This window comes from Pyrus communis, chromosome 5 (assembly GCF_041283825.1).
Source record: "Pyrus communis isolate YQ-2024b chromosome 5, ASM4128382v1, whole genome shotgun sequence".
NCBI lineage: Eukaryota > Viridiplantae > Streptophyta > Magnoliopsida > Rosales > Rosaceae > Pyrus > Pyrus communis.
This window is the reverse complement of record NC_142569.1, coordinates 27,719,436-27,790,857: the sequence shown is the minus strand read 5'-3', so window position 1 is coordinate 27,790,857 and position 71,422 is coordinate 27,719,436. Positions and strand designations below refer to the sequence as shown.

General features: G+C 37.8%; 5 protein-coding genes across 7 annotated transcripts in view; all 5 read left to right on the top strand.

The window, feature by feature from the left end:
- Positions 1 to 19,698: 19,698 nt before the first annotated feature.
- LOC137726096 (putative receptor-like serine/threonine-protein kinase At4g34500) lies at positions 19,699 to 22,914 on the top strand. Of its 2 annotated transcripts, none has more exons than XM_068464967.2 (7): positions 19,699 to 20,525; positions 21,143 to 21,247; positions 21,339 to 21,461; positions 21,668 to 21,838; positions 21,928 to 22,057; positions 22,143 to 22,352; positions 22,530 to 22,914. In XM_068464967.2, exons 1-7 carry the CDS (start codon positions 19,966 to 19,968, stop codon positions 22,548 to 22,550), a joined length of 1,320 nt encoding a protein of 439 aa, XP_068321068.2. In that variant the 5' UTR covers positions 19,699 to 19,965; the 3' UTR covers positions 22,551 to 22,914. The 2 variants fall into 2 exon arrangements, with proteins under 2 accessions (XP_068321068.2, XP_068321067.2); XM_068464966.2 differs by having other exon boundaries at positions 19,749 to 20,525; positions 22,499 to 22,914.
- Positions 22,915 to 24,001: 1,087 nt separating this feature from the next.
- Positions 24,002 to 28,818, top strand: LOC137725917 (cyclase-associated protein 1). The gene is made up of 10 exons (XM_068464756.2): positions 24,002 to 24,575; positions 25,176 to 25,344; positions 25,436 to 25,500; positions 25,690 to 26,005; positions 26,078 to 26,225; positions 26,318 to 26,427; positions 26,588 to 26,643; positions 26,719 to 26,775; positions 27,038 to 27,181; positions 28,177 to 28,818. The coding sequence occupies exons 1-10, from the start codon at positions 24,300 to 24,302 to the stop codon at positions 28,264 to 28,266; spliced, it is 1,431 nt and encodes a 476-aa protein (XP_068320857.2). The 5' UTR covers positions 24,002 to 24,299; the 3' UTR covers positions 28,267 to 28,818.
- A 10,887-nt stretch (positions 28,819 to 39,705) lies between these two features.
- Positions 39,706 to 40,906, top strand: LOC148697060 (uncharacterized). Its single transcript, XM_088693295.1, has 3 exons — positions 39,706 to 39,860; positions 40,114 to 40,458; positions 40,561 to 40,906. Exons 1-3 carry the CDS (start codon positions 39,803 to 39,805, stop codon positions 40,626 to 40,628), a joined length of 471 nt encoding a protein of 156 aa, XP_088549421.1. The 5' UTR covers positions 39,706 to 39,802; the 3' UTR covers positions 40,629 to 40,906.
- Positions 40,907 to 61,594: 20,688 nt separating this feature from the next.
- Positions 61,595 to 66,365, top strand: LOC137725912 (guanine nucleotide-binding protein subunit beta-1). Of its 2 annotated transcripts, none has more exons than XM_068464752.2 (6): positions 61,595 to 61,957; positions 62,072 to 62,166; positions 63,217 to 63,641; positions 64,197 to 64,554; positions 65,307 to 65,420; positions 65,977 to 66,365. In XM_068464752.2, the coding sequence occupies exons 1-6, from the start codon at positions 61,852 to 61,854 to the stop codon at positions 66,010 to 66,012; spliced, it is 1,134 nt and encodes a 377-aa protein (XP_068320853.1). In that variant the 5' UTR covers positions 61,595 to 61,851; the 3' UTR covers positions 66,013 to 66,365. The 2 variants fall into 2 exon arrangements, with proteins under 2 accessions (XP_068320853.1, XP_088550946.1); XM_088694820.1 differs by lacking the exon at positions 65,977 to 66,365 and adding an exon at positions 65,776 to 65,902 and having other exon boundaries at positions 61,623 to 61,957.
- Positions 66,366 to 67,310: 945 nt separating this feature from the next.
- The window catches only part of LOC137725849 (coatomer subunit gamma), a 7,076-nt gene continuing 2,964 nt past the window's right edge, over positions 67,311 to 71,422 (top strand). Inside the window, exons 1-12 of the mRNA XM_068464657.2 lie at positions 67,311 to 67,671; positions 68,138 to 68,232; positions 68,331 to 68,381; positions 68,530 to 68,643; positions 68,732 to 68,932; positions 69,010 to 69,111; positions 69,503 to 69,610; positions 69,686 to 69,916; positions 70,376 to 70,626; positions 70,750 to 70,921; positions 71,005 to 71,160; positions 71,284 to 71,334. Coding sequence (XP_068320758.1) covers positions 67,626 to 67,671; positions 68,138 to 68,232; positions 68,331 to 68,381; positions 68,530 to 68,643; positions 68,732 to 68,932; positions 69,010 to 69,111; positions 69,503 to 69,610; positions 69,686 to 69,916; positions 70,376 to 70,626; positions 70,750 to 70,921; positions 71,005 to 71,160; positions 71,284 to 71,334 — 1,578 coding nt within the window. The 5' untranslated portion in view covers positions 67,311 to 67,625. The remainder of the gene's footprint in view (positions 67,672 to 68,137; positions 68,233 to 68,330; positions 68,382 to 68,529; positions 68,644 to 68,731; positions 68,933 to 69,009; positions 69,112 to 69,502; positions 69,611 to 69,685; positions 69,917 to 70,375; positions 70,627 to 70,749; positions 70,922 to 71,004; positions 71,161 to 71,283; positions 71,335 to 71,422) is intronic.

The following is a 71,422-nucleotide window of genomic DNA, read 5'->3' as shown; positions in this document are numbered from 1 at the left end:
ACTTTGTTATTGCATTAGAAACCTTCTCATTCAGTTCCTCAACATGGGCCTCAAGATAATCAATCTTTTCATCCAGTTTAGTTCTGACTAGACGAATAGACTTGTTTTCTTTCTGTAACTCAGCAACTTTCTTAGTTAGCTCAACCTTCTCCACTTTTGTTGTACAAATCTCCTCAGAGAGAGTATCATACTTAATGCACAATTCATCATAAGTCATCTTCTCATTGCCATTCAGTACAGAATCATCATCACTTAAAGACATTTCCTCAATTGGAGCAACAAAAGCACTTTTTCATCTTCTGACGACTCATCAGAATGCATAAAACATTGATCATTGTTATCATTTCAAGTAACCATTATTGCCTTTTCATACTTTTGACCAAGAAGTTTGGTGTTAGCACAATCAGCAGCATGATGCCCATTTCCTCCACAAGCAAAGCAGGGACCAGATATCTTTGACCACACTTTGTCACTTCTTCTACCAGGCCCTTTGTGTTTCATTCGAGTAGCTAGTTTCTCCCGATTGGTTAACGATTCACCAAGCCACTTAGAATCCTTCCCATTATTTTTTGAGAATTCTTCTAAAATGCTTGACAAGCAGTGCAAGATCATCAATAGAGGATTGTCCACACAATGCACTTACAACTTCACTATTTTCAACACTTTGGAGGGCCAATTTTCCAACCAATTTTTCAAGCTTGATTTCATTTAAGTCCTGAAACTCTTGAATGACAACCTTTTTTGCATGAAATCTCTTGGGTAAGAATCTCAAAATCTTTTGAACAACAGTTGTTTCATCAATAAACTTTCCTGATTTCATTTGTCAATATTTCAACTTTCTTATAAAAAAACTGAGAATGCCTCAGACTCGAGCATTCTCAAATCCTCAAATTTTGAAAGGGGCATTTGGAGCTTTAGATCTCTCACTTGTTTATCACCCTCATGAAGAATTCAGAGTTTGTCCCAAGCTTGCTTGGCAGTTGTGCAATATCGAACGTGAGCAAACTGGTTAGACAAAATGGTAAAAACAATAGCATTCTTTGCTTTCCTATTAGTCATGGCCGAAGCAATTTCTCCTTGAGTCCATTCACCTTTTGGCTTAATCACAAACTCTCCATTGACTAGCCTCGATGGAACCTTCCACTCAAGGGAGAGATAATCAACAACTATAAGATCTTGAGCCTTAAGAAAGATTTGAAACTTCTCGTTCCAAGCAGCATAATTTGTACCATTAAAGAATGGAGGTGTATTACACGAGCCATCGACACGATCATGGTCCATGGTGAGATTCCACCCAATACCAGCAAATCCCAGAGATCACTCTATGTATATCTAAAGCAAGGCTCTGATCCCAATTGAAATTGGTACCACGCAGAATATCTAGTATATAAAAATTATAATATGTTAGACTGACTAGCCAAGCCCACTAGTCAACTATGATAGATATTTTAGTTAATAAATCAAGAATTCAATCACTAATTTCAATTCCCAAAAACTATCCTATTCAGCAAGGTCGCAGTTCATTGCAAATTAATAATGGGTCAAGTGAGCGTGACTATGAACACATACCATTTAAATGTTCAAGAGATATATGTTCCATTTATGTGTACGTGAGATGTGTGACACAAATAAATAACTTTGAATACAAGATGTTTTTGGCCAGAAAAACCCACCTCTAGGTTAAAAATTCATACAAAGACCACACAAACTCAATTCCTAGATCCCTATCTACAGACAGCTTTACCTTTGTGTAACCTTGTCTTACACGAGATGAACTCCTTCAGTTTTCACGAAGTGGTAGCTTATCCTAAGCTTTTCACCTTGTGGCACTGAGATTAACTCAAATCAATGATAGGATATGCATATAAAATCTGGATTCAAATGACCAGTCAGATTCTCTAGTCAAACAATTGAATGAAGAATCTAACTTGAATCCAAAAGCTTGGTCTAAAAACGAATTTAAAGCTTAAAACCAGACCAAAAATTTAATGCAAAACCTTAAAACAATGCAACCCTAATATTCAATAATTGCGTGTTTAATGCATGAATTTGATTTTGCAACTAGGGTTTCATAGATAAGGAGAAGCAAGAAGGTAGAAGGTAGAAACATAAATGCTTTTTCTCTCTCTAACTTTTCTCTAGACAGATTTTGAACCTGGAAACTCAAAAAAACAAAGAATCTTAGCTGGGGATATTAACCCCAAAAGCTTCAGTTTGTTTTTCACCAACCAATGACACTTGTCGTACTACAAACTGATCAAGAAAGATTAAGGGCTGAGATCTGACTATCAGCAGAAATTGTCAGGAAGCCCATGTGAACAGCTCTTAATTTATGTGTCCAGCTAGCTGGAAATCAACGAGTAGTTCTGACTAGACAACATTAAATAGAATGTGGTACACAAATACGATATTTGACAAGGAAAGTCAAACACTTAAGACTAGACTTTACACACTGTCTTCCATGTGTTAGTTGGCTCTCTGCAGTTTCTCACTCTTACTCGTCCAGATACTTCCTTTGTTGTTAACATAGTTGCTCAATATATGAGTTCTCCTCATACTACTCACTTGATTGCGAGTAGCCGGATTCTTCGCTATGTTAAAGGTACCTTAGACTTTGGCATTCATTTGCGTCCTCAGAATTCTTCTGCTTCTTTATCTACTTATTCGAAAATTGATTAAGCGAGCTGTTTGGATACTAGAGACTCTGCTACTGGCTATCTTATTATTTGGGTTCTAATCTCATCCTGGTGCTCCAAAAAGTAGCCCACTGTGTCCCACTCTAGTGCTAAGTCCGAGTATCACTCTATTGCTTATGCATATGCTGAAACCACTTGGGTTTGCTTTCTTCTTAGTGAGCTTGGGGTTCACTTGACTACACCTATTTTACTGCATTGTGACAATTTGAGTGCCACCTATCTTGCTGCTAATCATGTTCATCATGCTCGCACGTGTCACATCGAAATTGATTATCACTTTGTCCGTGAAAAGGTTACTTTTGGTAGTCATCATGTTTGTTATATTCCCTTTACCAATCAACCAACTGATTTACTTACCAAAGCTTTTCATCAGTCTCACCATGGCCTTCTTTGTTCCAAACTTGTCAAATCAAGCTTGTCTACTTTGCAGGGGCATGTTGGATTATAATTAATTAAATCGGAATCCTCTCTGTAGTTATAACATGTACTATAGGAATGTAATTTCCAATTATAATTAGTGTAGTATTCCTATCTCAATAGGTATCAATATAAACCTATATATATTGTAGCATTTTCCACTCATCAATACAAGAAGTCATAATTCTACAAAAAAAAACCACATAATAAGGAGCACAAAAAGGAAAAAAAAAAAAAAAAAACAACAACAACAACAACAAGGAAACTTAGATATTGTTTTCCTAAAGCTTAATTAGGAGCTAAGTTAAAAAAACACCTAACGGGTGTTTTATCCATGCATAACCGTGTCTAACTTTAACCAGTTTACTAAAACTGGCTGATTTTCAGCCATCTTCGAAAGGAAACATCATCTCATCTGGCTGGCTGGCTCTGCAGTATCTCCATATTTTCTCGTCAAAATTCAAGTCATATGGTAATTAAGTGTTCTGGGTTTCAATTTCGTGCATCGATATGAATGAACATGCAACAAATTAAAAGCAGTTCCCTTCTGATCTCCTTTAAAAGGAAGTACTTATCCAACATTTACGTCTCAGCTGTTCCAACTCACGAAATTTTCAAATAATATTGCCACAATATATTTACAACAAGCCCTCGCACATTACCCATGTTTAAGAAGTGAATTGGATTGGTAATTGCAATTTTAGATCCTCATCTGCACTCAATGGGTTTTCTACTATATGTGGACTGAATATTTGCATGACTGTTAGCTGGATCAGAGTTGGAGAAGTTGATGTTTTATCATAAACTAATTGGTAATATGAAGAGTAACATAAGTTTATGCAAGATTCTTTCTTCCATTAACGTATGGCTCATTCTTAACATAAGTATTTCTATTTTTACTCAGAAGCATTTTCAATAAAAGAGCTTCTATTATTAGCGGATCGAAATTTTTAATAAAAATGCAAATGCTTCATAGGAAAGAACATGAAGTGCTTAAGAACTTAAATACTTCTCCATATTAAAGCACTTCAAATGCTTTTTTCTTTTTTAAACCTAGAAGCACTTTTAACTATTTTTACCAAACATGGTCTGCGTTTTAAGTAATCTAAAATCGCTTCTAGTTATTTTGAAAATATTTCCAAATATGTAAATTGATGATTTTCCAACAATCAGCACATCACAATACACATCCTAAATATATTGAAGAAATTCAAACCTAAAACCATTTTGAACAAGAAGAAAAATACTATCAGACTAAAAACTTAGTTTTGATTTTAATAAAATATTCTTCAAACTACGATATAATCCTAAAAACTCCAACTAAGTTGCGCTATTTTTTCTTCACAACTGGAAGATTTTACTCTTTGCCATACATATATACATATATATAAATATGTGTGTGTGTATCTGTATATATAGGTGGTGAGTTACATTGGAAAGTCACGCCCGACCTCGATCAACCCAGTCAAGACAAATTCGTTCAAAAAGGGAATTAATTAAATTAATTTCTTACAATAGATTATAGAACACGAAATGGGGTTTACTGGTCATGACGTATATAATAATATATGGTAGATGAAAACTTGGAATATTTGGTTTTGAAATAGAGAACTGACAAAGAGATGTTATCCTCTCTCAAATAATATATTTCTTATTATTAATGAGCAACTTTTAATCATGACATTGTGGTACCTTGGTACCAGTGGGGTATCCGTTAAAGATTTTAGCGGTCAAGTTAGTAAGCAATATTGGAACTTAAACAGTGGACAAGAGAATAAGCAAACAATACATTACGTGAGATAATTCCATTACCAAAGTTATTCCCTAGATAAGGTTGTTTATATTAGTTGGGAGGTAGCTTTTTAGAATATGAAATCCGTATTAAACCGGGATAATCAAAGGGAATATCAAGGATTAGATAGTGTTTCCTCTTAGGTGTGTGATTACTTGCGTCTCTAGATTGTAGGAGTTTCCACGAATGTAGGAAACTCGTCTGATCCAACTTGGATTAGGTTTCCGTGTTTTGTGGAACAAGAATGATTAATCTCAGCAAAGTCAATGGACTTCGCCTACCTTCTGGAGTCCAGCAAGATGTGATGACATTGTTGGCCCGTTTAAGCAGTTTAATCCAATCAAAACTATTCAGTCAATGACCGAACTTTTAAGGTATACGAATTCCAATCTACCTGACTCTAACCTTAAAAAATCATGATCCCACATCAAATAATTGCTTTGAGGCATCAACCGCATCACCGCGAACAACTGTATAGTTTTTAGCGTTTACATTCTTGGGATGAAGAGCGAAGGCCTTAGAGACCTTGATTTCATTGACGATGTTGAATAGCATGCTTGAGATTGGCCAAGATACAACACGAGAGAAGTCTTTGAAGAGGTTAACTGCTCGAATTTTGACGGACTCGAGGTTCAGTTGTTGCTGCACGACGTCGTTTCAGTCTAAATGGGTATGGCTTGCGGTTGTTGCTGGGCCAGAGGAGGTTGATTCTGGAGAATACCTTCCATGGCTATTTTTATTTTTCCCTTTAGAACTAGATGACGATAATAGAGATGAGGGAAATTCGGATATATTTTTCTTTGATTAAATGAAACACACATGCTTAATGATTGGTTGAGACAACTAATAGGAGTGAAGGACATATTTGCCCTTAAATCATAAGGGAGATTTAACGGAAGAATGAAGAAAATTAAAAATTTGATCGGTATTGTTAACGGACTTGATCATAAGGTGATGATTAACAATTTTTTCATCACAAAGATCAAATAAAGACTAGCGTCTAATTATAGGGATTACGAAAAATAAATGTATGAAAACCTTGAGTACTTGTGAGTTATTATTATTTTTTTAGATCAAAGTACTTGTGAATATATCCCACCAAAAGAATCGAAGTAGTTGATCCGGTTGTCTTGCAACATGGAAAACAGACCTACCCCAATGTGCAATGTACAGAATACCATGTGCATCTATCGGTACATAAATATCTTCATGCATATATATATATATATATATATATATATGAAAGTTTACAAGTGATTTTTTGTTTATTTTATATTATGATTAGTGTGTGTGGCATACCGTATTATACACCAAATATAATTATTTAATACGAATTAGATGTTTGGTGCTGTTACGTATTAAATAGCCACCGATTAATTTATCAGAGCCCGTCCATTTTATACGGCTCATGCTGTATAACTTTATTTTTTTTTGGTAAACCACGCTGTATAACTTATCCGCTCAAAAACCTCTGTATTATTTAGTCGGGTTCTCAAAAATGCTAAAATAGAATTTCATCGTTCTTTCCCTTTGTCCCGCGATCTGCTTGTGCGGCCATCTTCTTCTCCAACTAAAAGTATTCTTTCTTCTTCAAATTCTAATAAAACCCTTGTTCTAACCTTGCACCTGTATGCTAGTATTTCTCTCGTATTACTTCAACAACATCTTTTACAAATCATACCCTGCATTTGCACAAGTGTTCAGTATTTATACCGACTGCAAGCTAAGGCAGTTACAAGATATTTCCCAAATCTTATCTCTAACCACCCAATTATTATTGGCACTAACAATCAACAATTACTAACAGATAGGATACTTAGCACTAACATCCAACAATACTAACAGCATAACAGCATCCTATCATTACCCCACCCTAAAAATGAACCTTGTCCTCAAGGTTGGAATGCAGGAAACCTGTTTACAAATTCTGCATAGTTTTCCCATGTCGCCTCCTCCTTAGGATGATGCTTCCATTGCACCAAAACCTCTGTCGTGGATGAACTGCCATGACCTGTTAACCTCCTCCGTAATATTGCCAATGGATAATCCTCCAAGAGTCTGTCCTCTGTAGCTACAGGTAATGGGATTGCAGGAATGATAGCAGAACCCAATTGTTTCTTCAAGCAAGAAACATGGAAAACTGGGTGAAGTTTTGATGTGGCAGGTAAGTCAATTTTATAAGCCACTTGACCAATCTTCTGCAGCACCTTAAAGGGACCATAAAACCGTGGTTGAAGCTTATGAAAGGGATGTTTAGCGAGAGATTGGTGTTGATATGGTACCAATCGTAGAAAAACCATATCGCCAACCTCGAAAGATCGTTCACTGCGATGTTTATCAGCATGCTGTTTCATCCGTACCTGAGCCGAGACAAGATTAGTCTTGAGTTGAGACAAAATTCGTCCCCGTTCTTGCAAGCTTCTGTCAACCAAATCAACTTTAGTTGTTCCCGATTCGTAAGTAGGCACAGCAGGAGGTGGTTGACCATATACAACCTCATAAGGTGTCAGCTTTGATGAAGTATGAAAAGTAGTATTGTAGTGCCATTCTGCCCAAGGAAGCCACTGAAGCCACTTTTTTGGTTGATGACTGCAAAAACATCTCAAGTATGTTTCCAAACCCCGATTGGTAACCTCTGTTTGACCGTCGGTTTGGGGATGGTAACCAGAACTGAGACACAATTTGGAACCTTGCAGTGCAAAAAATTCCTTCCAAAAAGAGCTCAAGAAAACAGGGTCTCGGTCACTTACTATTGTGGACGGCATACCATGAAGTTTGAAGATATTATCAACAAACATCTGTGCAACTGAATGTGCAGTATATGGATGAGACAACGGCAGGAAATGAGCATATTTAGAAAGGTGATCGACGACCACAAAAATAATGGTTTTTCCCTTGCAAGGGGGAAGACCCACGATGAAGTCCATTGCTATATCCGTCCACACAGTAGAGGGAATGGGAAGTGGATTAAGTAAGCCAGGGGAAGCAAGAGTCTCAGTCTTGTTTTGCTGACAGACCTGACAAGCTGCCACCCACTGCATCACATCCAATTTCATACCTTGCCAATAGAAGGACCTGGAGATTCGCTTATAAGTCTTAAGGAAGCCAGAATGTCCGGCCATTGGAGTGCAATGATGCTCATAGAAAATTTTTGCCCGCCAAGAACTCGATGGACTCAATACAACCCTGCCTTTATACTTCAGAAATCCATTATCAAAATGGTACTTAGTTGCGGAAGTGGAAGCACCATCAGAAGTCAAGGATAAGTCTTTAATCTTGGCAAGAATCCAAGGGTCTTGTTCTCCATGCCGCCTTATATCATCCAACCAACCCATGTACGAATACGAAATGGCAGACAACTCAACATCAGAAGTCATTCGAGAAAGGGCATCAGCAGCAATATTATCACATCCTCGTTTGTATTGTATCTCGTAATCGAACCCAAGAAGTTTAGAAATCCACTTTTGTTGAAAAGGGGTGTGAGCTCTATTTTGTAAAAAGAACTTCAAACTGTGATGATCAGTTTTAATAATAAAGTGTCTGCCTTGAATGTATGACTGCCACTTCTTGATTGCATGCACAATTGCCAACATTTCTCGTTCATAAGTGGACATTGCTTGAGCTCTGGGACCTAATGCTTTGCTTGTAAAAGCAATTGGTTTACCACCCTGATGTAAAATAGCACCGATTCCAGTATTGGAAGCATCAGTTTCTATTGTAAATTCTTTGGAGAAATCTGGTAAAGCAAGAACTTGGGGAGACACCATAATATCCTTGAGAGCTTTGAAAGCCATAGTAGCCTCATCAGTCCACTAGAAGGCATCCTTTTTTGTAAGAACTGTCAGGGGTCCACAAATCTGCCCATAGTTCGGAATAAACTTGCGATAATATCCCGTAAGGCCAAGAAATCCCCGTAAAGCCTTAACAGAGAGAGGAAGAGGCCAATCCTATATAGATTTCAGTTTAGAGGGGTCTGCAGCCACCCCTTGCCTGGACACCACATGGCCTAAGTATTCAATTTGGGACTTACCAAAATCACACTTGGTTTTCTTGACAAATAACTGATGGTCTTGGAGGACATTGAAGACCAGAGACAAATGGTGAAGATGGGATTCCCAAGAGGCACTGTACACTAAAATATCGTCGAAGAAAACCAAAACAAACTTCCTCAAATAGGGTCTGAAAATCTCATTCATCAAACTTTAGAAAGTAGCTGGGGCATTTGTAAGCCCAAATGGCATTACTAAAAATTCATAATGACCATCATGGGTGCGAAATGCTGTCTTCTCAATGTCACTAGGATGTACTCTGATCTGATGATAACCAGCTCGCAAATCCAACTTCGAAAAAAATTGAGCACCAAATAACTCATCCAACAATTCATCAATTAATGGTATTGGATACTTGTCCTTGATTGTTAACAAATTAAGAGCTCTATAATCCATGCACATCCTCCAGCTATTATCTTTCTTTTTAACTAGCAAAACAGGTGAAGAAAATGGGCTGTTGCTAGCTCGAATAAAACTCGAGTCTAATAATTCCTGGACACATTTCTCAATCTCAGATTTTTTGTAAAGGACCATACCTATAAGGCCTTGCACTTGGAGGCTTGCTGCCTTCCAAAAGAGGGATTCTATGGTCATGAGAACGGGAAGGAGGCAGTGTGGTTGGTGCTTGGAATACAGAAGCAAACTGAGATAATAAACTATCCAACTCGGTTGTTTGAAGAACAGTGAGATCCCCAACAATAGCAACCTGAGTCTCGGGCTCAATGAAGAAAAGAACTACACCAAAAGGACCTTGAGACAGCAATTTCTCCACTTGACAGGTTGAAATGGGCAGTGGTGAAGGGGGAGGAGAACTACAAAGACAATAGTGCTTCCTACCCAATGTAAATTCCATTTTTAATTTGTCAAAATCCCAAAGAATAGGACCCAAAGTTCTCAACCATTGAGCTCCTAAAACCACATCACAACCACCCAATTGTAGTACATAGAAATCAGAAATATACTTATATTGTTGAATCTGCAACTTAATCTGAGAACAACAACCCCTACTGGAAATGGTTCCCCCATTTGCAATCATTACCTCAAAAGAATTATTAGAGTCAACCTTCCAACCCAATTGTTTGGCAGTAGACAAGCTAATGAAGTTATGTGAGCTACCCGAATCCAACAACACAACAACTGGACAATTTTTTATGAAACCAGAAACCTTCATAGTTTGAATATGTTGAGGAGCTGATGAACCAAAAACTGCACAAGCTGTAATTTCAATTTGTTGATCATTTTGACCCTCACCACCTATATCCTCAATCCTATCAGCAGAAAGATCTAATAGTAGTAATTGCTGAGTAGCACAAACATGACCCCGAACCCATTTCTCTGGACAAGAATAACACAACCCTTTTTTCCTACGATCTTGAAGTTCTTCAAAGGACATTTTCCTCACATTACTAGCCCTAGATGTGCTAGAAGAAGAATTATTACCAGAGAACAAAGGCATAGATTTTGAGGTTGTAACATTACTGAAAGAAGACGCAGAATTTCTGGGGAAATTTCGAACCTTGGTATCTGAGAGTTTGATGTCCAATTGGAAAGCCAGAGCAATTGCTTCATGTACATCAGATGGGCGAAGCAATTTGACATCGTGACGCAACTCCGGTATCAGCCCTCCAATGAAACAACTGCGTAGCATTACTGGACCAATCTCCGTAGTCCGATTCGCTAACCGACGAAACTCAGAGACGTACTCCTTAAGAGAACCCAACTACTTCAATTGAACTAGGGCTTCGGTAAAGTCCTCGAATTCAGAGGGCCCAAATTCTTTACAGAAGACATGAACAAAATCTTTCCAATTTGGATAATTCTTGATGCAGTTCCGCCATTGAAACCATTGTAAAGCTTCATTGTCCATATGGAAGGAAGCCATTCGTACCTTTTGTTTATCGTCGACAGTGAAGTAATCGAAATAGTGCTTTGCCCGGTAAACCCATGCCAAGGGATCATCGTCGTCCGAGAAGCGAGGAAACTCAAGCTTGATCAATGGCGGCCGTGGTTGAAATGACGAATCTTGACGGGAAAAACGCTGACCCATATGATCAATTGGATCCGATAAGGTTTCTTCAGAACTACCCATGGGATTTGAAGAATTGCCATGGTCCACAGGGGCACGAAGAGGACGATCAGTACCCGCCAAATGAAATTCCAAGGCTGCGAATCGCGACTCCATGGATGTGATTACAGTGGACAAGTTCTGCATTGTCGACCCGATCGTCGCGACAGAAGATTGGATTTCCTGAACCGAACCTTCAAGAGCTGCTACTCGTGTATCCATGGTTTTGGCACGCGTCGTTGCTCGCGTCATACAAGAAGGGAAACGTGGAGGATTGTTACTGGCTGATACCAATAATAAAACCCTTGTTCTAACCTTGCACCTGTATGCTAGTATTTCTCTTGTATTACTTCAACAACATCTTTTACAAATCATACCCTGCATTTGCACAAGTGTTCAATATTTATACCGACTGCAAGCTAAGGCAGTTACAAGATATTTCCCAAATCTTATCTCTAACCACCCAATTATTATTGGCACTAACAATCAACAATTACTAACAGATAGGATACTTAGCACTAACATCCAACAATACTAACAGCATAACAACATCATAACAGCATCCTATCAAATTCTCTCTTTGCCAATTGATTTCACAAATTCTTATCACTGCCTTTTGGGTTTTCTTCATCGCCATCACCAAGAACATGGTCTTTTTAACTATAGACTCCTTCAAAGCTCTGATTTTCAGATTAAAAAGCTTGCTTCATGCATGGGTATTTGAGCTTTTTGCCTTTCTGGCTTCTAATTAAAGTCAATCTTCATCTAATTTGATATGGGTTTTCTTTGGTTTTGACATTTTTAGAGCTTTTAATCTGGTTCTTGGAAGAGTAGTATGAGAAATTGAGAGGTGGAGTTTTGTTGGATTGAAAGGTTCATCATGCCGGATCAAAGATGCTTATCTGATATGCCTATCCCAAAATTTCTTCGGTGTATGATTAATTCGTTTTTTTTTCTTCTGTTTTTCTTCTGTTTTTCCTTTTTTCCATTTAACATGGGTTATTATGTGAAAAGTTACTAAAATTATTTTGGTTTGAAACAATTTTTCTCCTTTCTTTTTCATTGATCATCAAAGTTTCAAAAATAATAATAGTTTGAAGAAAATAATAAGAGTTTGAAGCGTTCCTATTCTGTACAGTGGCAACATAAATAATATGATTACTAGTCCAATTTGCACCAAATACCCGATTAATTTAGTCAGTATTATCCGTTGACTATTTATTCTATCCGACTGAAATAATCAGTACAGTTCAACCTGCCAAACGAGATCTTAGGATATATAATTAGGGTATAAAATTAACTAGAGAAAACTAGCTTAACTTACGAAGAGAGATATTCAAAATTGAATGCAAGCAGTTGGACAAACTGCAATAATTTACTTGTGTTACTCATATCTACTCCTCTCCCTTTAGTGTAAATAATATCGTTTGTTAAAAATAAAAAAAAATAAAAAAAAATAAAACTCATATCTACCAATTTGATTCAAATTCAGAGCCGTCGAAATGAACAAGTCAAGCTCTCAAGCAAAAGCTACTTAAAGCTAGCAAACAAAGCCCAAGCTTGGTTCTAAACTTTTGTGTTAAGGAATTTTGAAACTAGATCAAGCCAGATTTGATCCCATTAATCCTCATTTAACTTCCAAATTAAAATATTGAAATCTGAACATTCAATTATTGACAATTTTCCCCCATTATTAGTAAGCCATCGACGTGGCCTGTAAGCTTAAGTTTAATTTATACTGAAATTCAGCGTTGCGTTTCAATTCGTAAGCTCAAGCTCAGTTTGTCACACTTTTTTTTTTAAGTCAAGCTTAGGTAGATAATTGAGTCGACCCAAAACTCATAAGCTTGACCTTGACATATTTAAGTCAAACTAAGCCTAGACATGCACCTTCATACACGTGTGAAAGACAATTATTTGACAACTAATTTAATCATATTATTATCCGTATGCGAATGACTTTTCTTATAACCGGCATTACATGCTTCTTAAGATGTTTTGTGACACACCCTGATCGAGATCAGGGCATGCTGCCCGTCACGTGGAAGTGACGTAACCATGTGCACAGTGCAGAAGCTAATAAAATAATAATATAAATAGTACGAATAAATAAAAACTAGCTTTACACAAAGTAATAACAAACAAGTGCAAGCGTGATTGCGACGCTAAGTTCAGAGCATGAAAGCCTAATGCAGTCCAGGAGAAAACGACGCAACAAAAGCACACCCGAAGGTGGTCCTACACTGGTGGTGGTCTGTCAGATATGCCGGGGAAATCCTCAGGGAAGCCACCAAACGTGCTAGCTAACTTGAACCTGGAGGGGCTCAAAACAAAAGCGTGAGTGGGCAAAAACAAAGCTTTTCGAAAACCATTTAATAAATAAGTTCTAACCCATCGCCGTAAAACCTGTATACTTCCCAGAAAATAGAGTGTATATATATATAAGTCATGCTCAAGAATATGCTATGCCAAAACCTCAAAGTAAAATGCAAGTGCACAGGTAATATCACATCAATAACACATAATCCGTCAGCCGGAGTCACCTAATGTGACCTGTACGGCTAAATCTAGAGCTCAAATCTCAATCTCACTAACTAGACCTGCACACGAGTCGGAACCACTTAAAGTGGTCTGTACGACAGGCCTGGGTGTAACATATATATACGCTCAAGTGCTACGATCACGTGAAGGCTGTGCGAATAATCGCGGGTCACCTACGAGTCGGAACCACCTAAAGTGGTCTGTACGACAGGACTGTGCACCTAACTTGGATCCAAGCTGAGCGTGTGGTGCGAGAGGTGAACATCACGTGAAGGACTATGCCCAACTCTGGGCGGGAGCACTAACACTGGGGGTGCAGGTTATGAGCTCTCTATGCATCTCAAATCACTACTGAAAGTAAACATAAATCACAACTCACCTGGCACTTACCTGTGCGTCCGCAGCACCAAACATACATATATATAAACAATTAACAATGCATAAACAACGGCAAAACTATAGGAATGGCATATAACGAATAAACGTTCTAAATCAATTTCTGGGAAAAGTATAAGTATATAGGTATATACGGAAAACCAAAAGCCCACTCACTGGTAAGTGGAAGGGTCGTAACCCCCCTGCCTCGAGTGACCACGCTCGTCCTCGGGATAGGATCCACCTATATGCGAAACAACTATAAAAACGTTAATTTTTAAAGCACATAACCAAACTTAAGAAATAACTTCTCATACAATGCTCAAATGGGGTGTATGAATACACCAACGTGATCTACTCAACCTCAAGAACATCCCCATATCTTTAAAATAATTTTTTACCGTCGCACGCGCCCCCACGCGCCGGCCACGCGCAGGCACGTGCCTGGCACGCTGACGGCGTTAGTTAACGCCGTCAGGAATATTCCGTTAACTTTAACGGATTCCGTCAACGGCGTTAGGAATATTCCGTCCAAACTGCCGGAATATTCCATCGTCTTCTTCGGCGAGGCTCCGGCACCGTCGCCGGTGCCGGAAAATCGGGAAAAATTCAAATCGTGATATCTTCTTCGTTTTTCAACCAAATTTCACAAAATTGGTACCTAATTGAACCTTACAACGAGAGGGACAAGATCATACCACTTTCAAGTGCTAAAATCCACGAAATCTCGCCGGGAATATACCCCCAACTCCGGCCAACCTCGAAACTCGTGATCCCGACGTCCAAAACCTTCAAACGAACCACCCCGAGCCTCCTAAGGACCTCACCAAGCTTTCTACAAGCTTGAAATTCCCAAAAACATAAGAATTTACGTGTGCATGAACAGTACCAAAAATTGGGTATCCCGAGTTCGACATGAAAACGAAGGTAACCTTACCTGAAATGGGTATGGTTAGACTCCAATGGACCTCACGAGCATGGATATGTACTTTGTTTCTTCAATCTGTGAAGATTACATGGGTTTTGGGGGTGTGTCCGTACAAGGGATATGAAAATGGGAAGGGAAATGGGCACGGGATGGGTGCAGGAATAGGGGGAAAGGGTGAGGGAAATTATGGGAGTGTGTGTGTGGTCCACAACCAGCCACACCAACTCAAACAACCACACAACGGAAAAAAAATAACACTAGGGGCAAAATCGTCTTTTCACGCGTACGTTTTAAAATTTTCGGAACGGGCTGTCACATTTTGAACATGTTTAAAAATAGAGAAATTAAATTATTATTGCTAACATATTGTGAGCTACTAATTAAAAAAAAACACACAAAAAAAATTAATTATTAATAAAATAATGTTAAAATGACGAAAATGCCCTTGTCTTATTTGATGTGTTATTTTGGGTTGCCTTTGAAGTTTTTTGTCTCGAAGGCATTTTTGTCCAAATATTTTGTTTGAAGCTTGGTGACACCAAAATTACTATTTATCTTTTTCATTGGTTTTACATATAGATAAATAGATATATAATAAATTAGCAGAAAATGAACTTAACTATTACTTATATTCAAAGGTAGGTTCCACACGTTTAAAATAAACATAAAACACTCTTTTTAGAACTCTCTCTTTTGTTCTGCACCAGACCTTAAAGCCATCTCCAACCGAAGGGTCCAGAGGGCGAGAGGACCGAAAATAGCTCGAAAACCGTCTCCAACTGAGGGCTAGGCCAGCTGGGTGGAATCTGAGAGGGCCTTAAGGAATCTGAAAGGGTCAAAGGGCTGGAGGGCTAGCTACATGCAGCCAGCCCGGGGTTGGCCAGAAAAAACATTAATCTTGTCGGTTATAACCGACAAGAATGCTTAAACTAAAATTCAAATGCAACGACTAGCTGTCAGCTAGCAGTTGCATTTGAATTTTTTTTTTTTTTTTTTACAGTTTTATTATTATTATTTTTTATAAAATTTTTCCTATAACTTCTATTTTTCATATATATTTTTTAAATTCTATTTTTTTTCCTATAACTTTTATTTTACAAAATTTGTTTCATATTTTTTTTAAATTCCATTTTTTTCATATAACTTCTATTTCACAAAATTTGTTTCATATTTTTTTCCTATAACTTATTGAGCCATTATACAACATTAAATTAAATTAAGTAACATGAAATAACATTAAACAATATGAAACAACATTAAATAACATTAACCAACATACAAATTATACAACATAAAAAAACATTTAACAACATTTTAAAAAACATTTAACAACATAAAACTTAAATGCCTACTTCATGCTTCTTTTGTCCCAAAGATGTGCAACAAGATCCTGTTGTAGGTACTTATTTGTGGCATGAGAACTTATCATTCTATAGTGCCTCATTTACTCATTTATAGAGATACTACCAGTTCTTGGATTGAAAGGCAAATTAGGTCCATCATATATTTTTGCGTGAGCCCTTCTTGACCTATTTGGATCTTCTTGGTCGTCATCGGACTCTCTATCAATATACCCATCTCGCTCATCCTCCACTATCATATTGTGTAATATGATGCAAGACATCATGATGGAGTCCAAATTTTCTCGACTCCACCCTCTTGCCAATTCGCTGATGATCTTCCACCGTGCTTGTAGAATACCGAAAGTTCTCTTAACATCTTTCCAGTATGCCTCTTGGTGTAAGGTAAACAACTTTTCTGCATGGACAAGTGTCACCCACTTTGGGTAGAGGCCATCTGCCAAGTAATACCCCATATTGTATTGACGGTTGTTGATGTAGTAGTCAAGTTGAGGTGCTTAAACTTCCGTCAAGTTATTGAAGAGGGGTGAACGCCCAAAAATTGTAATGTCATTTTGGGATCCAGGGACTCCCAAAAAAGCATGCTAGATCCATGTGTCATATGAGGCAACCGCCTCTAACATAACAGTTGGTTTTCTTGACCTTCCGCTAAAGCCTCATTGCCATCAGCTTTGCGAATGAGCTGATTCAGATCTTCTTGATTTGGCTCGCAGAGGTACTCATCTTTGTAAACTTGAACAATTGTGTCACAAAATTGTTCAAGAGTAAGAAGGCATGTAGACTTAGACATACCATGGGTTTCATCCATCGAATCAGCTAGGGAGCCATAGGCCATCATTTGGAGTGCAACATTAACCTTCTGATGAGGTGAGAAACCGGGGTGGCCTGCTTTGTCCTGCTTATGTTGAAGGTATGAATTGACCTGCTAGACATCACGAAGTAAACACTCGAAGACATGACATCTTATCTGGAAGCGATGTCTAAAATCCTCTTCTGTGTACACTGAGTTGGGGTTGAAGTAGTTGCTCATCAGATTGGCATGCACCATTGCTCTGTTTCATGGTTTGTAAGAGCAACCGGCAACAGAGCCACCCTATTGAGGTTGTTCCTCAGTTAGCTGACACACCATTGCCCCCGCCATGGCTGTTCCTCTGTTTTTTTTGTTGCGCCTTACTTGAACTTTTTCATCAGACTCCTCATCTTCTCATCTTATTTGCGCCCTTGCTTCCAATTTGGAATTGGATGAGGACCCCCAGTTAGAATCCGAAAAGGATCCAAAGTTGGAATTCATTGCAAACTTGAATTGAAAAAGATTGAATTGAAAGATATTGAATTGAAAGAGATTGAATTGAAATAGATTGAATTCAAAGTTATGTGAATTATAGCCCAATATCCACCTTATTTATAGCAAAAAAAAATTCAAATCCAATGGCTAGCTGATTTTACTTAATCGTTGGATTTGAATTTAAGTTGTAGTTTTTAAATAATAAATTATGTTTGGCCCTATGACCTCGGTTGGAGACGGTTTTTTGTGACGGGGCTAAAACAAGCCCTATGACCCTTTGGCCCTCGGTGGGAGATGGATGCAAATATGGCACTGTACTGTTCATTAAAATATTAATATCTTGGAAGGCCAGAGGGCTAAAACGAGCCCTCTGCCCAGCCCTCGGTTGGAGTAAAACAATAATTTGGCTTCTAGCACAAAATAAAATCAAGAGCAGTAATGTAATTTCACACACACCAAATATCTCTAATTTGAAAAAAAAAAATCCACATTTTTTTTTTCTCTGTCTCACATTTCTTTTAACTTCTCTCTTTTTCATATTATAGTTTTTTTTCTTATGGCTTTTTAGTCGAAACAGTCCATGAGATTTGCATAACTCCTCACTTTGGTCCCTGAGATTTGAAATCAATAGAAGTGGTATTGAGATTGTCCACCATCAATCATTTTGGTCCTTCATGAAAAATTATGTTAAGGATCAAAATAACAAAAATACCCTCACTTTAATACACAATAAACCAAAATGATTTGACAAAAATTGAGGGCATTTTTATCATTTTATCCTTATTTAATGAAGATTTTTCACAGAATGACCAAAATGATTGATGGTAAACAAACTCAGAAACCAATTCTATCAATTTCAAATCTCAGGGACCAAATTGAGGAGTTATGCAAATCTCATGAACTATTTTGGCTAAAAAGCATTTTCTTATTAAATTTTTATATTTACACACAGAGTGTGTGTTTCATCTAGTTATTATAATATAAGGGGAGTTTTAAAGAAATATTCCCGGTACTGTTCACTTTTAACGAAAAACCACGTTTTTACTTTTTCTTGTTACTATTCACTACACTTTTATTTGTCATTTTTCATTAAAACTAAAGTCTTTATGAATTTTTCGTTAGTTTTCCTTAATATAAGAGGTATTCCATAAAATATTGATGACAAACTAATTCTCTTTCTCATGCAATTTTGGTACCAGATAAGGCTATTGTAGTTTTGGCTCTCGAGTCAAATAGTATCCCAAAGTAAAGTTGGTGGTCGCAAGAGAAGCATTCGTGAGAGTTCAAACTCTAATTGGAAGTTCCAAACCTTTCTTCGCTTTCCACTAGACCATCTAGAATTGATAGGGCATCGAAAAGAACGAATGGTCAATATAACATTTATGTGCTCTGATGTCATTCTTGAACACATCAATAACAGATAAAAAAAAAAATCATATATCAATAACAAAATGTTATTCACACGTCCATTAATTGTCAATACAAATTAAATGGACTTTGAGCGAATAAATGCTTGGTATAAATAAATACGAAAAAATTGTACCATGGAAAAGAAAAGGTGATAAGGACAATTTTGGAATCCTATATAATAAATAATTAACAATGGGTAATGCTTATGTCATTTTCATGTTATACTCGTTTCTTGATAATTGTATAGTGTCAAATCTGTTGTCTTAACGAGTTCGTAATAGGTGACCGATAGTGACCCAACTCGTTAATAAGTTGACCCGGAATTTGTTATGTTCATGTCGTTTCGTGTTGGGCTAAACAAACGAATTATTTAGACTTGATAAATATCTGACTTGTTAACAAGCGAACCTAGAACTTGTTATTATTGTGTCATTTCAAATCGAGTTAATGAGTTATGTAAGAAATTGTCAGACTTACTGTGAATGTTTCTTTTTCAGGAATTAACAATTCACAAGGGCTAAAAATATTTTAGTTTGTACCTTAGTTCGATTTCATATCAAATATTTTATTATTCTTATATTGTTTAGTTCATAACAAGTTAATTCAGATTAGTTTTTAAAACTAGTCTAGTTGGAAATATTTCGCTTAACTAACGGGTTAGAGGTCACTGACTTGGCTGGATGTTCCATACACTACAGTGGTGGTTCTGTAATAACCTCACATACCAAACCCAAAAATCTAACAGCACCCCCTTCCTCTCTCTCTCTCTCTCTCTTTTTAGCCTTTTTTGTCTCCTTTTATTTTCTTTCCTTCCCTGCCCTTCAATTTTGCCTTTCGCTTTTGTTTCCGTTGAAACCGCACTCTCTTCTCTCTCTCTCTCTCTCTCTCTCTCTCTCTGCAAAATCCTCCAACAGTCTAAATTGCTGACTGAACTTTAACTTCAAGATAATTCCCATCAGCCCAACAAACACTCCCACCACCTTTATCTCTCTCTCCGGAGAAAATTCACAGCTCAAATTGTCCATCAACCTTACTTGCCGGAAATAATGGCGGTTCCCAGCGAGACAACCGAAACTTCCAACAACTCCCTCTCCCACAAGCTCACCGCCAAAACCCCATTATTCAACCTCAAACTCTACGCCGTCATCGCCATCCTCGTTATCTGCCTCCTCTCCGCCGCCCTTCTCATCTTCCTCTGCCTCTGCAAAGCTCGAGTCTCCAGAAAACGCAAGATGCGCGTGAAGCACAGCTCCGGATCAATCCCCCTCGTCTCCAACGAGATCGCCGAGATCAAGGCCCCAAGTCCACGCGCCGCCGACAATTGCGAGCGGAAAATGGGAAATGAAAAGTTGAAGGAGGCTCCGCAGGAGGTGGCGGAGATTATTGACATCGAAAGAGGGAAAGTGAACCGGAGCGCGCTGGAGTGTGACGGGTTGGGCCCGCATAACATTGGGTGGGGCCGGTGGTATAGCTTGAAGGAGCTGGAGATCGCGACACGTGGATTTTCTCCAGAGAACGTGATTGGAGAAGGCGGATACGCCATCGTTTACCGGGGCGCGTTGCAGGACGGCTCCGTCGTGGCCGTCAAGAACCTTCTGAACAACAAGTACGTGAATTTATTACTTTTAATTTAAAATCTCGTGGAACGGAGTTGAGTCTTTTAATAATAGCGTGGATTTAAATTTTATCAACGCTAATCTAACGTTTAATTTAACAAATATTTTACAAAAATTTTAAAATTTCCATTTTATTTATTTAATGGAATTATTTTCTGTGCAAAAAATTGAATGAATGGGGAATTAGTTAAGGAAAATGATACACGTATTTGGTTATTTTTGTGTGTTAGGATTTAGATCCAATCCAAGTTGCCTTCCACGCTGTGAACTCAATAATATTTTTAGTGGTCAACGGTTAATACTATTTTTTTTATATTTTTTAATTTCAATTCTCTAAGCTCAAGTGGCATTAAGGTGCGGTGGTGGTGGTGGTGGAACAAGGTAAGTTTCGTGTTGGTCTTCAAAAAAAAAAAAAAGAAAAAAAAAAAAAAAAGAGTTATGAGATGATATTTAGGCTAATTGCGCTCTAACATGCATTTTAAACATTCTGTTAAATAAATTTGTGTGGGTTCTGGGTGCACATAATATTATATTGTTAGTTATTGTATAACATTATTTTCTTTTTCATCAACTCGAAACTCATTGCTGGTTGTCATGTGATGCACAGGGGTCAGGCAGAGAACGAGTTTAAGGTGGAAGTGGAAGCCATTGGGAAAGTAAAGCATAAGAACTTGGTGGGTCTAATTGGTTATTGTGCAGAAGGTGCTCAAAGGTAAAACTCCATTTTCGTATCCTTTAGGTGAACTGAGATGAACCTCTTTTTTCGTCTGACATGTCCGTGGGGACTTCTGTTGATCTGACAGGATGCTTGTGTATGAATACATTGACAATGGCAACTTGGAGCAATGGTTGCATGGCGATGTTGGCCCTGTCAGCCCTCTGACCTGGGATATTCGTATGAAAATCGCCATCGGGACAGCAAAAGGGTGAGATAATTTTGTTACTCCTTGTTCTTCCTTTCTTTCTATTCAAAAGTGAATTTAACATGAGGGTTAAGTAACCTAGCAGTCGTACAACGAAAATATGTGTAAAAGATTGTGCTGTGTTTGTCATTCTCATCATTTCATAGTATTGCTATGAAAATACCATCCTTCCGCTTTAGATAAACTTATGTTTCTTGTTTCTCTGGCAGGCTGGCCTATTTGCATGAGGGGTTAGAACCCAAGGTGGTGCACCGTGATATAAAATCCAGCAACATTCTTCTGGATAGAAAGTGGAATCCGAAAGTATCAGATTTTGGTCTGGCCAAGCTCTTAGGATCTGAGGCCAGTCATGTGACTACACGCGTTATGGGGACATTCGGGTTAGTTCCTAACGATAAGTAGATAACTTCCATGATGCATTGTCGAGGCTGTGTGTAACTATGTGATTCTTTATTATAATTTTCTGTAGATATGTAGCTCCAGAATATGCAAGCACAGGCATGCTTAACGAGGGGAGTGACATATATAGTTTCGGAGTTCTACTTATGGAGATAATTACAGGAAGAAGCCCAATTGACTATTCCAGACCAGCCGGAGAGGTAAAACTAAATTCTCCTCTTCTTCGGTTCTTCCTATAGAAGCATTGCATCAATATCATAACTGTTTACAGTTTCTGTATATCAGATGAACTTGGTTGATTGGTTTAAAGGAATGATCCAAAGTCACCGTGGAGAGGGTGTTGTTGATCCTCTGATTGCAGTTCAGCCCCCTCCAAGAGCTATGAAGCGAGCATTGCTGGTTTGTCTTCGATGCATAGATTTAGATGTCCATAAGCGACCGAAAATGGGGCAAATTGTTCATATGCTTGAGGCAGATGACTTCCCTTTCCGTTCAGTAAGTCTTTGTGTTCAGTACTTTATGGATGCATTGCAGATAACATGTTTGATAATTTTGACAAGTTTCTTGCCAGTTTGTTATTTGTTCGATATCAAGACCACGGGAGCACTCATCTCCTCAATTAACATTTTCCGCACTTTCAGCTTTCTCAGTATGCCAATCTCTGATCTGCAGGAAAATCGATCACCTCGATAAAAGATCCTCTCCCTTTCCCGTGCAGCTGCCTCCAGTATTGTTCAATACACATCCAAGGATGCCGGGGGACAGTAACGAAGAGAGATCGAGATGGAGACGATGATTTTTAGGCCGATAGGCAACTCCTGAGGCGCCATGCGTACATGATTTTCCGTTAGTATATATAGAAAAGAAATTACAAGTATTGAATGTGCATATATAAATTTCTAAATTCTTTTTCTTGATCTGATAGATTGTGTTGATATGTGGAGCATCATACTTGTAGATGAGCTTGTAAATATATATGTACTGGTATGGTATTTTTATATGTAAGGTCTCTTAAGAATCTTCATTTCGTTATCAGTTCAAATGCAGTTTGAGTCAAGTAGTTTTTGGGACGGACTAACGGGTTTTGAGTCTCTCCATTTATCATCCTGTGCATTCAGAAGTACAAATGTTTCCAAAATACTCTATCGTACCCCCTAGGCCTCATTTGGTGTCTCCAAATTTTGTTTGAGTTGAAAGTTAGAGATGGATTACTAATGACTCATGCTGGAATTATAAGGTATGAGTTTCCGTCATGACGAATCCATCTTCTACTTCGACTTAAAACAAAATTTGGAAGTTGAACCAGTTTCTTATTCAACAAAACATTGACTCTAGTGACTTATATAGTTGCTCGATCCCTGCTGCTGTCTGCTGTCACCAACATTGCAAGGCAGTGCCTATGTTGGTAAAAGTCCATGCATTGTTATTGGTACCATGACTTTGCTGTTAGCCAATCTTTACCCGAAAAGCTTAAGCTGTCAAGGAATAGATCGCGTGCGGATCCATCTTGCGCGCGGCGGATGGTGATTAACGTAACAATAAAACTAGAGTTGGGCCTAAACTGCTAAGCTCCGCGGCCAAGCCATCCAATATGGTTTAAATTTCAAAATCTGTGTCTTAAATAGATATAAATTATAAAATTTAAATATATACAACGATAATAAATAAGATAACGAATACTACGACCGCTTAGAGGTAATGAACCAAAATACACCGGTGTAGAAAATTTATGCGTTTTTGGGACCGGAGAAAGCTTATAACGGCTTTTTATTCGACTGTTTTGGATCTCTGGATGTAATGGAATTTTTTTTTATTTTGAAGATACTTTCAGTATAAAAAATAATAATTAATTGTCAGCAGTGAAACGTTTCCAACTTAGGTCGCACGCTATAAGTGTAGAGGGGGTCCACCTTACACCGTCCCACAAAAATGGAAAATTTTTAGGTGTGACGGGAACACGGATGGTACACCACGTGTCTCAATGCAAGTGGTGGAAAATTTTAATTTTTAAGTTATTAATATTTTAACACATATGACCCACCATTTATATTGAGACACGTGGTGTACCATCTCGTGTGACGGGAACACTGAAAAATCTCTCCACAAAAATTGAGTTAAATAATGACAGGTGGCCGCAACAACGCACGAACAAACAGCCAAGATTCGCTCCATCCCGCCACGTGTCCCCACGTCTCTGTTAAACTTGAAGCCCCAAACAAAGCGCAGAGACCCAGACTAACACCCGCCAAATCGAAATGCCCCTTTCACCTTTCGGCGTCAGAAAATACGAAAAAATCCCAAAAATATAAAAATAAAGAAAGAAAAAAGCAGCAAACGATCTCATTTCTCTACTAATTAACGGCCACACCCAACAGATCTAATCTATCCGTAGAGAGAGAAAGACACTTAGTGTGGAAGAGAGAGTGATTGAGATTTGTGGCTATGGAGGAGAAGCTGATAGAGAGGCTGGAATCGGCTGTGTTGCGCTTGGAGGCGCTGTCACTGTCCGGCGGTGGGGGTTCGGCGACGGCCAGGGGTATCGACGAGGCGCCGCTGGATCCGTCGATTTTGGCTTATGAGGATCTGATTGGGCAGTACCTGGGTAGGGTTTCGGCCGCAGCTGAGAAGATTGGGGGGCAGGTGTTGGACATCACAAAGGTTCTCCAGCAAGCTTTTTCTGCTCAGAAGGACCTGCTTATCCAGGTTAAGCAAACTCAGGTCAGTCTCGCGCGTAATGCCTTTGTGCTTTTGGGATTTTCTTTTCGTTTTTTTTGTTTTTTGGCTTCATTCGGTGTTGAAATTTCGGATTTATAAATGTAAAATGAGATGAGGTTTTAGCTTATAGATTGCGGAATTGAGGTTAAGAACCGTGTGTTTGATGCTAAATGTTAATAATGTGATTGATTATGTAAAGGGCAATGGAAGGAATGTGCTGTCTTGTTGCGTTTGGATCCGATTTGTGCGTGTACATTTTTTCATATCAAATGATAATAACAATTACGAGCTTTCGAAAGATCGAATCGACATTTGGGTGCCTTACCATAGCAAATTACCAATGAAATGTTAGCGGAAAATCAGGAAAAAATAAACCGGTATTAGGATTATATATGGTATTACAGCACTGGTGTTTTCGCTTTCTCTTTCTTGAAATACTTTTGCACGACGAAATTTTCTGCTTAGAATCTAGTGTAGCTATGAATATTTTGAATGTCGATGGTAGCAGGAATGAGGGAGGTTATTTGCTTTAACTGCACTCTATCTTGTACCTTTACTAGTAAGATGAATATAATGTTAAATGCGTTGTTCCTTGGTGTGCAGAAACCTGACAATGCAGGGTTGGCTGAGTTTCTGAAACCACTGAACGAGGCAATCACGAAGGCAAATTCTTTGACAGAAGGGAGGCGGTCTGATTTTTTTAATCACTTGAAGACTGCTGCTGACAGTCTTTCAGCTTTGGCATGGATTGCATATACAGGGAAAGAATGTGGTAAGAAAATAGACGGTTGCTATTTTGCTTTACAAACAGATGAAAACTCATTTATGTTTACAATGCCTTATTGTGCTTTGTCTCTTTCAAGGTATGAGCATGCCTATTGCACATGTCGAAGAAAGTTGGCAGATGGCTGAATTTTATTGCAACAAGGTACTGTGCATGTCTGTAAGAATCTGGTAATTTACACAAAAGGAACTGCATGTCCTAGAATCACATGCTCTAATTGCACAGGTCCTTTTTCTTGCAGTACTTATCAATTATCACCAATCGTGTAATGATTGCATCAAAGTAAAGTTTTGCAGTGACTAGGTCTTGACTCTGTAATTCATAATTATACAGATTCTTGTGGAGTATAAAACCAAAGACCCAAATCATTTAGAGTGGGCCAAAGCTCTCAAGGAACTGTATTTGCCTGGTTTAAGAGATTATGTTAAGAGTTTCTATCCGTTGGGTCCAGTTTGGAGTTCAACCAGTAAAGCTGTAACTGCTGCTCCTTCAAAACCAAAAGCTCCTGCCCCAGGTGCCCCTGCTCCTCCACCTCCTCCATCAGCATCCCTCTTTAGTTCTGAAACTTCACAGGCTTCATCATCTCGCCCCAAAGAAGGGATGTCAGCTGTTTTCCAAGAGATTAATTCTGGAAAGCCAGTGACTTCAGGTAATTTTTATTCTTTTAATTAAATTGTCAGTACATGTTGGAGAGATCTGATTTGGTTTTTGTGTCCCCTAGGTCTGAGAAAGGTGACGGATGATATGAAGACAAAGAATCGTGCCGATAGAACTGGCGTTGTTGGTACCCATGAGAAGGAAAGTCGTATGAGTTCACCTGCTGTTGCTAAAGTAGGAACACCAAAGTTCGAGCTCCAAATGGGTCGCAAGTATACATGATCATTCTACTATGTTTAATACTTCATGTGAGGGAGTAAAAACAGTAAATGATTATTATTTTTTCATTGTATTGCCCTGGCAGGTGGGTTGTTGAGAATCAGATTGCGAAGAAAGATTTGGTTATTAGTGAATGTGATTCAAAACAGTCTGTGTATATTTTTGGGTGCAAAGATTCTGTTCTGCAAATTCAAGGTGATTTAACCACATGGAAAACTTTATTTATATTGTATAAACATATTAAACGTTAAATTGCCTTCCTTACAAACTTTATGCCGTATTCCATATGTATGTTCTCCAATATGGTACTTCTACAAAAAACATGTGAACTTATAATTATTTGCACAATGTGCAGGGAAAGTAAACAACATTACCATTGACAAATGCACTAAAATGGGAGTCCTATTTACGGTTAGTGTGAGTTTAGTAATGAAGCAATACATATTGATGTCTCTGTGCTAATTGTGTGTTCTCTTGTGAACAAAGGATGTTGTGGCTGCTTGTGAGATTGTAAATTGCAACCGTGTTGAGGTGCAATGCCAGGTTAGAATTTTTCTCATAAAACTTTCAGCGATTTAAGTGGATGTCTCCAGTGTTGCCAATCATAATACTATGCAGTGGCTTCATTTATAATGTTATGTAAAACCACTGTATGATCTTAGCTATATGCAATATGATTCTAGGACATGAAAATTGAATTTTGGCGTCATTATCATCCCAAATATAACAATTCATTGGTTTCTTATATTATATATAAAATGATCTTGTGATCTTTGTTATACTCATTCATTGTATGCTATTTTAGGGCTCGGCTCCTACTGTTTCAGTGGACAACACAGCTGGCTGCCAATTTTATTTGAGCAAAGATGCTCTGGGGGCATCTATAACAACTGCTAAGTCCAGTGAGGTCAATGTGTTGGTACCCAGTTCCGGAGCTGATGGTGATTGGGTGTGTTCCATTTTTCTCTTTTATTTTGTATTTGTTTCATTATTTTCAAGACTTGCTTGATTGTTCTTCCCTGCAACTTCCAAGTTATAATGTTATATTGGGTGCAACTTCCAAGTTATCTTGGAATGCAAGCTAGTGGTTTAAATGGTTCTTTCAATTCCTAAATAATTGGCCTACAACACTGTACTTCTTAGATCTGGGGTGCATACGTACATATGTTATTTGTTGAGATGGTACACGTTTTATGTTTACTAAAAGGTTTGCTGAAGTAGCTTGTAATCTATTACTAGCTATATTCCCCTGGTTATACATGATTCTGCTTGAAATTTAAGTTACCTTTTTAAATTCAATGTAAAAAGTGGAGTATGCAACAGTTGGACAACTGGCCTTTAGTTGCCTGAAATTTTTTTCTTTCGTATAGATGCTCAATATATGAAGTACTAGTGTTTTTCAAATCCTGTTTAAATATTTCCAGCCACTTTGCCGGTAACTTAGGTAGGAAGGTGGGATTTAGGGTTGGTTCACATGATTAATGCTAGGATCGTTATGTTCTTTTAGTTGGATGATGATATTGGCTTGCGGTGCCTTGTGTTTGATATATGGCTACTGGCTTGTATAAAAGAGCCTGAAGACGCAAGCCTTTCTGTTGGTACCTAATGAATTCAGGTTCTGTAGGTTAGTTTGTTCACTATGATATTTTAACTTACCAATATACCATAAACTTCTGGGCACGTACAATGTAGTAGGATCATTATCTCTAGTTTGCTCCGGTGAAGCTGATACTTTCTTTCACTCCATTAAATCTATTTTCACTTACTACCCTCTTTATTTGGAGTATGATATAATCAGGGGTTGCATGTACTTTCTGACTGTTTGGACACTTACTAAACTCCTGCATTACAAGGGAAATGCATCTTTGCTAATCAAAGTAACACTAACTGTTATGTCGATTTCTTGAGTTCACCAGGGAGATCTTATGACTTTTTATCTTGCAGGCGGAGCATGCTTTGCCAGAACAGTTTATTCATGTGTTTAAGGATGGTCGCTTTGAAACGACATCAGTCTCTCACTCGGCAGGAGGGTAATTTGGACTCTTTTTATACCCCAAGTATATCGTACTTGAAAAAAAAAAATACTAGGATGGGTTGAGTGGCTTCTTTCTACTTTCTCCTTTGTTCAATTGCTTTCATTTTATAAGGGTGACACATTCCCAGCCTTGCTGGTGGTTATGCTCTTATCAATCTCACTGGTCTTTTGTCGGCTTATCAAACCGGGGGATTCTTTTACATGTCTCACGAAAAATGAGATTCTTTTGCATGGTGTTTTTGGAAGTTTGTTTGTAGATGAGCGTTGTAGCAATGTTTTTTTTTTTTTCCCACAATTGTGAGTGAGCTGGAATGAGCGCTTTTGCTCATGTAATATTTACTCTATCTCCGTCTTTTTGTTCATGATTATACATTTGTATTCATCTTTTACATTATTGGCTGGGAATTTGCTGAAGGCAGTTAAATTCTTGGTTTTGACTGTTAAAAGTTTGTACTGGAAATGTATACGAATGGAGGACCCGAAATATATGTTGGTTGTATGAGTTTATAAATTCCAGATTGGGGGTTTAATCAATGGTGCTAACTTTGAAATGTGTTTGGCTGTACTTATAAAATTGTTACATTTTTAAGGCCAAATTGCAATAGTAGACGCTTGCCTTTGGATTTTTCTTTCATCTCGATGGTTTTGTTACATTTTTGTCCTTGGAATTTCATTTTGATTTCACTTTAGTCCAATTCGTCAGGTAAGTTCACTTTAACCGCGAGAATTTTCACAAATGGGTCTCTGTTTTGAAACTAGACACATCTTCTAACAAAACATGATGGACAGTAGGGGGAAGATAAAGGCGGCTGCGTCCAAAGTCAGAAGGGACCCCCAATTCGGCCAAGCACTCGGCTACCAGGCCTTACGCTCAACTAAAACTCATTGCGTGTGTACATGCATAATCATCTGGGTTTGCCTGCTTGCCAGCCCCGCCACTACAAAACGTTTCTCTGACATTCTAGTATCTTCCACCTCCATACCACTGTGGACTGGCATTCTAGTACGGACACATGATTCCCTGGTATTGCATAGTGTTTCCAGCATAAGTAATCATACCGCCTGAATATTGGTTGACATGCCCTAGATATTGAACAATATTGCTCTAGTAGTGGATAGCGCCACCATGGGCAGGTTGCTATTGCTAATACGGGCCTGGTCTCATGAGTAAGTTCGGCTGGTGAGGGACAACTCGTGTGAGTTGGTTTTGTTTCTTTTGAGGACACTGGTCAGCTCGGTGTCATTGCTGACCCCAGGTATAACAACCTCTACTCCTTGCCCATACTTGCCATAGTGAGGGTATTGCACCACATTATGAGCACTAATATTGTTGGAACTACCTTGAGGACGCAAACGAGAATTGCTGCTAGGGCCGTCTCGATAACGTTTAGCGATAGTCGCTTCGAATCGCCCAAAATTAGGAAAAGCTAGTGTATTTTGTGCTCAACGTGGTGGCACAGTTCTAACATTAAAGATTAAGAATGACTAGGGCTTGACATCATGTGTGTGATGAGTGCGTTTTTCTACCAAGCAGATCTATGAACGCCCCATGGGGGATCGTCATACGAGCTCCTAGAGACAAGCATGACGAGCAGGAAAGAGGGCCATGCCATGCGGCCTTGAGGGACCCAGGAGACGGAGAGAACTAGAAGAGAAGATCGGGAGGATGGCTAAACATCTGGTGGAACTGCCAGCCCCACCTGAAGAATCACTAGCACCCAACCCAGTGAGACACTCGCCTCCAGATGGCAACAAGAGCATGGTCAGTAGTTCGACTGCCTCCACCAGTGAGACAGTCACCCCGGATGTGTTCTCCAAGTGTACCATAACCCAGATCCTAAGGATAGAGAATGGCCGAGCAGATACCTTAGCGAGGCTAGCATCAGCATCCGAGGGGGAGATCAATTTCCCCTCAGTCATGTAGGTGAAAAATTATCAATTTCCCCTTGGCCTTAAAACACATGTAACTTCTTTGTTTTAACTCCCCCGCTTTCCCTCACGCATTCTTAGTGATGAATACTACAATAATACGTAGAATTTCCAGCTAACCATACGGAAAAATAAAATACAATACAATAAAAATAGGGACGAATTGTAACAATTCCTAATTATCCAAAAACAAGCATAGCAAGTGGAACACACCCCCGGTTCACCCACTACCTAAAAAAATGAATTTACTTCCGATCTCAAATCCAGATATGGGTTTGAAGTTTTACTCAAATTCCAAATGGAGATTCTCAAGCAGAGCCCGTTGCCAAGTAAATTTGGTCCAAAATGATCAATTTTGTGTAACTAAATAATGAACAAAAAAATTGCTAAAGAAAAACTTGACTTTAGTGCAATTTAACCATCTCAATGTGGACAGGATCAAACGTATCTCCCTTTTAACTATTATATATATATATATATATATATATATATATATATATATAATTTTGTCAAGCAACAGAATTTTCATTACATTAAAAACTAGTACAAGGCCCAAAAAGAGCCAGGTAAACAACAACAGGTAAAGTAAAAGGCTCAAGCAAAATCAGAGTTGCAATCCAAGATACAATGGGAGACCCACACAAGCATAGGCTCGAAGGTTGCAAAAATAAAAAACCATAATCTAAAGCAGCATAAACCAAATTGTTGCCGCCGTTAATCTTTAGAGGAAGCCAACTCTAAACCGAGAAAGTAGATACTAGATCCAAGTTCCTTTCACAAACCCCTGCAAACATATACAAAGTATTTTTATAGGTAGAAAGTTAGGCTAAAGGGTATGTAAAATACCCAACACTTGGCCTCGGCGGGGATCCAACATGCTCAGTTGGGGAAGGGGAAGTGAGGGTAAAGGAGATGAGAGGGGAGGAAAAGAAAGAAGGAAAGGGAAAAGCATTGTTTTAAAAATCCCCGCCTAGGCGTTAGGCGGCTGGTCACTGCCCCCAATTAATATCTAGGCGTTTGAAAATTAAGAAAGGGCGCATAAACCTACTGAGGGCGCCCGCCTAGCCCGCCAAGACCTACCTAGGCACTTGCCTAGGTTGCGACTCACTTAGACAGAAAATAGATAACTTTCAATTTGCATTTTATTTTTTTCAATAAATTGTAAGAGACTTGTTGAATACTTAAATGAACACACATTAGATGCTTGTTTCCCACGTTTTCATTATGTTCCAATAGCTCATAATATATATGTCATTCTATTTTGTAGTTTATGATGAAATTATATATATTTTAAGTATAAATAAACACTTATTTACATGAAATATAATAGATTGAATTCCGCCTAGGAGCCCACCTAGACCTCACCTAGTTGCGTAGGCGCTAGGCCCCAACCCCCGCACGCGACTAGCGCCTAACGTCTTTTAGAACCTTGGGGAAAATGAGAGGGGAGGAAAAAATTAGCACCGGAAAAAAAAAAATTCCTAGGGAAGTCACATTTTAACCACATTTGTATATCCATCTGATGTGTTAACTAATGCGCACATTTCATCTTAATTAATATATTTATCTCATTAAATGTTGATTGTATGCATCACTTGTCACATGTGACGGTACACCTATTTGGGTTAATATTTGAATATTGGGCTTAGCATAAAGGAAGTCCAAAGGCGCCAAAACAAGTTGAACTTGCCCAAAACCCAACAATGAAGCCTGAAACAAATTGAAGCCTTCTTAACAAGGCATAGGCTAAATGTCTATGATAGAAGTGACAAGTGACAGAGACCAACTCACTACCAACCAAAAAGCACTTTCTAATGGCATCAAGGTGTAAAAACAAGATGACTCATTGCCCCTGAGAGCCCTAAGCCAAGAACAAAGCCAAGACAGTCGGGCCAAACTGCTTATAAAAGGACAAAGAGACAACAGGGACAAGGACACTCAACCAATTAAACAAACAACATACAAACTCTACTCTCAAACCATATTTGCACCCACAAAGCTGAAACTCACTAGATTCAATCTTTTTAGCAATAGTTCCCTTAGAAAAGCTATCTTTTGTCTAGTGTAAAAGCTCTACTACCTTCCATAGTGTTGTAGTATCGATTCCCTCATGTAAAACCTATTTACCATCCATCCCTTTTAGCTTACAACCTCTGTAAACTCAAAGAGAAGTGGCTGCAAGAAGTTTGACCTTGCCCCAACAAGGTCAAATCTTGCCTGAGTCTCTTTGTTCTTCATTTAAATTAGTAGATCGATCGCTTAAATGTACTTTACAGCATATATTCAAGTTATTTCCAACTGTTTTCTACTTAAGAGTCTCATTTGCACTCGGATCTGGTTAACTTAATAAGTTTGTCTTCATTTAGAACAAACTGTGTTTGAAGAAATGATGCGAAAATTAAACGCACACAAATTAAACCCTCTTTTTGTCAAATTGTAGTAAGTATGTAAGTAGGGATCGTTCTGGACCGGGGATTAGGAGGGATTGTTAATCACTTGGATTTGACTCAAAAACGTAAAAACACAATATAAAACACTATACTAGACTCAAAGAATGCAAAACTAAACTTTAAAACACTAAGACAAACCAAAGACTCAAAATGCTTTAAAAACACAAACTAAATTGATTTCTAACTAAATTGAACAATAAGGTAAAGGGGGATTAAGTTTTGGACGAAATTAAACTAAATGCACAGATTCTAATTAAAACAGATTGTAAAAACGAAATTGATGAAATAGAATGACGAGAAACTAGTTAGAGGGTTCCTTATCCACACATGAACATATGCATATAATTTGATTCCCAGTTATGACTTCAACAAACGATGAATGACAATGCTCCAAGTTAATTAGGTCCGCTTAAATTAACCTTCAGATTTCCCTAGATTCATTGGATTGAATGGAATACGCATTACAACCAAATTATTCCTAATCAAAGTCCCTAACTATGGAATACGCATGATAGAGACATTCAACAAAGATCATTAAGTTCAACGGAAATCATAAACATCGACTAGGCATTCATAACTATGGAATACGCATGTTAATCCAGCCTAGGGTTTACTAAACACAATCGTGACTAGCGATTTTTACTACTCATGAATATAAGTTCATAACGATTAGGTGAAATTCCCTTATACCCTAGCATCAAGTTTAGGCATGCAAATTAAGTGTCGACCCTCAACCCACATACATAAACAAGTTCTTAATCAAAACAGAAAAGTAAACCACATCTAAAGTTCATGAATTCATAACTGGAGTAAATCAAATCATAACCAACATATGTACATGGCTTCAAATTCGCCTCTAACTAAAAAGAAATTAGTTCCACATGTTTAATATAATTGAACAACAAGTTAAATTAAACATGAAAACAGAAACAAAAGAAGAAAGAACTCCAAAAGTTAAAGATGAAATTGATGGAATTGAATGGATGGGAAGGCTAGCTAAGGGGTTCTTCTCCACACATGTTACACTTGCATACAAAATTGATTCTCAGTTGGTCTTTCGATAAATTATGAAACTCAACGCCTCGGGTCAATTAGGTCCGCTTAAATTAACCGTCAAGTTTTCCTTAAGTTAATGAATTGGATGGGTTTGCGCAACGCAATTCACAACATTCTCCAAGAGTCCTTTACGTGAACAGCACAATAAAGATACAATCAAAGATCATTAAGCATCATGAAAACTATAAGTGTTGACGAGGCATTCGTTACTATGATGAGCATGAAACTAGTGCCAAGAATTCATTTAACGCGATTGTTTATAAGCAACCTCCACTACTTGTGAATATAAGTTCATAACGATTAGGTGAAACTCACTTATATTCTAGCGTCATATTCATGCATGAAAATTAAGCTCGCATTCTCAATAAACATACATAAATAAGTTATCAATCAAACGGTTAAACAAATTGAATCCACAACTTATGAAATTCCAACCAAAGGTAATCAATTCAAAATGCAAGCATAAACATATATTTCGAATTCCCCCCTAGCCAAGGGGGTTTTAGTTCCTCATACGTACAAAACAAAGAGAATCAAAGAAACACCTAAACATTCCAACAACTCAAACTTGAATTGTATGAATGTTTAGGCCCTCTTCTCTTCCATTCCTCATTCGTACAAAACAAAGAGTATTGAAATTAAACATTGAAATCAAAGAAACACCTAAACATTCCAACAACTCAAACTTGAATTGTATGAACGTTTAGGCCCTCTTATCTTCCTCTTCGTTGTAGCACAAGGTCTAAGGATAGTTTGATGGTGTGAATGGTTTAGGGAGTGGTGAAAATGGAAGGGGGAGGCCACGGCAATGGTAAGTTTTTGGTGGTGAATGAAGATGGTGTTTGGATTAGTAGGGAAGGCACAGCACAAGGGAAGTTGTGTGTGTTGTGTGTTGTGTTGTGAATGGAATCAATGAATTGTGGCTGCAATGCATGCTTATTTATAGGTAAATAAGAGGGAACATGACAGCTAGGAGGTGGGTGGAAATGTGGCTGCAATGTTAGTGAATGATTATGAGTGAATGCATGTGGATGTGGCTAGGTTGGAAAGCTGGAATTGTGATGGGAAAGCCACGACAAGAATGGGAATATGTGGCTGCATGTTTGGGTTTGTTTAAAGGGTGCATGTGGGTGAATGTTAGGTTGGAAATGTGGCTGCAATGTTAGAATTAAGGGGGAAGAATGCACGGCAAGGTGTGGATTTGTGTTGAAAATGAATTAAAGGGTGCATGTGTTGGCTGATTTGTGGTGCAATGATGAAGAGTTGCATGTGGAATAATGATTAAAGAGTGAGGGGATGCACGGCAAAGGGGAGTGTTGGGTGATGGGTGCATGTGTTGATGGTTTATGGAGATGCATGTGGATTAAAGGAATGCATGTGCAATGACAGCTAGGTTAAATGATTAAAGGGTGAATGCATGTGAGTGACAACTAGATTTGCTTGGTGGAAAGCTAGAAATGAATGGGAATGCACGGCATGGGTGTGTTTGTATGTTGTGGCTGATTTGTTTGTTGGTTAAAGATGCATGTGGATGAATTATACAATGGGAAAATATGTGATTGACAACTAGGATGAATGGTGGCTGCAATGATGAAGTGTAATGGCTGAAAATGGGATGGATTTGCAAGGGCCACGGCAAGGAATGGGTTTGTGTGCATGTGGCTGAAATTGGTGGGTTATGCATGGGTTAGACCCTTTGTTTTATGTCCTAAGATGCATACAAGGCCTTCAATTTCCTCCAACACTTGGGCTCCAAGCATAAGTTATCCATCCTTAGCCCAATAGTGCTCAAAAAGGCCCCAAAACACTCCACAATGCATCCTTTCGTCAAACACGTCTTATGATCCTGAAAACACACAAAAGAAGCATAAAGGACTAAAATAACTAAAGAAACATAACGTAAATGTATGAGAACAAGCCATTTAAGTCACATGAATATGCTCCTATCAAGAAATGGTCTAAAAAGCCCTGAACTCCCTCATTTTTTAAACATATAAGACTATAGACTAAAAGTCCTTGTTTACAAGGCAAGAAAAATAACTTAATACAGACTTAACCCATCTGTGATAATCCTTTGATAACAAGAAGTTTGAGTAACTTGGGGCGCACGTAATCGACTTCAATTACTTACATTACATCTGTTATACTAAGATAACAATGGCGTGCCAATATCCTTGTTAGCCTTGATTGCGGACCTCAAGGCCTATACCTAAGGCCCCACAAAGACACTTCTTAAGCTAACTGCTAACTTATTTTGCAGCACACCAGCAGGAGCAAGCCTAACAACATGCCAAGTGCCATTCACCCATGGGGAGCTGTGCAAAGGGACAATTCCATCTTTGCCTCGAACAACACCAATGTGATATAAATATGTAGCAAATATAAAAATAAAAATCTCATGTACTGACCAGGTTGTGCACAACTTCATGTCTTGAATACTAAATAATATGTTGGCACTCTAAAATGCCCAATGAGAATTTTCCTACCAAGTGTCAATCGAAGTCATTTCGTGTGATGACCCATCCCTAATTTTCTATGTAATTTCTTCCCGAGTATATGAATTGACATTTATGCCCTTGTTGGCAAGTGACGTGGATGTGTTTATTTGTTCTTAAATTATTTTTCTTGCTATCGTAATTAAATAGTACTCGTTGATACGATCACGTGAGCGCGAGTTAGACCCGAATTGGATTCGTAATGAAAAAGTTATGTTACGTTAAAATACGTAATTGATGGGTAAAATTGTACACGAGCGCGTGTTAATTTACTAGTGTTAGAAACATTGTTTTGGATAGATTGCATCTGATTTCCCGGTACAAATCATATCCTTTCTTTTCTTTAAAAACGGACCCATGCCTTAAACCTTTGCCACCAATTATTTTGTTTCCCTCATTATAGCAACCAATCAGCTTTTCTCCCCCTCTCTCTCTCTCCCCCTAATCAGAAATCATTTCTTCTCTCTCTCTCTCCTCGCTTGAGCTCCCTCACCCTTGCAACCACCATGAACTCGCACCAAACCTTGGAGATCAACTCTATAAACCACACCATCATACTCCTCTCGTCACCACGAACTCAACGATACCCTTAGATCACGCGTTGGTTGAGTTTTGAGTGGTCAACGCAGAGCAACTCAGAAGCTCTAACTTGATCGAGTTGGTATCATCATGATCTCGGTTGAGTTAATAAATTTTAGGACATGGGGAAGCTTCCTTACAACTCCCTGAGGCTCCTAGGACAAGTTTGAAGAAGAAACAACCTCGAAAGCACACGAGTTCGAGGAGCAAAGTCTTGGCTGAACCTATCGAGCTATTTTCAAGCTAGTTCCCATCCACTTTTGGACTTTAGGAAGGTATAACGTTGTTCTACTCCTTATAAGCTTCAAATCCATATAAATTTTGTGAAAAATGGTTGGGAAATGATTAAGATATAAAGGTTCGAAAATTTTCCAAAAACCGGTGAGTTTTCCAATTTTCGACGAAACCAGACGATGGCGGACGGTGATCTCACTGGAGAAGACAAGGAATATTCTGTCAAAGTTGACAGAATATTCTAACGATATCAGGTAACTCCGTTATCGTCTATCACTATTTAACAGAATATTCCGTCAAATCTAACGGCATATTCCTCTGTTCCGTCACTCATTTGCTGTGCACATGGCCGCGTGTGTGGCCATGGGTTGGGCGGCACGTGAGGGCGTGTCCGGCCTCCGGCCGGTGAGTGGTTGACATGTACGGGTTTGTGACTTCAAGTAGATCATTTTTGTATTTCAAACCTTCCATTTGAGCAAATTATGGGGAGTTTTTCCTAACTTTTATGTATATGTGTTATTTAGTTAATTTATTAGTTGTTTCGCATATAGGGGAGACTTACCTTGATGACGTACATGGACAAGTGAGACTAGGGGGCTACGATCCTACGACATACCAATGAGTGGGCACTTTGCTTTCATATATTTATATATAGTATAGTTTCCATAAATGCTTTTAAAATGAATTTATGCATATTATGCCACAAGTTATTTATTTGAAAAAAACATTGTTTGTGGTTGAGTTTTATATTGACATGGCATTTCAAATGCATTTTACCTGCTCATAAATATTATATGTTGTGAACTACTAAAGTAATTCTATGGGATATGCATGTAAGTTCAGGTGAGTTTATTGTGTTGTTTGGAATGATTGCGTTGTGGCATGCTCATATTCATATAGTGGCTCATCATTGCTACACCCCAGGTGTTAGTGCTCAGCCTAGGCCAGACTAGTCCTTCACGTGTCGTTCACATTAGCACCGCATGCTCACCTTGGATCCAAGTAGGTGCTAGCCCTGTCGTACAGATTGCAATAGGCAATTCTGACTCGTATGTGACAGCGAATAGCGCTAGCCTTCACGTGATTGTAGCACTAGAGCCTATAGTATTACATCTAGCCCTGTTGTACAGGTCACATTAGGTGACTCCGACTTGCGTGCTAGTATAGATTATTGAGCACATGATTATATTTATATTGCCGTTGACATATTCTGCTGTGGCATATTCCTAAATTTATTGTTGGCATGCATTTGATTTCATACTTATACTTAGTATGATTTTCGGAAACTACACTTGTTTTACAGCGAGGGGTTAGTATGTTCAGAAAACAAATGGATTTTATAAATCTTTATTTTTGTGCCCACTCACCCTTCTGTTTTTTGCCCCTCCAGGTCCTAGATAGCTGACCTACTCTGTCACACTCGAGGATTACCCGATGATTCTGACATATCTCCATTCTAACGTAGGAACTTCTCTCTAGTTGTGTAATAAGTACTTCTCTCGTTTGACTGCTTTACCCTTGTATTATCTATGCTCTGAATATTTATAGTTTTTGGGTTGTAACCACTGCTGTGCACTCATCTTATTAGTTAATTAAGTTCTAGTTTCGATTTTAATTTATTCACATTTTTCTTACATCACTTGCACTTTTGGTTACGTCACCTTCATGTGACAGCCAGTACGTCTTGATTCCGGTCGGGGCGTGTCATTTCGTAGGGTAAATGTTTTAGCTGACAAAAAAAAAAAAATACTTAGTTGGTCGAGTCATTTTTTTTTAATTTTTTGTAGTGAGAGTTAAGCACGCACCCCTCTTGTAAAGAAAATTTTCATTTTCCATCCATAATGAACAGACACGAAAAATTATTTCTCATAAATTCATTTCTACTAACAAACGAAACAATTGCCTTGGAGTTTTTTTAACAAAGGATATTATCTACACTAAGAGGTGGAAGAGAGCGTTAAGCCTCATAATGGGCTAATAATAATGTGGTTCAAATTTGTATTAGGCGAGAATCAAACCTAAGACTTTTCACTTACAAGTGAAGAGAAATACCACTAGACTGTACTACTAAGTGGCAATTGCCTTAGAATTAACAGTGGCAAATGGAGTAAGTGATTTCTGCATTGTCTTTTCACTTGTTGCATTTCATTTTTTTTTTCTAGCCATTACAAAATTAAATTGAAGAAATGAATAGAGAAAAACAACAAAATTAACTCACGAATGGTAGAAAGTCAAAATGAAAGTGTGGAAGAAACACTTGCTCGTAAACATTTGGCCGACATCAAACATGAGAGATTTTAGTGTGCCGGAATACCATTAAATGTCATAGTATAAGTATTTTTTTTTATCAAATGATAGATTTGTTAGATTAGACATTAGATCAGGGAGTCGACCAAGTTGGAACCCAGACTATGAACAACACTCTTCTCCACCACTGTGATAGAGGATCACTTACTTATAGTATAGGTATTAAAAGAAAATTTAATCACTTACATTATGATACTTGGTTTCAATGCACTAGAAAAAGGATAATACTTGGGTACTCACATGGGAGTACCCAAATTACTAACCAAATGATATGGATCCATAAGAATTTAACACGTGTAATTTTTTTTTTCAAAAAAGAACCAAACATCTTTCACGCTTAGAAGCCCAAAGGTTAACGGCGTCTTCTCCCAATGATGTAGGACTTCAATCGTCCTTCTCCCTCCTGCTCACACTACCTCTCTCTTTCATTCTTGCTCAGACCACCACCCATCTAGAGCAGCGACGGTGAACTCTGAAGAATAACGATGATGACCATCCACCCAGGCACCTATCCAGAGGATCCGTTCTTTGTTGTATTTGATGGTATGTTTTCAGTTTTGTATAATTTGAATTTGTGTTTGAAATTTTGGATGGTTGTTTTTCTTGACAAAGTATGTGGCTTTGGGTTTGAAAATTACAATATTTGTATTGAGCGGGCTCTGTTTTGTCCCATATTGAAATGCAACAGAATAAAAGCAAATGAATAATGGAGAGAATATTTGAGATGCAACAAAATAAAAGCAAATGAATGATGGAGAGCATATTTCATATCTCTGTTATTAATGTTATGTTGCAGGTTTGGAGGACAAAGAACCTACAAGATTAGATAGTGAGTCATCACCTAGTGATGAAGATGATTTACAAGGTGCAATTTCTTCACCTACTTGTCAATCTCAAAGCCATGATGGTTCTTTGGGACCTCCTCATCTGAATAAAAACAAAGAAATAATGGGAGATCTAGAACTTGGACTGGAGTGTAGTTCTAAAGAGAGCGCATACGATTATTACTACAACTATGCTAGAGATAAGGGTTTTGACGTGATGACGCATCATTGGAAAAAAAAAATTGCGGGTATTGTAACAAGAGTAACTCACACTTGTTCAAGACAAGGTTTTCGAAGAAATGATGAGCCAGTTGAAGGTACAACTTATGCTCAACCAGTTTCAAGGGTCAGTTGTCAAGCCCACATGACTTGCCTTCTTAAAAAGAATGGAAAATTTAAGATTGTTTCCTTTGATACAGATCATAATCATGCTTTGGTTCCAACCCCTATGAAGCACATGTTGAAGATTAATCGTAAGATGTCCTGAGCTCAAAAGACCTATGCCGATGATGCAAATAAGTCAGGAATACTAATAAAAGCAACTATAGAATTGATGAGCAGAGAAGTTGGTGGGCGAGAGAATTTTGCGTTTCTTGATAAAGATTATTGAAATTATATATATCAAAAGCGAAAGACAAACATGGGAAAAGGAGATGCTAGGGCTATATTGCAATATTTTCATAAAATGCAAATGAATGACTCGTCTAGTTTTTACTCGGTCTAGCTGGATGAAGATGATATGATCACAAATATGTTTTGGGCAGATTCACGTTCAATAAGTTATTATGGTCTCCTTAGAGATGTCATTTGTTTTGACACAATGTATCGGACAAATGAGTATGGTAGACCATTTGCACCAATTCTTGGTGTTAATCATCATAAACAAACTGTAGTTTTCAGATCAGCTTTTTTATATGAAGAAAGTGTTGATTCTTTTACATGGCTATTCAAGACCTTCTTAGAAGCAATGCTTGGGAAGCAACCAAATACCATATTGACAAATCAATCTGTTGTAATGGCTAAAGCAATATCAGAAGTTTTTAAAGAATCTCACCATCGCCTACGTGTTTGGCATATTTATCAGAATGCTGCCCAAAATTTGAGCCATGTGTTTAACAAATCAAATCAATTTGCTTCTGATTTTGGTACTTGTGTATAGTATGATGACGAGGAAAAATGGCTTTATGCATAGAATGATATGATTGAGAACTATGACCTCAAGGGAAATAAGTGGTTGAAGGATTTATTTGCTGTGAAGGAAAAATGGGCATTAATATATGGGAGACACACTTTCACTGCCGACATGATGAGTACCCAACGTAGTGAAAGTATGAATAACGTGTTAAAGAAGTAAACCAAGTCACAGTCTTTTGCATTTCTTTGAGCATTATGAGAGGCTTTTAGAAGATCGATGATATCAGGAATTAATTGCAGATTTCAAGATGAAGCAAACTACACCCATATTATTAACTAATGTTGAGATGTTGCGACATGCAGCAAAGATTTATGCCCCAAAAGTTTATAGACTATTCCAAAAGGAGTACATGTGTATCTTGGATAACAATATATACAAAGTTGGCAAGTCTAGGATGACATATGAGTACAAGGTAACTTATAATGGCAAACCTCAAGAGCATTTTGTCAAATTTGAAGCTTTAACAGAAGGAATCACATGTAGTTGCATGAAGTTCAGTTTTGTTAGAATTTTATGTTGTCATGCATTAAAAGTGTTTGACAAGAAGAATATGAAAAGAATCCCGCATGATTACATTTTAAAGCGATGGACAAGAGATGCAAAGGGTAGAAGCATAGCTAATTATCGTGGAGGTGAGGGTAGTGACCATGCTAAGGAGTTTATGAGGAAGCATTATAGCCATTGGTGTTGTAATTTTCGTGAGATAGCATCATTGGCAGCAGAACATGAGATGTTCACAACATATGCTCATGAGTGTTAAGTTGATATGCTAAAAGGTAAGGAAGAAATGAAAAAATGTTTTTGTCAAGATAATACATGTACTAATAAAACATTAGAAGGTCAAGCTTTAGTTGGAAAAGTGGAGCAATTGAGCAAGAGGGTCAAATTTTAGATGGTGAATGTGTTGCAAGTGAACAAAAAGGTCAAGCTTTTGATGGTGAAAGTGGTGCAAGCGAGCATAAGGAAACGATACAACTTGATGACGAGTGTGAGATCATAGCACGCTGAGTTAAAAGAAAAGCTACTGTTGGACATCCACGTAGTAGATACAAAGACCTGCTTGAAAGGCGTGGGAAGACACAAACAAAAGCCACCAAATCTTCAACAAGAAAAAGCACCCGCTTGAAGGTACATGTTCTAATTCATCATAAATAAGTTATATATAATATATCATTGTGCCGAGTTATGTGGATTATGTTTTCATTTAGGAATTGTATTTTTTCATTATGAATATAATAGGATTGTGCTCCTTTTAGTGGCAGTTAAAATAAGCAACAAGTTATTCGACATGGATATCCTATGTTCAATGTGCTGACTCAAGTAAGATATCATTTTCATATTTATTTTTGTTTTGTTCACTGTTTGATAAAAAGAAACTCCATATAAAACAATATCATGTTTTTATCAGGGACCCTATATGAATGTTGAAGCCCAAGTATCATTTCCAAGCACAAATATAGCTGCAACTAATATGCAGGAAAGTATGCCTTTCACTAATCAACAACTTCTTCAGGTTTAGGTAATTAGTATAATTTAATTACTGTTATATATCGTACAAATGATTTCTATTTATATATGTATAATTTACCAATTATGACATGTTTATATATTTCACTATTATAGGGATCATGTATTGAGAATGGAACTCAAGTACCATTTTTTGGTCCATTTACAAACTCTCAGAATAGCATCCTTCATATTCAACAATTCCAGGTAACTAGTGACACAACCCAACCGAAATCAAGGCGTGACATAAGGAACGGCATCACTTTGATATTGGTAAGCACCACCACGACCCATCCGACCATAATTACCAGACCCTGGAACTTGCTGGATCGGCGCTGGTGGTGGCAAGGAAGGCTGCTGGGGCCTCTGCTTATTCTAAGGAAAATTTATGGCTCTATGTCCCATTTGCCCACAAGTAAAACAACCACTATTGCCCCGCCTACACTCTCCAAAATGCCTATTGTTACATCTGCAGCACAACAGAGCCCTTCCTCTACTAGCATCCTCTTACCTCTGGAATCTAGGACCCCCAGAAAATCTACCACTTCTTCCCTGACCAGTGGCACTAAAACCCCCGTTGGAAGAACTGGAACTAGCTTTATTTCGCTTAAAGCTCTAAGTCTTACGAGGTCTTTGAGATGATTGACCTTTACCTTTATCATCTTTCTTTTGATTGCCGTCATTTTCTTCTTCTTCACTCCCACTAGGCATATTCTTTGAATCCTCAATCCTCACAAAATCTCATAGAACTTCTGGTAAGAAGCACAAGGAGTAATGGTCGCCATAGAACGCCACTTCCCGTTCCGCAGTGGAAATGGGAAAACATTACTATGGATTTTGTGTACAAGCTTCCTCGCACACATAACGGTTATGACGGCATTTGGGTGATAGTTGATCGGCTTACTAAGTCAGCACATTTTATTCCAGTGAGGGAGAAGTATTCTTTAAGCCGATTAGCTGAATTATTTATATCGAAGATTGTGAAGTATCATGGAGTTCCAGTTAGTATTGTCTCGGATTGTGATCCTAGATTTACTTCTAAAGTTTTGGGTAGCATTCTAGGAAGCTCTTGGTTCGAGATTACTTTATAGTACAACATATCATCCTTAGACAGATGGACAATTAGAGATGACTATTCATATGTTAGAGGATATGATGAGATCTTCCGTTTTACAGTTTGGTGACACTTGGCATAAGCGATTGGATTTGATGGAATTTGCCTATAACAATAGTTTTCATTCAAGTATTGGTATGGCACCATTTAAGGCACTTTATGGTAGGTCTTGTCGTATACCTATGTGTTGGTCTAAGGCTAGCGAGAGAGTTTTAGAGGGCCCTAAGATAGTGGAGGAGACTACTCAGAATATTCAGGTGATTAAGTCTAACCTGAAAGCGGCCCAGGATCGCCAGAAGAGCTGAGCAGATAAACATGTCACTGATCAGGTGTATAATGTAGGTGATTGGGTGTTTCTAAAGTTATCACCATGGAGAGGTGTTGTATGGTTTGGGAAGAAAGGTAAGCTAAGTCCTGGGTACATCAGACCATATGTGATCATTGAGAGAGTCGGTGAAGTTGCTTACAGGCTTGAGTTCCCTCCAAAGTTGTCTAAAGTGCATGATGTGTTCCATGTTTCCATGCTTCGTCATTATGTTTCTGATACGTCGCATGTGATACCTCCTTAACCTTTGGAAATTAATCGAGATTTGACTTATGATGAGGAGCCAGTGACTATTATGGATTGGAAAGATAAAGTTCTGAGAAATAAGATAATACGTTTGGTGAAAGTTTTGTGGATGAATCACTCAGTGGAGGAGGCTACTTGGGAGACAGATGAGCGTATGAAAGAGATGTATCCGCGCTTATTTTATGATTACTAATGGTTTGTATTTATTGTGTGAATTTTGAGGACGAAATTTTCTTAAGGGGGTAGATTGTGACACCCCGTCCTAAATTATTTGTATCGACAGTGTGAAATGTCTATTTTGCCCTTGAGCGTGTTGGTGGTGGTCTGTGTTATTGGGCTAAGGATTTGGACCAATTAAAATATTTCCTAAGTGTTTGGACCCATTTAGGACATAAGCTTTTGTTTGTTTTGGTTGGTAGCCCAAACTAGGACCATACACACACACACACCCTTAACCAGTTGATAGGAGCATATTTAGGCGACTTAGTTGGCTTGTTCTTGTGCATTTATGTTGTTATTTCTTAGTTCTTTAAGTCTTTTAAGCCATTTTCGTATGTTTTCAGGTTCTAAGGGCTAAAGGAGCAAAGAAGTGCATTTTGGAGCCTTTTAGAGCATTTTTGGGCTAAGGATGGATAGCTTGTGCTTGGAGCCAAAGTGTTGGACGAAATTGAAGACCAAGTGAGCCCAGAATCGAAGGAAGAAGGAGGAATCAAGATTTGGAAACCAGTTTCCATTATGGGGAGTTTCTATTCTTGAAAGGTTTCCAATTGGGCAAGTTTCCAAATAATGTTGGTTGCCTAAATCACATGTTCTAGAAGCCCTAGACATGTCCTAAATTGTGCCGTGAGTTACCTTCCTTTTCTCTCCAAATTTCTGGCTTTAAATCCTTTCTCTTTTCTTGCCGTGAGTTACCTTCCTTTTCTCTCCCAATTTCTGCAAGATATATTGTATTAAACAAGTGTGACTGAAGGGATATCACAAGTCAAGTGCTACTTTGGTGATAATTTTGGAGATTGCTATTGGTACTTTGGTTTTTGTTCATCAAACGATACAATTTCCTTTCACTAAACGTCTTATTTTTCATGTACTACTAAGAAGCCAAACTAGTTTCATATGTTGATTTTCTTATGTATTCCTCTGTAGGTGTCTCAATGTAACTCTGCATTAATATACATACTTTCTGACCAGATACACAAATGACAATGCCCTAATTAAGTAAAACAAAAACGTTTTCACATAAGGTAGTAAACTCTGTTTGACATATGGAGAGGATTTGAAAGATGCTATCAAAGTATACATATAAAAAACAAAAGTCTCTTATTCGTTATAGATTTTTAGATTCCAACCCAAAATTATAAACAAAACTGAGACGAATCTCACACACTGTTTTACCCTCTCATACCAATTTGAGAAACAATCTATGTCCATACTAGACCATAGTCATCAGCATATACAAATACATTATTTATATCAAATAGAGACATCAACTCCTTCAACTCTAGGCATCTGAGACGCCTCGGTGATAACCACGGGGAGCTTGTGCTTCTCTCAATTCCTTGTCCTCGTAATGAACATCCTGTACACAAATGACCCATAGATTATGAGATTCTAGATATTTTGGAAGACATATTAACACGGTAGCTTTCATTTTATGGGTGTCACTAAATGGAACAAGTTGATTACTATAATCTTGACAACTCCTAGAAAAAATGGAACACAATACATCTTAAAAAAGCGACTAAATTGTAAAACCAATCAAGGGGCATGGAAATGGAAAAAGGAATCTACTACTCACAGATGCAAAATGGTTGACATCGCAATGTTGGGAACTTTGCTTTGTATGGCTTTGCCCTTGTGGTTGTCTTTTATGCAGCTCTTCAACCTACTTGTATTCAAACACAAAAATAAAAAATAAAAACAAAAATAAAAAAAATAAAATAAAAACTCAAAACTATAAAAAAATAAGTAAAAATAAAAAATAAAAAAAACCCAGAATTCGTGCAACTGCAATCCTTGACATACCAACACTAATAACAATAACAGAATGGACGAAAATAGCCTACTATCACAATTTTCAGACCAAAAGACAAAATTTCAAATACAAATTCAAATTATACAAAGACAGAAAACATACCATCAAATAATACATCAGGGAATGGATCATTTGGTTCCATTAGAATTGAAAAGAAAATGGAGAATTGAAAAAAAATTGAATTGAATTTTTAAATAATTCGAAAAACATTAATAATAACAAGAGCAAACCCTAATAAGAGAAAACCCTGCTCACATAAAAAAAAAATTGAACATAAAAATTAAGAATGGAGAAAAAGTAAATGTAATTCTTCAAAAACATACCTGATTCCTTGTTTTTGAAGATCGTCTGGCTTTTCTATTCAATTTTACCGCTGATCGTCGTTGCTCGGAGTTCATGTTGGAATGTATTAACTTATATACTTTAGACTAATAGGAAATCTTAGAACACCATTTTGACAATTACATCTCAGTTTCTAACCTGCAGTAGGCATGGTAATGATTCAAGAGGATTCTTATACTCATTGGGGGCCCAATATACTCTTATGATGATAGTCCCAAAAGCTAAGAGTGTTTTTCTCTGTGAGCAGGGAATCCAATATATAAAGCAAGGTTTACACAACTTCCATCTATTGTGGGAGTTGGTTACAGACCCCATTGCTTTCAGTTCCAATCGTGGATAAGTCGTGGATGTGTGGGATCAAGTACGTGCTTCAATTTGAAACACTATGGATGTAACTCCTCAATTATAGGAAATGGTTTTACACGTATACAAAACTCACACTGATTTATAATTAAAACATGCTGACTCATCTTTATCATCCAATAAGGATTCTTACATTCTCCCACTTGGACATTAACTAGTTGTTCTTAGAAACAACATGTTTATCATAAATCATTCCTTAGTGATCACTGTGAGTTTCACGCAATCCATATCCTATACATATCTACCAGTGACCCTTTAAAACACGAACTCCATAAAACAACGCATGTAAGACTACTGCATGCACCCTGAAATCACAATGTTTTAAAAGGACACTGTATAACATCAATGAAATATACATATATGTACAATCCATACTTGAATTATCACTACAAATGTCACGCCCTTTTTGTTCAGTGCACAAGACTTTGCCATCTTATATAATAGGACTTCGAGTCCATACCATGTTTCCTGCACCAATCAAACTTACCCAATGTGTTCTTTGGAACAAACATCATTTACGTTTAGTGCTTTAATATGTTTGAGTCTTAAAACAAAATGGCAATTCAACATAAACAGAAAGGAAACAACAAATCATAAAAATGCAGTAGCACCTATGTCCAACATGATTCACTCCCACATTTCTGCGGATTCAAAGCTTTCATAGACTCCCATGCTTGTCACATGTTCCTTGAACACTCTGACTGATAAAGGTTTTGTCAAGGGATCATCCACCATCTTTTAAGTGTCAATGTGTTCCACTAGCACCTCATATTTCTTCACATGGTCCTTCACAGATAAATATTTTACATCCATTAGGTGAGTTGCATCAGACTTTTTGTTGTTCTTAGAAAAGAACACTACTGCCTTATTGTTACAATAAATGGTCAAGGGCCTTCCAATTGTATCCATTATTCTCACGAAAATGATGAGATTCCTCAACCATATTCCCTTCTTTGTTGCTTCAAACAAAGCAATAAATTCAGCCTCCATGGTTGAAGTTGCTAGTGCCTTTTGTTAACACTTCTCCATGATATTGCAGCACCTCCCATAAAAAATATGCAGCTACTTATGGACTTCCTATCGTTGGTACACCCCACAAAGTCTGAATCTGTATACCCAATTAACTCTAGGTTCTCAACCTTTTTGTAAACCAACATAAAAGACTTGGTTCGTTGTAAGTATCTCAACACTTTCTTGGCTGCCACCCGGTGTTGCTCTCTTGGATTTGCTTGGTATCTACCAAGCACATTTATTGCATAAGCTAGATTAGGTCTTCTGTAAACTTATGCATACATGAGGCTGCTTACTAAAGAGGCATAAGGTTTAGTAGACATGCCTTTTTTTTTCAAATTCATTTCTCTTGCACTAAGATTTACTAAGTTGGTCACCTTTCCCCATTGGCACTTCTCTATCAGAACATTGTTGCATATTGAAACAATGCAGCACTCTATCTATATAAGCCTTTTGAGAGAGCCCCAACATTCCCTTTGATCTATCTTTCATAATTTCAATACCCAAGACAAAATAAGCATCACCTATGTCCTTTATTTTGAAGGTTTTTGACAATAATTCTCTTGTTTCCAGCAGCATATTCATCCAATTGCTAGCTAAGAGTATGTCATCCACATATAAGATAAGAAAGACAAATCTAGAACCACATACCTTAAGATATATGCAAGAACCCCAAGGCATATATGCAAGAACCACATACCTTAAGATATATGCAAGAACCACATACCTTTTGTTTAAACTTCATGAACCATTGTCTTGATGCTTACTTCAAACTATATATGGACTTATTTAATTTGCAAACCATATTTTCCTCTCCTTCCCTTACAAAACTCTAGGGCTGTTGCATATATATGTCTTCATCCAGCTCTCCATTAAGGAAAACTGTTTTGACATCCATTTGATGAAGTTCAAGATTAAAGTGTGCAACCGGTGAAAGAATCACTCTAAGATTATCCTTTGTCGAGACTGGGGATAACGTCTCAGTATAATCTATGCCTTCAGTTTGAGTGAAGCCTTTTGCCACGAGTCTCGCCTTATATCTCTCGATTTTTCCACTTGAGTCCCTCTTTGTTTTGAAGACCCATTTGCAACCAATTGCTTTCACATTTGTCGGTGCCTCAACCAAAGTCTACACGCTGTTCATTTGCATGGAATTTAACTCGTTGAGCATGGCTTCCTTCAAATAATTAGACTCCTCATATTCCATTGCTTCATTGAACGAGGTTGGATCTTCTTGCATCATTTCATTTGCTCAATCTCCTGAAGATATACAAAATAATCACTAGGGATGGCTGACTTTCTAGTTCTCTGTGGTTGCACTCTCTTCTCAATTATGATTTGTTGTTCAAGCAACTCATCAAAAATCCTTGACGAATTCCCAATATCTGGTTGTATTCCACTATCTGTCGTAACTTCTTGTTGAAGCAACTCATTACATGCATGCGATGACGTTCAGGTTTGCGGATCACCATTAATGCTCCCAAGAGACTGATTAAAGCTATCAAAGTGAAATTCAATTTGTTGTTGAACTTCATTGACAACTCCCTGACCATTGCCAATAATCTCAATTCTCTCACTTCCTTGAAAATCACCAAGAGTAGTGTTAGGTAAAATACTCCCAGTTTCTACAAATTGAAAGCTCGAAGACCCCAACTGAGAATCATATGTTGCTTCCCCTTCTTCAATAAATTTTACAACCCCAATTTCAAAGATCTTCATGGGAAAGTTGGAAGAGTAGAACTTATATCCCTTTGTTCTTACTGGAAACCCCACAAAGTGGCACGATATGGTTCTTGAATCAAGTTTCTTCTCCTTAGGGTTATATACCCTCGCTTTTGCTCAACATCCACAAACTTGATTCAAGCTTGGTTTTCGTCCAATCCAAATCTCATAGGGAGTTTTACAAATTGACTTCATAGGAACCCTATTCAGTATGTAATTAGCCATTTGTAAGGCTTCTCCCCAAAGACTGTGTGGTAAATTAGAACGACACATCATGCTTCTCACCATCTCTATCAAAGTTTTGTTTCTTCTTTCAACCACACCATTTTGTTGCGGTATGCCTATTGATGTGTAATGTGCTTGGATCCCACATTGCTCCAGATAGAGTGCCAAAGGTCCTTTTGCTTGACTAATCTCATTATACCTGCCATAATATTCTCCTTCCCTATCAGACCTTAAAACTTTAATGGACATCCAATTGGTTCTGTACCTCATTTTTAAAGATTTTAAAACAATCAAACATTGAAGATTTATCTTTGACTAAAAAGAGATAAGTGAACCTTGAGAAATCGTCAATAAAAGAGACCATATACATATTGCCACAAAGAGTCTTAACTGGAAAAGGTCCACACACGTCCGTGTGTATCAACTCCAAAAGTTTTTTTACTCCTAATTGAACTCTTCTTCTCTATTTTTGTTAATTTTCCCTTGCAACAGTCAATACAATCTTTTAAATCATTGAAATCCAAGGTCGGCAAAATTCCTTCTTTTATTAGTCTTTCAATTCTTGCCTTAGATATGTGAGCTAACCTTTTGTGCCATAACATGGATGAAGATTCATTTGTGAGCAATCTCTTGCAAGATAAACTTGACTCAACAACCAAACAATTTGAATTTAATAAAAGTGAGCACAACAATTGCCATAAATCATTCATTAAGAAACAAATTCCAAGAACATTGTTTGGATTATTTTTCAAGAGAATTCAAATGCTTTCGTCGTCACCAATGAAAGCATAACTAGATTTTACAAGTTTAATTAAATTCCTTCTTAACGAAGTTACATAGAGTACATCGAATAATTCTAAAACATGGCCACTTGACAACTTCAACTTTAGATTGCCTATAGCTTCCACTGCCACTTTATTTCCATTGCCCACATATACTTGAAAGACCTTTTTTTTTGTTGTTGTGACTCTTCTTGTGAATCCCTGCAAGCAATTGGTGATATGCACTGAACACCCACTGTCAAACCACCAAGACTTTGGAGGGACTTCAACAAGATTAGTTTCAAAGCAAACAAAGAATTCAACAAAAGAAATACCTTTATTAATTTTCCAATTCTTGCGTTTATCACAATCCCTCTTCAAATGCCCATATCTTTTGCAAAAATACATTTGACATTGTCCAAATTATCCCTAAGCATCTTAGGTCCCATAGAGGAAGAGTCAATTATAACATTACCATAAGAAGACAACTGCTTAGAGGTCTTACCAGACTGGTACATATGCTACTTACCCTTGTCACTTTGAACAAAGTTGATACGGTTGACAGTCTCATACATCATCATTTCTTCCTACTGAGCACAGATGGATATGAGTTCATCTAAGGTCAACTTCTCCTTTTGTGTATTATAAGAGACCTTCAACTAATCAAAGCTAGATGGTAGTGAAGTGGGTGCCATATGCACCACAAAAGCTTCATCCACAGGCACCTCCAAGTCCTTGAGTTTTGCAGCAGTCTCGACCAGTTTGAAAATGTGCTCCCTGACACTCTTGTCTCCATTGAACTTGAGAGATGTAAGTGTGGTCATTAAGTTCCCCATCTCAGCCTTCTCTGACTCCCTAAACTTTGCCCCGACAGCTTCCATGAAGTCCTTTGCTTTGTCACAAGTAGTGATGCCTCCTCTCACAGTCTCACTCATGGTCTTTTTTATGACCATAAGTGACATCCTTTTGGCTTTCTCCTACTTCTCATGCTTCAGTCTTTGTGCAGCAGTGGAAGTATCAGTGAGAGGTGCAGGTTCATCCTCCCTCAGTGCCAAATCAAGGTCCATTAAGCTCAGAACTATCTCGATATATTGCTTCCATTTTTTGTAATTGACTCCATTAAATGGTTCAATTGAGGACAAACTCATAGTAGACGTATTCACTGTAGTGGACATTAATAATTATTAGTAAATGACCAATGCATGTTTATACCACACCTTTGAGCAAAAGGTATAAACTGCCATTGCGAAAGAAATCTTTTCATGCATCTAATTCAAGTCTTTGGACAAGAATGGTGACTGAGCAAAGACACTTTATTTGCAATTTAGAACTTTTGCCTACTCATACGTTCTTTCTTTTGAGAAAGAATATGGACGTTGCAGTAGTTTTAACATCACAGTACCTTCATTAGGTTTTAAAGTAAAAGAAACTCAAAAATGGCTATTAAATAAAACAAGCCAAACATAACAATTTACTGCAGTAAAATCATATAGGATCTAGGGTCTGTTAGATGGCTTTAATACCAAATGTTGGAATGTATTAACATATATACTTTAGACTAACAGGAAATCCTAAAACACCATTTTGATAATTACATCTCAGTTTCTAACCTACAGTAGACATGGTAATGATTCAAGAGGATTCTTCTACTCACTGGGAGACCAATATATTCTTATGGTGATAGTCAAAACCAACCCTAATTTCAACGGTCATTTAATTAGTGCCATACATATTATTCTTGTATGAATTATTGCCCTTTGCTTTATCAATGAAATGATGGGAGCATTGAAACTTACCTGATGTGACCTTCTATATGCAATTTGATGCATGGTGACAAGGTCACAGGCTGGCTAGTGGCTGTCACTATAATTTTAGATAAGGCCATATAACCATGATTTCTATTGTCATTGGATTTGGGAAGTGTTATTGGCATTCCAAAAATCTCATTTTACACTCCTCACAAGTGTATTTTTCTTTCCTAATATAGAAAGTTTGGAGTGTAGAATGAGATTTTTCGAATGCTAATAACAATTCCCTTGGATTTAGTACAATGTGTTTTGTTGTTTAATACAACCTAAAATTTAATTTGGGACCACCATATAAAGTATAAACCTCTTATCTCTTACTTTAGGAGGAAATGTTAGTGAAACTTTAGCAGCATTGGGTTTTTTCGCAGATTCGTGAGATAGTATGCATTCGAATCTTTTGCGGTTAGATGATGCTAAAAGACCTAATTCTTTTATCAATTTCTCGCGATATCATAAGGTCCTACCTATGTGAAAGAATTGGAAAGAAAATTGGAAAACGAAATTGGGTTTTGAAGCATTTATCCTTTTGATATCATTAGTCAATCTGCAGCATAGGGAATGCATAATTTGTTTGAACTATGTGCTTTGTTTGCTTTTCTTGCAATGACAATTTGATAATGGCTAATTAACTAATTAGGGAGTTCCAATAGTTTAACCCTTACGTTTTTGAAGTCGTTGATTGATGCATTAATATAAATGACAAAATTTTACTGTCTCTAAGTTGATGTTGTGCGGTTAGCCTTGAATGCAGTTGGATTCAAAGACATTGACATGTTGATTACTGAGACTGGATGACCATACCATGGAGATAATAACAAAGTTGAACCTAGTATGGAGAATGCAAGGGCATATAATGGAAATTTGATTGCACATCTTAGATCCATGGTTGGGACTCCATTGATGCTTGGAAAATCTGTGGAGACGTATATCTTCGCGCTCTATGATGAGGATTTGAAACCTGGTTCATCCTTTGAGTAATCCTTTGGTCTGTTCAAGCCTGATCTAACTGCGACATACGACATTGGTCTCACAAAGAGTAGCTAGGTGACGCATTCAAAACCTTCCAGCGAAATGTTCTCATACCGCACCACTTTGACATGTTATATTGTTGACTGCAAATCTAGATAATTCGTTATATGGATGGTTCAATACGTATGAGAACATAACATGTCCCTTATTTGGCCAGACCTTATAACGCCTATTATTTTATGCTTTACCATCTGCATGATTAATTATAACCTTTGGATTTCTACCCTTCAGACTCCATTAACACCAACGGTGTCTCCTTCACCCAAGCCTACTTCAGCACAGTGGTGTGTGCCCAAATCCAGCTTTCTTCTGCTCAATTACAGGCAAATCTTGACTATGCTTGCGGCCATGGTATTATTTGCAGTGCAATCCAACCAGGAGGCGCCTGTTTTGACCTAAACACTGTCGCATTGCACGCTGCCTATGCCATGAATCTGTATTATCATACTGGTGGCACAGTTCCTGTGAATTGTGATTTCTCACAAATAGCAATGCTCACATCCTCAAATCCCAGTAAGTCTTCTTTAACACGAACACATATTGAAATGGCCCATGTTTACCATGATGATGACACACTTTACACAAAAGGGTACTTTCCAGAATTAATAATTCATAAAGTGACCAACTAGAAACGTAAAAGTGTATGATATTTTAACTTTTGTGATGATAATTGAAAACCATTCTTTTTTAATCCAACACCTTTTTTTGAATGATTGCACTAAAAATCTATGGCATTTTTCTTTTCGTTCAGTTTAGACCGGTGTAAAATTGGAACATCTAATAAACCAGTATTACTGGTCTGCTTGATTTGTTTTGGAACTCTTTCTAATTAGATCTGTCAATTGATTGCAGGTTATAATGGTTGCAGTTACCCTGGTGGAAGTGCTAGACTACCTGTGGAAGCAGGGAAGGTTAATATTATATCAAATAACATATTCGTTAAGGTTAGAAATCAATTGGATATAAGGAATAAGGTATTTGTGTACTTTTTTGTTGTTTTTAATTTATACATGTAGCCCTTTAATCGTAAAGGTTCCTAGTTTTGTTTGGGATATTGCTAGAATGAAATTTCTTACACGAAGAAATATCTCAACAAATTTGTTGTCTGTAATCCGCACATTTGGTGAATCCTAATAGCATAAATGTGTAGGTGTCATTGTTGTATTGGTCCATCTGTCAGATGAGTATTGGTTATGTAATAGCTTACTTCATAAGCTAAGGTTGTAAAACTATAAATAGTCTGAGTTGTAATAAGGCGGTAAATGAGAAAATACAAAAACATTGCAATTCTTTCTTCGAGCTCTCTCTCTCTCTCCCTCTCTTTCTCTAAACTGTGATCATATTTCTTCAAGCTCAAACCCTAGATTTCAATTGGTATCATGGTATCCAGAGTAGGTTCTTCCATTGTGGATCTGCTGGGTCACTAAGCAATCACAGTTCTTTACGGTTCTAGAAGACTAATTGTTTTTTTTTTGGGGGGGCGGTGCCGCAATCGATGTCGGTGCTGTGATTAATGGTGGTGCTACGATCGAAGTCAGTGCTATGAGTTCTTTCATTTTTACTAAATTTGTGTGCTTTCAGTTGCTTCGGTTCTTTAGCTGCAATTCCATATTGTTTGAGTCGGTCATATGATTAATGGCGGTGTTGCGATTCTTGGCGGTGCTGTGAGTTCGTCAATTCTTCACTGCATTCTTGTTCTTTTAGTTACTTCGATTCTTTATCTGCATTTCCTCTACTATGTGATAGCTTGATTTGATTGAGATATGAAGGCTGATGCCATCTTATTGCATAGTTTGTTGTTGATATGATTGATATCTTGAAGGCCAATGCCATATTTGTTAGTAGTAAGGCCGATGCCATATATCTTGAAGGCCAAACACCATACTTGTTAGTAGTTACTGTGGATGCTTTCTTCAAGGCTGATGCCATATATACTGTTTGTTAAGCTTAGCCATTTGTGATTTACTTCTATTTGAGTCGGTGAAGTCTTAAGTCGGTGTTAATTGTATCTCATTCTCAAGGCCTAAAGCTATTGATTGTTTCTGTTAATTGGGTTTTTCATAATGACTACTTCTACAGTGAAAATTGAAAGTGTTTTGGGGATGTTGACAATTAAGTTGAATGATACAAATTATTCTAAGTGGGCTTTTCAATTTCAGTATGTGCTTCAGGGATATAAGTTGTTTAATCACTTTGATGACACCATTGCTCCTCTACCAAGGTTAGTTACTAGCACTGAGACTGGTGTTACTAAGGAAATTTCGTCTGCCTTTCAAGAATGAGAAACAGTTGATATGGCTATTTTGAGTTTGTTAATTGCAACATTGTCAGATGATGCTATTGAGCATATGATTGGATGTTGAACTGCTTCAGAAACATGGTCCATTCTTGCAGATAGATATGCTACAGTGTCCAAGTCTAGAATTAACATGCTTAAAACTGAATTTCAAATAATGCAAAAAGGCACTGATTGTATTATCTGTCTAGACTTAAATCTAGTTTGTCCCATTCTATGTCTGCTATGTATGTGCAAGGTTCTTCCTCTTCTTAGGGCTTTTCTCAAGGGTCATCATCTAACTCTACTTAACATGATGGTCTTTCCTCTGCCACAGTGGGTACTATTTCTCCAGGTCTCTATGTTCCTCCTACATCACAATCATTTCCTGGTGCTCATTCTATTCAATTTCCACCAGGTTATGGATATGGTTTAGTTAGCAATGGTTCACTATCTCGGATGTCTTTGCCTCATCCTCCACCAACATCCTTATTTCATTAGAAACCATACCAGGGTAATTCACAACGAAACAATTGAGGTTTTAAATTCAATTACAACAAAGGTCGAGGTAATGGCTCTGGTTCTCTCGGCAATGTGGCTGGAATGGCAACACTGATTCTAGATTTCCAATGCAACCTGAATGTCAAATCTGCCAAAGAAGGGGCCATACAACACCGAACTGCTTTTATAGGAGTTCTAATTCTGAACATAATTTTCAAGAATGCCAAATTTGTGGCAAGAGGGGTCACATCGCTGTGGAGTGTTACCATAGGGGTAACCATGTTTATCAAGGTTCTGGTCCAACATATTCAGCTTCACGGTTTCAGACTCCCACTTCACCAGCCTTTTCAGTATCCACTTCATCCAGTCCTAATCTGAATGCTATGTCAGCTCATACCATTGCACCCGATCCCACTGAACATGCTTGGATCATGGATACAGGTGCCTCGCATCACATGACTTTGAATGTTAATAATCTTACTCAAGTTCAACCATTTGAAGGCTCTGAGATGATCAAAATAGGCAATGGTCAAGGTTTGCCTATCAAGCATGTTGGATCTACAATGTTTACAACTCATTCTTCATCTCTTCAACTTAAACAAGTTCTTCATGTTCCTAATCTTACTGAAGAGCTTTTATCTGTGAAACAATTATGTAAAGACAACCGATGTTGGTTTATTTGTGATGATACACTGTTTTTTTGTGCAGGACAAGGTAACAAGGGTGATACTGTACCAAGGCAGGAGTAAGCCTAATGAGTTGTTTCAGATTCTTGTGTTTAAGAATGTACAGTCTCAGCATTTTCCAATACGTATATCTGCGTTTCTGGGCCAAGCTATCAATCTACTCTCTGGCATCAACGGATGGGTCATCCAACTAATGAGGTCATCTCTGTTATGTTACATAAGTCTCAAATAAGTCACCAAGTAAATGACAATTGTAAACTGTGCTCAGATTGTTTTAAGGGAAAAATATCTAAATTATGTTTTCCTCAGGATTCTTCTAGATGTCTAGTACCTTTTGAGAGAATTCATTCAGATATTTGGGGTCCCTCTCCAGTTAAATCCATTGAAGGATATATGTATTATGTAACCTTCGTGGATGATTGTACCAAATTTGTATGGATCTTTCCGTTATGCAATAAATCTGAAGTTTTCCCATTATTTGTGAGATTCTATACCTTTGTTTCTGTGCATTTTGGTTCTGTAATCAAGTTTTTCCAAACTAATGAAGGTGGTGAATATATTAGCAAACTGTTTGATAATTTTCTTGCTTATAAAGGAATTTTACACAGGATCTCATGCTCTTACACTCCACAATAGAACGGTTTTGTGGAGAGAAGGAATAAACATATCATCGAGACTGCTATTACTTTGTTATCTGTTGCTGGCTTGTCCTTGGATTTCTGGTATCATGCATGTGTACACTCTGTGTATCTTATTAATCCTATGCTTTGTAGAGCTTTACATATGGAATCCCCTTTTTGGTGTTGTATCATAAACCTCCTCAGTTACAACATATACGAGTCTTTGGGTCCGCTGTTTATCCCTATATCAGGCCACATAATTCTCATAAACTTCAATTTCGATATGTGTTATGTATCTTTCTAGGTTATGCAGTTTGTTACAAAGGTATTATTTATTATGATCTTTAGAACCAGAAATTGTTATTATCCTGACATGTGGTTTATGATGAGAGTTTCTTTCCTGCTAAACAAAGGTCTTCATCTAAGCTTGTTAATTGTGTGGTACTAGACTCTCGATTGTCTCATCCTTTGGTAGTTTCATTATCTTCCATGGTTTCTCAACAACCGAATTCAGGTTCTTCTAGTGTAGGATTGTTTGAACAGGAATCTGAAACTTTTACACCAATAACTTATTCTATTGCTATTCCTTCCTTTACTTCAGCCTTATTACCTGTCCTCCATCCTGCACAATTACAGGTATTACATCCTCCCTTTGCCTCTAATGACAATAGTGATACTACAGTTCATCATTCCCATATCAAGACTAGACTTAAGACATGTGCTATCTCTCGACAAGATTATTTAGGTTACTTGGCTACTTCCACCGAGTCTATGTCTCTGCAAATTAATGATGGTGAATTTAGTTTCTCTGGTTTTACTTTTCTTGTTGATGTCGTTGATGTGGACGAACCAAAAACTTTTTCGAAGTGCTTGTACCAATCCTTTGTGGCAGAAGGCTATGCAAGAAAAATATGATGCCTTGCAAACTCAAGGCACATGGGTTCTAGTTCCTTCTTCTCCAGATAGGTCTGTCATGGGTTACAAATGGATTTATAAAATTAAAAGAAACTCTGATGGTAGTGTTTCTCGCTATAAAACCCATTTGGTTGCTCAGGGTTTTACACAAGAATAAGGTGTTGATTTTTCCGAGACTTTTAGTCCCGATGTGTGGCATTCCACAGTTTGGCTTATTTTGGCTCTTGCTATGACTCATCGTTGGCGTCTATGCCAATTGGATATAAAGAATGCGTTTTTACATGATGACTTGCAGGATGAAGTTTATATGCAACAGCCCCAGGTTTTGTGGATTCTTAACATCCTTCTCATGTGTGCAGATTAGTCAAATCCTTGTATGGTCTCAAACAAGCCCATCAGGCTTGGCATTCTAAGTTCACTGAAGTTTTACCTGCATTGGGTTTTGTTGTTTCTCAGTATGACACCATTTTATTTGTCAAACATGATGGCACTCATATTGTGGTTTTATTATTATACGTGGACGATATAATCATCACAGGATCCAGTGATACACAGGTTCAATCTGTGATCAACACTCTTGGTGAACTATTTGAATTGAAGGACATGGGCAAACTGACATACTTTTTTGGTCTTCACATTCAATCTCAAGATAGTGGGGATTTGTTTGTAAATCAAACCAAGTATATTATGGACTTGCTGAAAAAGGCAGGGATGGATAAATGTATACTTGCTCTTACTTCTTCCAAGCCTCAGTCTCAATTACTTGTCACAGAAGGTACTCCACTTCCTGATGTAACCCTCTATCATAGTCTCGTCGGTGCTTTACAGTATCTCACCTTCACGCGGCCCGATATTGCTCATTCCGTTGGTGTTGTTTGTCAATTTATGCATCAACCTACTGATGCTCATTTCTTCTTGGTCAAACGAATTCTTCGTTATATTAAAGGCACCTTAACCTATGGGCTTACTTACAAAGTTGCCTCATCTGCTAGACTCTCCGCTTATTCTGATTCTAATTGGGTAGCCGATATTAATACATGGCGGTTTATCACTGAGTATGTTGTATTTTTGGGCATTAATCTAGTCTCATGGCAGTCTAAGCGGCAAGCATCTGTGTCTCGCAGCTCTACTGAAGCTAAACATAAAGCACTTGCTCAGTACTACGGATGTGTGTTGGTTGCGATCTATTTTAAAGGATTTACATATGTTTCTTTCTGACCTTCATTTGTTGCAGTGGGATAATTTGTCTACTCTTGCTCTTAGCACCAATCCTGTCTTCCATTCTCGTATCAAACATCTTGATACTGATTATCATTTTGAGCGGAAAAAAGTTCAAAAAAGTGATCTTTTGGTGCAGTATGTTCCTACTACTAATCAGGTGGCTGATGTCTTTACCAAAGAACTTCACATTCCTGTTTTTGTGCGTCATTGTTACAATCTTAACCTTGGTGTCCCTGGTTAAGATTGAGGGGGGGGGGGGTAATAACATAAATGTGTAGGTGTCATTATTGTATTAGTCCATCTGTCATATGAGTATTGGTTTTGTAATAGCTTACTTCATAAGCTAAGGTTGTAAAACTATAAATAGTCTAAGTTGTAATAAGGCGGTAAATGAGAAAATACAGAAACATTGTAAGTCTTTCTTCGAGCTTTCTTTCTCACTCTAAACTGTGATCATATTTCTTCAAGGTCAAACCCTAGATTTCAATTGTTATCAAATCCCTCATCGAGAAGCGTCCCTGAACATCATTTCCAAAGCTTTGTTTAAAAGAGAGGGGAATGGGTTGTTGTACCTGCAAATAGTACTCCGATGCTCAAGTCAGTCAGATGAATTGGTATTCTCTAGTCAAAGGATTTTGTTTGCATACCTTGTTCTTTGACTCCTCTCCCCTTTTATAGAACTTTAATGCTTGAGAAGCAAGTACCACTACCTTCTCCCTTGCTCCCTCTCCCGTAGTGGAGGTAGTTGTTATCTTCTTCTACCTCTTCTCTGAGCTTTCCACGTGAGTTTGACACTCTGTCCTTCTCATGCGCGAGTGAGGAGCCATAACACATAGGTTAAATGCACGTTTTTAACACGTCTTTAGGGCGAGAATGATTATCTTTGTGGGCTTTGCTGATCAATTATTTGTGTAAATGTTTTTCAAGCAGTATCCAAAATGTTAGTACATCCCTTGGCAGCCACAATCAGCATGTTAATATTGAGGCATCGAACCTTGGGCTCTTTTTAGTGTTATACAACGATGCGGTAGCGTTGGCTTTGTTGAAGATAGTTGTCCCCATAGCTGCTTGCTCCTTGTTCAATTTGTTCAATTCCTTGAGAATTCATCAAATAAAAAATAGTAAACAATAGTGCTTATTGCTACTTTGACATTTTGGCATACTAATGTCATATTACGTGAGAAAACTTAATACATAACTTTATATTATAAGAACGGAATATCATAATAAAAATAAATTTTTTCCATGCAAAGTTGTTGTACTATATGGAGTTGGGAGTCCATAACTTAATTACTCGAACATAACGCAACAATGAAAATAAAATTATTATATGCAAAGCAGCACATTTGTAGCAAATCTTAAAAGTGGGACTTCACGGGCTCTTTGTCAGTTTTATATTATTTATTTGTACGAAAATTGACTTTAAATTGTGAGTTTATAACATAAAAACTCTCGCATGTCATATCCAGCACATTCCAATTAAAAATTGCCAAGTGAACCGGCGTGGGACCCCTAGCCGCCAGTGTAAATTACACTTGTGCCCTCAAGACTCAAATGGAATGTCCCACAACGTCTTCACAGGTCACAGGTCACAGCTCTATCTCTCTCTGACAAAATCTCAGAGACTCGTTCAGAGACGAGACCACAAACCAACCACCCTCTTCTCCTTTTCACCTTTCACCGTACTTCCTCGTGAGTTCGAGCTTCCAATTGAAATCTCAGTAGCAGAAATGGAAACCCTAATTTCGCTTTGAATCGGAGGCCTTTTTCGACTTCCGCTCCATGACCGAATCCTGAGCTCGAATTCCGAGCAATGTCAGTCGCGGAGCTCAAAGAGCGCCACGTGGCGGCGAGCGACACCGTCAACTCACTCAGAGAGCGGTTGAAGCAGAAACGCGCTTCCTTGCTCGACACAGATGGTATGGCGGTGGTGGGTTTGCTGGTTTGTTAAATTACTATTGAATAATTTTGTACTGGATTGTAATTTTTGGGGTTTTTAGATCTAATTGGTTGTGGTGGTGGAATTGTTGCAGTGGCTGGGTATGCAAGGTCACAGGGGAAGACTCCGGTCACATTTGGCCCCACCGATCTCGTATGCTGCAGAACCTTGCAAGGTCATACAGGAAAGGTATGATTACCCACATGTAATTATATGTTTTTTTGTGAGTGTGTGGTCTGTGGTGCGTTTTGTTTGTAAAAGCGAGCTTCTTTCGGTTCATTCGATTGCTCATTCATATGGGTTTATGGACTTGTTGGGAATTGGTTGTTTGAAGCGTGCTATTCGGATTACAAAGCTAATTTCTTTTTATAGCTTTGAATCTGTGAAAATGAAATTGTGGGCTTTGACTAGTTGGGAGAGTGTTTGAGTAATTTTTGAGAGTGAAATCATACCAAACAAAAAAGGTGCACGAATGCACTAGTAGGGATATGGAGAAAGTTAGGTATAAAAGAGGTGAAACGACCTCTACGAACAAACTAGTAAAACAAAAATGGACAGGTTGATTAGGGATCTGGAGAAAGTTGAATAATTGGAGTAAGTTAAATGTACTCAAGACAGTGGTCAAAAGTATTATTAATAGGCAGTGGCATTTTAAGTAACAAGCCCAATCAATACTAGGAGATTGACCTATAGTAATTGGGAAGAACTAAATTCGACACATATAAAGGGTAGCTCCATTGACACCGAAAAAGTAGTTCTCTTTCTTAACTGAACATTTGTATCCTCCTACACCCATAGTCCTAAAGAAGTCATTTTCGGGTGGGTTTGAGTCTGGACATGGCTTCTTTCATTTTCTTTTGAGATTGTGGGTGTAGAATGGTAAATTGGCCAGTTAAGAAACTTTCAGGTGTAATAGAGCAACTACCTGCAGATAAAATTGCTATAGAGTTTGTGGGAGGTGAGTAGCTAACTAAGTTATTTCATTAATTCTGATTGAAGGTGCAATGGCAAATGAGTGGAGAAAAAGCATATTGGTTTTGAAGTTTGTAATAATAAAGTGGATATACAAAACTATGCAAAATTATAGAGGAACTAGATTAATTAAAAGTAATAGAACAAGATTTGTGTTACTCTTCAGCCTTTCAAATAATTAAAATTCATGTCTAGTTACTGTATTTATGATACCAGTTCGAATAGGATAAGGTTCAATAAGATTTATCCTCACTGAGACTGCTGCAGGTGTATTCGTTAGATTGGACCTCTGAAAAGAATCGAATTGTCAGTGCATCTCAAGACGGGCGTTTGATAGTGTGGAATGCACTAACAAGCCAGAAAACTCATGCCATAAAACTACCTTGTGCATGGGTCATGACTTGTGCTTTCTCACCGACCGGTCAATCTGTTGCTTGCGGTGGTCTTGATAGCGTTTGCTCTATTTTCAACCTGAATTCCCTGTGTGACAAGGATGGGAATCTACCTGTATCAAGAACACTTAGTGGGCATAAGGGTTATGTTTCCTCCTGTCAATACGTTCCAGATGAGGACACTCACCTGATTAGTGGATCTGGAGATCAAACGTGTGTTTTATGGGATATTACTACTGGACTCAGGACTTCAGTTTTTGGAGGTGAATTTCAGTCTGGACACACTGCAGATGTAGTGAGGTATATCGGGTGGTTTTATTGCATCTGGTTCTTCTAGGTGGCCGTGTTCAATAAGCACCTCATATTTTAATTTTTAGACTTACATGAAGCAAAAAGAAAGACAAGAAAAGGCTTTAAAAGTTGGTACATGATTTTATATTTAGCTGAACAGTAGTGATTAAACTTACTTGATACCATTGTAAATATAATTCATGAAATTTATTCTTTTAATTTGTCTGCTCTGGAATCCTTTGATTTAGCAGTTAAAGTTTCTGTCCATTTTCATGTCTGTGAATTTACGATGTAATAGAATTGTTTGCTCTAATTTATTCAATGCTGTTAGAAATGCATCTACATTGATAACTTTGTCCTGGAAAGTGACATCTTATTAGTTAATCCCGAGACAAGAATTTCTGTTCTGTATTTGAGTTTAAAAGAATCTTTCCTAATCCGTACAGCCTCCTTTACCTTTAGCTTTTCCATCATGAGCACTTTAAATGTCACACAAACGTTAGTGTTTATGAAGGGATATTATTGGTCATGGAATTCTAAGTAAACTGTTTTGCATTCTTTCAGTGTGTCCATCAATCAAAGCAACTCGAGGTTGTTTGTGTCTGGTTCTTGTGATACAACTGCCCGATTGTGGGATACTCGTGTTGCTAGTCGAGCAGTGCGGACGTTTCATGGTCATGAGGGGGATGTTAATGTGGTAAAGTTCTTTCCAGATGGAAATAGATTTGGAACTGGCTCAGATGATGGAACTTGCAGATTGTTTGACATTAGAACTGGGCACCAGCTCCAAGTATACCATCAGCCACATGGTGATAATGATATCCCACCTGTGAAAACCATTGCATTCTCAATATCAGGAAGGCTTCTCTTTGCTGGATACACAAATGGGGATTGCTATGTATGGGATACTTTGTTGGCAAAGGTAAAGCCAATTTAATTGACCACAGTCTACCTCTTCACTGAATGCCAATATGCTTTTGCGTCATCAGCTGACCCCACTTTTTTAATAAATTGCCTTGTACTTTAGATTGTAGTTTTGGTCTATAAGCATTTTACTCAGCATGTTTATTGTCAACTTCTTGCATGGGCGTACTTCACATTTACAGACATTTGAATTATAAAGTTATATGTTTTTTTGTAATTAAGATAGACCAGAGTTATTTAAGTTAATTTCTATTTCCCATAAATTACTTGTGCATTGTATGAATTCCGGTCACAAAAGTATGTAAATTTGGAGCTACGCTAGGTTGCCTATGTCTGATTGCATTTTTCTTTTATGCTAAACACAGCAGAATCTTTTGTTCACAGTGTGAAGTCATCCTACTCAACTAGTTCCGTTTAGTAGTTGATAACTTGAAATTTTGTAGGTTAGATCTTATTTCTCCCTTGATTGTGTTTCTATTAGTCATCCTACACTTAAGATAATCTTAATATAAGTCTCACTTGGTTGAAAATACAGTTAACAATATCATTTGTGATAGTTATTCTTAAAACAAGAAAATGCATCTTGGATTGTCAAGGTTTCTCGGTAAGGTTTATTGCCATGTGCCCTGCCTATACTGTGATCAATCATCATGTCAAAATAACGCCCATATTGGCTTGTGCGTATGGATTTTTATGGCAGCGCTTTAAATGGATGAAATTGGCTCCAATTGCTCTTTCATTTTGTGGCAGGTGGTTTTGAACCTGGGATCCCTCCAAAACTCACACGAGGCGCAGATTAGCTGTTTGGGTTTGTCAGCTGATGGAAGTGCCTTGTGTACAGGAAGTTGGGATACAAATTTAAAGGTTATTTTCCTTAGCCTGTATCCGTTATTTCACTTAGGCCATGCTGCATGGAACGTGCATGGGAATCATCATCTTTACTGATAATTGTTAATTTTTATCTCTTAATGCGTTTCTTTCTGCAATCAGAATGCAAATAAAAGTAGAGGAAAAATAAATAAAAAATTAGACGATGTAAATTTGGCGTTTCTGTTGCAAGTCAGTACCCTTCTTGTGTTCATATCACCAATTCACCAAGTGTCAGTAGTCAATGGGACGGTTAGTGCACTTTTTGAAAACCTGGCAAGCATTTATTGGACGCCGGCACCAGTGGGACTAAATCTTGGTCACATGTCAGTACCCTTGTATTTGTATGCAGGATGTACCTAGGAAGTGATGCTTTTGGTCTACAACGGGAGATAGCTATCATTGTCCTATAGCTCTGAATCTGATATTCATGGAGTTGTGTGGGTTTTCTTTTTTGTATTCTCAATCAATCTACGTGCATCGTTCATTAAAAAGGAGCCATATTGCTTGTTTGAAGTTCATGAAATATGACTTTGCTTCGTGTTTATCGCAGATATGGGCTTTCGGAGGGCATAGGAAAATAATTTGAGCCAATTACGGAGGCAGATATCTTCATCTTGTGTATCCTGAATTTCATCTTTTCGCAGGCCCGTGGCTCTCAATATCCGTTGATGAAGATACTGGGTTTGAGAAACTAGAATATCCTCTAATGTGTTGCTGCTTGTTGTAAGTTGTAACACCACATTGGAAAAACTGACAAATTTAATATTGGGAGAAAGAAAAGGATATACATTTGACGAAAACTCCGGCTTGAGGGACCGTCCCATGTGCTTTGGGCCTGAATATATTTCATCTGTAGCTACCATCTCCATGTACCTTCCATTAGAATGTTGTAAACTTGTAAATGACTCATCTCTCATCCATGTATGGTGTTTTTTCGTACTCTCTTTGTCCCGTGCATTTTTTCAATTTGCTTCTTCTTGGTTTTTAAAATATATTTCTTGTCTTGGGAAATCCACTTTTGTATTTTCTAGTGTGGACAATCTTCAGTGAAAAAAGCCTAACTTTTAGATTTACCAATTTAATCTTGTAGGTTAATAGCGTGTTGTCACGTATTGTAGCATAATCAAATTGTCAAGCGGTTTGATGACTCGAGACGTTTATGACAACGTTTGACATAAAATTTTGAAATTGCTATGTCATCATAAAACAACTATTTGGAGTTTCAAAAATAAACTCTCAAGAAACACCCCAACATTCACCTACTTTTTCTCCCTCTTCAATTCCCTCCCTTATCTCGTCTCTCTTCTTTCTTTCTCATTTTCGCTTTATTTTCTTTTTATAATAAAGAAATTAAAGATCCAGAAATCCAAATAATTATTAAACATGTCGTAAATTGTAATCGAATTATATCTTCTCACAAAAAAAGTCCAGTTATGTTCATGAGAAAGTCATCGCCCATTTTCTTTTTTCGTTTAAATTTCAAGATCTGAAAAATTTAGGAAAAGAAATGAGGGTAAGAGAAAGTAACTACTACCAAAGGGTGAAGAGCAACATATTTTCATATTCTTTGGGGGGAAAAAACTTTTTTTTTTTTTTTTTTATTTTTATTTTTGGTCAAACGACACATTTGTTTTGTTTTTTTTTTTCCGAGGTGAACAACTGAGCTAAACTTCACAATGAGCTAATAATAATGTAGTTTAAATTCGTCTTTGGCGAGAATCGAACATAAGAACTCTTATTTACAAGTGAAAATCAATACTGCTAGACCGTAATACTAAGTGACTAAACGACATATTTGTTAGAATAGATATTAAATTAGGGATCTGACAGGTTCGAAATCACGTTGTAATGTAAAAATAACACTCTTCTTACCACTATGGTAGAGAGCTTCAAGCCACTGGCTTGTTTTTCATTGTTTATTTGGAGAGGGTAACTATTTTTATTTATGACGTGGCGCGCTACCTTGTTCAGCAACATCTTCACCACCAGATCCTCGGCCGCACCCGAACACAACATCTTCGTTCACCATCTGAAGCCCTCTGTGCGGTATTTTCGTTTTTGAAAGATAGCCTCATTTTTCTCTTGTGATTCTCCTCCTTCAGAAAACCTCACTTGCCGAGCTACCAGCGAGCAACAGAGAGAGAGAGAGGTTTTCTTCGTACAGTTTCTGCAGATCTCAGTGATTCACTTCATTCTGCGATGGCTCAGCCTCTCGCGAAGAAGGACGACGATCGCGACGATGAAGGTACGCCCCCCTCTTACTCACAGACTTGTCAATTGTTCTCGCTCTCGAATTCGATCTGGTTTTCTCTCGCAATTTTTGTTCTATTTTCGACTCTCTGCGTTGCAACTCATGAATCGGCGATTCGTATTCCCAGATCTCTTTGTATATTGCGGTTTTGCTTCTGCGGTTTGCGTATTGTGAGGCATTTGAATCGGATTTGAGTGAATTACGGTTTAACTATCGTTGATCTGCTTCAATTTACTCTGATCTCGATAATATCTAAGTTTTGTTGCGGTTATGACGCAATGCGGTTAGTTAGCTTGCGGCAAATCTACTCGGTTTGTCTTGATTTAGTGCCAGTTAAATTTGGTTCGGGTTTTTGCTGTATTAGACATGTTAAGGATGTGATTTTTGTATTATGATGTTGATTTTAGGAGAGTAATGGTGTGAATTTTATAGTAATTGCTATGATGTTGATTTTCAGCAGAGTACTCGCCATTTCTGGGGATTGAGAAGGGTGCCGTTCTTCAGGAAGCGAGAGTTTTCAACGATCCTCAACTCGATGCTAGAAGATGCTCCCAGGTTATTGCTTTGCACCACTGAATGATCCGTTTTATCTATCTTGTTATTTGCTTGGCCGAAATTGATTTTGTGTATTTGGCATTGTCGTCAAATTTCAGGTTATCACAAAACTTTTGTACCTACTGAACCAGGGGGAAAGCTTTACAAAGGTCAGGTTCCTTCTATACTGAATAGTTCTGTTTCTCCCTTGAGCATAACCAATATCTTTTGCGTCAATTTTATTGATCTACTTGCGGCATTTTGTTATTGTGTACTTGGCCGTCAATTGATTCATGTTATTTTGCATTGAATTAATAGGTTGAAGCTACAGAAGTTTTCTTTTCTGTGACTAAGCTTTTCCAATCAAGAGATATAGGATTGAGGAGAATGGTTTACCTGATCATAAAAGAATTGTCCCCCTCTGCAGATGAGGTGACTTGACTTTCTATCATTTGATTTCCTTAATAAATTTGCATGCACACTAATTGGGACTGACTTCTGATATATTTCCCATAACAAGGTTATTATTGTGACAAGCTCCCTGATGAAAGATATGAATAGTAAAACCGACATGTATCGGGCAAATGCCATCCGTGTGCTCTGTCAGATTACGGATGGAACCCTTCTTACCCAGATTGAGCGGTATTTGAAACAAGCCATTGTTGATAAGAATCCAGTGGTTGCGAGTGCAGCTCTAGTCAGTGGGATCCATCTGCTCCAGGTACTGTATCTGCTATACCTAAGTCTCAGGATTTATTTATTTGTTGGCTGTGTACCCTAATGTTTCTCTTTTGACAGACTAACCCAGAGATTGTCAAAAGGTGGAGTAATGAGGTTCAGGACGCTGTCCAGTCAAGAGCAGCCCTTGTACAATTCCATGCAGTTGCTTTACTTCATCAGGTATGTGCCATTGTTGGTTTGGTTTACAGACTTTACATTCAGGATTTTTTCTTTCCCAAAAGATAGAGCAAGTTTTTAGTCGAAATCCATTACTTGACTTTTTACCATATCATTACTTAACTAATTACTTGCATACATAGACAAATTTTTGGTTGATGTGAGCAAGTGTAGCAAGCAGGCTAGGTGTACAGTGATTTGTTGTTTTTACAGACATGGTTTAGCATTCATTCCATATAATGTAATTATTGTAGGTTTACCTTCTTTTTTCAAGTTTTAAAGTGGAATATAAAGAAAGATTCTGCATCTGCCCAATAACTTTTGTTAGAATAATTGCAAATATCATTTGTACAATTGAAAGGTGTTGAGAATCTTTTACTTTTGAAAATTGCAGATACGACAGAATGACCGTCTTGCTGTTAGCAAGTTGGTTACCAGCTTGACAAGGGGGACAGTCCGCTCTCCATTGGCCCAGTGCTTGTTGATTCGTTATACTAGTCAGGTGCTTATTCTTCTGGACCTTTTATTTTAGCTGCGTTGTTTTCATGCTCTATTTTAATAAATTGTTTGCCTAAAGGTTATCCGCGAGTCTGGAAATGTACAAACAGGGGACCGTCCCTTTTACGATTATCTTGAGGGTTGTCTTCGCCACAAATCAGAGATGGTGATTTTTGAGGCTGCTAGAGCAATTACAGAGCTCCATGGTGTGACCCCCAGAGAACTTACTCCAGCAATCACTGTTCTGCAGCTATTTCTAAGTTCTTCCAAACCAGTTTTAAGATTTGCTGCTGTCCGCACCTTGAATAAGGCATCCCTCTTCTCCTTCTACTCTACTACACAATGTGTTTGGAAATTTATGATAATTAAAGTGACCTGCCGTCCTGAGTTTTACTTTTGTAGTTTTGAGATAAATGAGAGAATCAAGAGATCCTATATGAAATGAGTTTGAGTGTAATCTATGAGGCAATTACTGATAGGTTAGTGCTATTCACACACCTGTTTTCACTTCCCACACACCCTTGTTGATTTTTGGCCATTGATCTTCTTCAATTTATTCGATCCGATGACTGAAAATTGAGAGGGGTGTGTGAAAAGTAAAAATGGGTGCGGAGATAGCACCACCGTTACTGATACTAGGTAGATTTTAGTTCTGTTTCTGTATTCTTCATGTGAAACAAAGCTTGTCAGACTGAATTATTCTGATTGTAGTCATTTTTTATTTGCCGGTGAATGATACTCCTGATAATCACTTTGATCTTTTTTTCAGGTGGCAATGACACATCCAGTGCCTGTCACAAACTGCAACATTGATATGGAGAGTTTGATTTCTGACCAGAACAGAAGCATTGCCACACTTGCAATCACAACACTTCTGAAGACAGGAAACGAATCAAGTGTGGATCGCTTGATGAAGCAGATAACTAATTTCATGTCAGATATTGCTGACGAGTTCAAAATTGTTGTTGTGGAAGCCATAAGATCATTGTGTTTGAAATTTCCATTGAAGTTCAGAGCTTTGTGAGTGATCTACCACATACTCGAAGTTTTGTTTGAGAATGTTTGGTTTCATATTGTTCATCTTTCAGTGCACATGTTCTTATTTGTTTCAAAGTAATGATCCCTGCATCTTGTTTTCTACAGGATGAACTTTTTGAGCAACATTCTCAGAGAAGAAGGTGGATTTGAGTACAAAAAGGCAATTGTTGATTCAATTGTGATTCTCATAAGAGATATTCCTGATGCAAAAGAAAGTGGCTTGCTTCATCTCTGTGAGTTCATCGAAGATTGTGAATTCACCTATCTTTCTACACAGGTGGGATTTTCTCTATCATAATCTTGGTGAACAATCTATTCCTCTTAATGTTCTTTTGGCTGATTGAGATGTTTTATTATTAGATACTCCACTTTTTGGGTATTGAAGGGCCAAAAACATCTGATCCAAGCAAATATATACGGTACATTTATAATCGAGTACATCTTGAGAATGCCACTGTTCGTGCCAGTGCGGTTAGTACATTGGCAAAATTTGGTGCTTTGGTTGATTCATTGAAGGTAACATCTTGTTCAATGAATGATATCTTATCTGATCCCCCTCCCCCTCTATACAAAGAAGATTTGTTTCTGTCTATGGTTACTGATAACAATGAACTATACTTGTTTTCTTCTATGCTTCAGCCACGAGTGTTTATTCTGCTGCGAAGATGTCTCTTTGACAGTGATGATGAGGTATCCTATATGTACATTCGAGGCCTTAGATTTAGGATATGTATAACATGTATGTATGAGCATTCACCTAAAACTAGGTGTCTGGTTC

Bases quoted from the DNA above. Each gene is read 5' to 3' on its own strand.
- LOC137726096 (XM_068464966.2), top strand. From the start codon at position 19,966: ATGGCGGTTCCCAGCGAGACAACCGAAACTTCCAACAACTCCCTCTCC. The intron at 22,058-22,142 runs GTAAAACTAAAT...TCTGTATATCAG, and splicing joins ATTCCAGACCAGCCGGAGAG to ATGAACTTGGTTGATTGGTT. The intron at 22,353-22,498 runs GTAAGTCTTTGT...CCGCACTTTCAG, and splicing joins ATGACTTCCCTTTCCGTTCA to CTTTCTCAGTATGCCAATCT.
- LOC137725917 (XM_068464756.2), top strand. From the start codon at position 24,300: ATGGAGGAGAAGCTGATAGAGAGGCTGGAATCGGCTGTGTTGCGCTTG. The intron at 26,776-27,037 runs GTTAGAATTTTT...ATGCTATTTTAG, and splicing joins GTGTTGAGGTGCAATGCCAG to GGCTCGGCTCCTACTGTTTC. The intron at 27,182-28,176 runs GTGTGTTCCATT...TTTATCTTGCAG, and splicing joins CCGGAGCTGATGGTGATTGG to GCGGAGCATGCTTTGCCAGA.
- LOC148697060 (XM_088693295.1), top strand. From the start codon at position 39,803: ATGATGACCATCCACCCAGGCACCTATCCAGAGGATCCGTTCTTTGTT. The intron at 39,861-40,113 runs GTATGTTTTCAG...GTTATGTTGCAG, and splicing joins GTTCTTTGTTGTATTTGATG to GTTTGGAGGACAAAGAACCT. The intron at 40,459-40,560 runs GTACAACTTATG...CCTTTGATACAG, and splicing joins AAATGATGAGCCAGTTGAAG to ATCATAATCATGCTTTGGTT.
- LOC137725912 (XM_068464752.2), top strand. From the start codon at position 61,852: ATGTCAGTCGCGGAGCTCAAAGAGCGCCACGTGGCGGCGAGCGACACC. The intron at 64,555-65,306 runs GTAAAGCCAATT...ATTTTGTGGCAG, and splicing joins GGGATACTTTGTTGGCAAAG to GTGGTTTTGAACCTGGGATC. The intron at 65,421-65,976 runs GTTATTTTCCTT...TGTTTATCGCAG, and splicing joins GTTGGGATACAAATTTAAAG to ATATGGGCTTTCGGAGGGCA.